The sequence below is a fragment of the Aulonocara stuartgranti genome, assembly GCF_965226115.1.
Source record: "Aulonocara stuartgranti genome assembly, chromosome: 23".
NCBI classification, from domain to species: Eukaryota; Metazoa; Chordata; class Actinopteri; order Cichliformes; family Cichlidae; genus Aulonocara; species Aulonocara stuartgranti.
This window is the reverse complement of record NC_138958.1, coordinates 42,412,518-42,472,340: the sequence shown is the minus strand read 5'-3', so window position 1 is coordinate 42,472,340 and position 59,823 is coordinate 42,412,518. Positions and strand designations below refer to the sequence as shown.

The window sequence follows — 59,823 nt, the reverse complement described above, 5'->3', positions numbered from 1 at the left end:
AAAAATATATCACATGTGCAGGACACCTTAAAGTAGTTTTTTAATTAAGCAGCAAGGCAGAACGAAGTCGGGGCTGTATCAAGACACGAGGACTAAACCCCAATTCAACCAGACCCAGAACTGATCCGGAATTAAAACAGGACTACAACAGTTCAAAAGCAGGACTACTTAGGATTTAACCAAGACAGAACCAGAATCAGAGCTAGATGATAGTAGCACTAAAAATCATCATAGACCTGCACTACACTTATTTTTTAATTCTACCAAAGTCCACTATTTAGATTGAGAAAAGTTTAGATAATTATTTAACCTTGTTGTACAAACAAGCCTGCAAAACTTAATAAATATAGAATTTGAAAAATAACAAACCTAAAAAGAAACACTAGGTACGAGATACATGAGGACCTATGATACGCTGATACTTTTGGTAAACAACCATTTGACTAACATGTGTGTCTCACCTGCTCTTGTTCATCTCTGTTCTGTCCTCTCTCTCTCTCCCTCTCTCTCTCTCTCTCTCTCTCCCTCCCTCTCTCTCCCTCTTTGTGCTGACAATCAAACCAAACACCAACATCATCAAATATACAGTTGAAACCAGATATTTACAAACTCTTCAGATAAAAACAAAAACACTTTTTTAATTGTAACATCAAATCAGACTAAATGTTTATTTTTTATGTTGATAAATATAAAAAACATATTTGTTAACTTTAAGAGTAAAGAGAGAAACTGTCTGTATTTCTTAATTGTAAATGGCACCAAATTGTATTCAAACTGAGCCACACTTATGGAGCTCCACAGTTCTTTTCCAGGTGTTTTGGTTGACATCTCTTGATTTTCCCATGTCAAAGAAACAGGCTCTGTGTTTTGCCTTATATGCATCCACAGGTGTGCCACCAACCTATCAGAAGCTTCTTCAGCTCAGAATGGAATCGTCTGGAGTTTTCTTATTAATTAACAATAAACTTAGTGTATATGTGCTCCTAAATTTGGTGAAAGTGATAAAAAAGAGACAGCTCTCTCTCTTTAACTAATTCAAAATATATTTCAATATTTATTTATGCAAAACAAAACAAGTTTACTCTAAATTGATGTTGTACAGTAAAAAAATGTTCTTGTGTTTTCCATAAAGTGTATGTAAATATCTGGTTTCAACTGTGAATGTACTGCTGTGTATTGAAATTCCTTTTGTTTTGCATAGAAATATACTGAACAACATACAAAGCATAATATATAAAATAACATCTACCAGAGTTTTTCTTTGAAAGAAGCTCCTTATGTCCAGTCTTGTATATCAGTGCATAACTGAAACCGATTTATTTAGCCGTGGAGGGAAACAACTGAAAATATGAAATAAACACACATGTAAGCTGAGACTCTCTAAAGAAACAGCATTGTTGTTGTTCGGCTTTTCATTTCACCTTTTGTTGATTCACTTGAAGAGCAAGTAACGTAATATGGGTCAAGTGATCAGTTTGATATCAATCTTTTGTGATGCACCGTCATATTTACATTATTTGTACAGTACGAATGATTTCCTTTGGAACCTGGTCAAACTTCAGTTCTCTGTCTGCCTCGCTGCGCTTCTCCAACAGCGCACTCGCAGGCAGCAGCTGCCCCGCCCCCTCGCTCAGTGCCTGAGCTGGGATCATACCAATATTAAGGGGAAAAGTTCACAGCAAATGTCTTTAGTGGCAGGAAGGATCGATTCTTCACCAATAGTGAATGACTTTTTAGCCTTAGCAATACGGTTAGCCACCAAGTATGATGCTCTCAGTGCACTTGTATTTGTTGTTGTGGAGGCCCTCAGTAATGGCTTCTGTCCCTGTTGTTCCTGCTTTTTTCTTTTAAACTAGTCCAAAGGCTTGTTTTTTAATGTCTCCAAGTGACAAAGCAGTTTTGAAGGCTTCATTGCCTCATTGGAGAGCTGGTCTCCACATATATTATGCAGAGCGGGCTTGGTGCATGGGAATCACTTGTTGCAATATATCCACTTGTTGTCTGTTAAATGCAGCTTTCTTTTTCTTAGTAGTTGTCATAGACTCTTCTTCTGTCTCCTCACTGGGCCTTTTTTCCTTTGCAAAGAAACCCTCCAAAGACATCTGTTTTTTACTAATTTTGCTAGTTTGTGGGTTTAATATTAACTAATGTATCTTGACATGCGTCAAGAGTCAGTCATAGACTGAAGTAACTGAGAGAATTCAGTCTTTTTCCAAATAAAACACTGTTCAGAGTCGGATAATAAATAAAACGGAAATAATGTAAGTTATTTACTCTTGACCCGGTACCAAACGACTCAAGGCCTGGTACCGGTCCGTGGCCCGGGGGTTGGGGACCGCTGCTATAGACTACAGTGTACGCTCTACACCTACTTACTGGTTTTTGTTGCACCAGTCTGCATCTCCCAATTACTTTGTGTGTTTCGCTTACAGCTCCGCACCACCCAGGCGGCAAAAAATGTGCATGTTCTTTGTGATCTCGTAACCAATGCCCTCTGCCGTCAAAGTCGAGAATTAGTTAATGGGCATCATGTGACTAGTGGAAGCCAGATCCTTTTATTTAGCAAAATTGGGGTTATTAGTTAAATGTTATTGTTGAGGGGCACAGACAGCACATGTACACAGATTAAAAAATAGTAATGCCTCAAGAACAGGGCTCTTGGGACGTCCAAGAGGAAAGGGGCAAATGCTCAAGCCCCCTCCATTATGGCAACGACGTTTAGACGTTTAGAAAAGTCTTAGAAATGAATCGCATGCCAAAATGAAAACAAAAAAATTGGATGACATTAAAAACAAAAGAAACAAGAGACAGGGCGCTGAATAAGAACTTGTCAGCTTGTGAGTCTTGTAACTGGTGATGCTCCAAATGTTAAAAAATAAATATATAAAAACCAACAAACACCAAAAAGTGACTTTTATTATATGCTTATTCTGTGATCAGATAAAAAATATTTTATTAGAAGCAAGCTGGATCTAAGAGATTATTTCTACACAGCATCCTACAGTCAGTACAATTAATATGTCGGTATTGGTGGGATGAATATAAAATTCCCTCATCAGAAGGAAATAATAGTTTTATGTTATTTCATGTAACATGTGAAGAAATAGAGGTTGATCACATGTTAAAAAATGTATATACTTATTGCTAAGACAGACTCAAATAAAAACTTATAATGAAGAAGACGTTTCCAGCGACGTTTAGTTAGAGCTGATGCTAAATGTTGCTCTTTTGTTATCTCAGAAATGTATATTTGTGGGTACAGAAGTAGAGCGCATGGGGATTTTTCCTATAGTTGCATTATTGGATTCAAAGGTCATTTCATCACCACAATAGTGCACAGGTAACTTTCCTTCACATTTGACCACAACTATTCTGTTAGTGAGAAGTGTGCCTTTATACTGACACTTGGGTTTCCTGGCTCCATTGTTCTTTAGGTCACATCTAACAATGCGAAACTTTGCTACACTCTTTGTCGTGCCATTCGTCTGATCATATCTTCCTTGACCGTTACAAATGGCTTTGACCTGTTTGTAATCACTGAGGATGAATGTGTTAACATCCTTACATTTGTTTCGATCAGCATATATTTTCTTTTTTTTCATTTCTGTATCACATTTTTTCACGCTCATCTTGGCATCTACATGCTGTCGTCTAAACTTTTCATAATTTGTTTCATTCAGTCGCTTCTCAATTCGGTTGGGTTGAAGATTGGCTGGTTTTGAGAGTCCAGTAACAAAGGGCAGCACAAGCAGCAAACAGGTAAACATGATCCTCATTGTTTCCTGGAGAGAGAAAAACAGGAACATTTTCCAGATCAAGAATTTAATGCAACAAAAGCGTCATCACTGTAGTGGCAGAAGTAAGTATTTGATCCCCTGCTGAATTTGTAAATTTGTTCCCTTATGAAGAAATGAACAGTCTCTATTTTTTGTGGATGTTTTATTTTACTGGAGAGAGACATGAACACCAACAGAAAAAAAACACAATACATGATTTCTTTTCACTGATTTGCATATAATTGAGTGAAGTAAGTTTTTGATCCTCGACAACCCAACAAGCGTTCTGTGGCATGAACTGAGCCCACTTTGTTTGGAGGAAGAGAAATGCTGAGTGTAACCCACAGAATATCATCCCCACTGTCAAGCACAGAAGTGGAAACATTATACTGTGGGGCTGTTTTTCTGCCAAGGATACAAGACGACTTCACCACACTGGCGGCCAGTAGATGGAGCCATGTACTGCAAAATCTTGGACAAGAACCACTTTCTCTCAGGCAAAAGACTGAAGATGTGTCATCGATGGGTCTTCCAGCATGACAATGGCCTAAAACATACCACTGATGCAACAAAGGTGTGGCTAAAGAAGAAGCACAAGGACATGGAGTGGAGCTAAGGCAGTCTCCAAACCTCAGTCCTGAAGAAAATCTGTGGAGGGAGCTGAAGCTTAAAGTTACCAAACAGCAGCAAAGAAATCTAAAGAATTTAGAGAGTTTGTGGAAGGAGGAGTGGAAAAAAATCCCTCCTGAGATGTGAGCAAACCCAGTGACCAACTACAAGAAACATATTACCGCAGTGCTAGGCAATAAAGGTTTCTCCACCAAGTACTAAGTTGTGTTTGAGATCAAATACTTACTTCACTCAGTGACATATAAATCAATTCATTTATTTTAGCAAATACATTTTTTATTCAATTTTGGTTGATATTCTGTCTCATTACATCAAAATGAAAATACTTTAAAAAAAAATTAGAGACTGATTATTTAATATAAGTGAACAAACTTACAAACTCAGCAGAGGATCAAATGATTATTTCCCCCCAGATAATAGCTTCTTTTTATGACCAGCTTTTCTCTTTTTTGTCTTTTTGAAAAGTTGCTGGCCAACAAAGTTTTATTCATTTATTCAAAATAAAAAATAAAAATAATAATAATAAAAAAGTTTTATTCATAGATGTTTTTTGCATTAGATAAATTTGCAAACTGAACTCCATGCTTCCAGAACCTCTCAGTTTGTTCTTGTTTCTTTATTGACTTATATAGAAACCCACATAAGTTTGTTTAACTTATGTAACAAATGAATAAAGCAACTAAATTTAAGTAAAAGGATAATTTTAGTATTTCTGATCCATTCTTTACAGAATTTTTTCAAATCATTTTCAAACATTCAGATTTGTCTTTTATTTTCTTGTTAAACCTCGTAAACGGTGAACTAAAAACCCTGGAGTATGGTTTGAAACGTTGATATTTTAGTCTGAAAAGGAGCATGTTTCGCTTTCTGGAAGCGTTTATGTTGAAACTGGAGCACTAATCAGTACTTCTCCACACCTGTGGTGCACGCGCTGCGCAGAGCATGCGCGCCAGAGGAGGGGGCTGACTTACTTGAGCAGGAAGCGCGGACTGAGAGACAAGTCGAAAAGAAAAGACGGAAGATCGCTGATGAGGAAAAGCAGAAAGAAATAATTTAACTGAGCTTGAAATGAAACAAGAGCTAGCGAATCTCTGCTGGACAGGTAATTACCGCTGTTTGGTTTAATATTCTATTTTAAACAGTGTAACTATGAACTAAGACGAATACGGATCATATATTTTCATACAGGTATGTTCCAGGTTGATGTTTGCGTGTCTTCACTGTAAAGACCGCAGGTTATTGGAGAGTGCCTGAAAGGAATATATGCGCCAAGGATCATTTAAAAAATAATAATTAAAGTAAATGAAACTAACTAAAAACGTGTCATTACTTTCTTATTCCTTTTAATGATGACTTTTAAAATCATTAAATGATAAAATAAAATAAAAATAAAAAATCAATATCAATATAACAGCTTCCAAAAATTCAATATCAAAACCAGTCTAATTTTTACTTTAGTAAATATTTTGAAACTTTTCAGAGAGCCACGGAGGACATGTTGAACAATAATATTGTGTAATTTTTAAAAGTATTACTTGATTTTTTTAAAACAGGAAATTGTAATCATTTACATACATTTGGTAGCATGTAGACATTATGAAGGGGCTGCTTTACCTAATAATTTTTTACATTCACAAGATTAAACTTGACTTTTTTCACGAAGACACAAATAAAATTGTGGAGTTTGCTGGTAAGACCTTATAATCTTAGAAATATTTGAATATGCCTGCATAGCAGCTCATTTGGGGTGATCGTGGCTCAAGAGTTGGGAGTTCGCCTTGTAATCTGAAAGTTGCCGGTTCGAGCCCCGGCTCGGACAGTCTCGGTTGTTGTGTCCTTGGGCAAGACACTTCACCTACTGGTGTTGGCTAGAAGGGTCGATGGCGCGATATGGCAGCCTCGCTTCTGTCAGTCTGCCCCAAGGCAGCTGTGGCTACAACTGTAGCTGCCTCCACCAGTGTGTGAATGACTGGGTGTGTAAAGCGCTTTGGGGTCCCTAGGGGGGACTAGTAAAAGCGCTATACAAATACAGGCCATTTACCATGTGACAGAAGTTTTTATGTAAAGTAGTGGAAATTAACAACAAGTCATTTAAATAAATTTGATGATTTTTTTAACTCTCAGTTGATGAGTTCATGAGTAGGGCAGGGTATCGTCACTGATTTCTAGAATCGATTCGCTTCCAATTCACAAGGTACCGAATCAGTTCGATCCACGATTCGATTCGATTTGAATCTGGGAAATTTGGACAGTCAGAAATATTATAATTCAGATCAGTACAGTACATTTTATTGTATCTATAAAAAGGAAGCTGACACACACAAGACGTTATCAGAGGTGTGAGCGTCACAGCAGATGCCTTTGTGTCAAAGTAGCTGAAGATAAAACACAGAAAAACATGAAGGTGGTTTTACTGTTCTGGGATTTTATAAAAATATTCTGCAGTACATCAAAAATGAAAGAAAACCATTAATCAACATATGAACGTTACCTCTGACATTACCGCGGTTTTATTAGAGACACGGCTAAGCGTTTTGCATTTTGCATAATTTTAAAAAGTTTACATTTGTTTAGTATTGAACGGCAGAAATTGGGTTTTCTTTTCGGAAGTAAGTAAAACAGCAGCTGACAGCCTGTAAACAACGGTAGACTTCTGTGTAACAAGCAAGACAACAGACAGACAGAGAGAGAGAGCTGTGCATCGTGGTGGAAGCAAAACGGCAAAAGTCAGAGTGAATTCATGACGATGTTTATGTGAAGCGTAGTTTGCTGCTTCGTTTGCTGCTGGTTCAGTCAGTGTTGTTTGGAGAGAGATAAAACTAACAGCTTTATGATCAGCGCAAAAAGGGCGTGAACACAAAGCGCGGACCCGCCGACAAATCAGAATCAGCGAGCTGTCGGCTTTCAGCCCCGACTGTGAGAAAGGCGACATCTAACTGATTCTGATCCGCGCTCCGCGCTGTGTGTTTACATCTTTGTGCAGAATCCGTGTTCCTGCTCTCATTTACTGTCTTAGCTGTTTGGTGGTTGTTGAAAGTTTGTGATCTTTCACCAGAGATTCTGGCATTTTGGGCAAAATAAATTTATATTAAAAAAAATCAATTCAGGATTTTAATGGATTGATTTCACGTTATCCAAGCCAGAATCGATTTTAATCGATAAATCGATTATAAAAACCCACCCCTATTCATGAGGTGTATCTAAAGACAACTTCTCTACTTGCATCCACACATTGAACCTTACAGAGGGAAACGGTCATTGCACTCAGTCATGACAACATTCTTGCTAAATATAATTATTTATATTATAAAGATATGAAACTTTTAAGCAAACATTTCCATCTGAGGACACTTACCATACTTTTTGCTTTACTGATCAGTGGTTGGTTGATTAACCTGCAGGAGTTCAGGCACGAGTCAGTCGTCTGGAACAGCGGATGGTGAAGATGTCTTCAGTAAATGAAATGCTCTAAAGGGGGAATTAAAATTGAACATTATTTGAACATAAATAAAAAAAAGATAGGCCTCTGCCTGTGCATGCACATTTCTTATGCACGATATTCATGGTCACAGAACCCAGATGATGCATGTTTTAAAGCCCATATCTGGTTAGTGAATGTGAGTATAAGTGTGGCAGGAGATCGAGTTATTCAAAATAAACATGCTGTCTATAAAAGATTTTAAATATACAAATAAAAAGTTCTTACCAAACGAGGAGTCAAGATGAGCAGAGACCAGGTCTAGTGCAGCTCAGCTGTTGTTAAATTCTACCCGAGCAGGTTGGAGCTCATTTGTGTCACAGACAAGTAAAACTTTGGGGGCTTCAGCTTTTAAACATTTCAGCAGCCCCACCTTAAATTAACTAGCATCAGTGTCTACATCACCAGCCCACCAGTTAGCACTGCTCTGTTTGTGGTTCAGAACATGCTGCAAACATGATGTGAGGACCAGTGACCACAGCTGCAGATGCAGGTTGTCTTTCATAGCTCGCGTTACAACAATTGCAGCTATTTTTTTTTTCAATTCAATAAACCACATGTTTTAAAAATAAGTAAATAAAAAAATATTGACATTTGTGAAAAAAGTGCAGAAACTGCCTTTTGGCTTAGTTTTTGTTAAGTAAATAATGGCACGGTGTAATATATCACGTGTTGTTATTCCCCTGATGTTGTATACACCTAATTTTAAAGTGGGCACTAAGACTCTATTGTAGAGTCTGACAGCAGCTGGAAAGATATCTGAAATTTCTCCTCGCACACTGTTGTTGCAGCAGCGTGTCACTGTAGGAGCTGCTCAGTGCTGCTAGGATGACCTGCATGTGGTGGGAGGTGGGTTTTTGTTTTATTTTTAATATCCTGTCCTATCTGCCAGCTTTTGCAATCAGAATTGTGACCTGAATGCATTGTGGTGCAGAACACATTTTGCTTTTGCAAGATCAGCTACTTAGAATCTCTATAGGCTCCTCTTGTTCATGTGACTATGTTATCTGTTTATTTATTCATTTCTATTTGTGTTATTTCAGTTATTACACTGGTATAGTATGACTATGTCACCTGCAGCCTCCAGCAGTACCAGTTACCTGAGACCACACATCTCAGCGACGTGTGCGTGCCCATCCCAGCAGGGGAAAGAGGGAAGCCCCAGCTGTCCCAGCAGAACACACCATAAAAGATGATTGATGTCACCCCAGAGTCATAGACGGTCTTCAGAAACTCCAAAACAATTGAATCTAGGCTTCTAGGTGTCCATCAGGTGTGATGTCAGAGCCACCAGCCTGCAGCTGTTGTTCATTTACATCTGCCTAATTGATCATTTATCCTCAGCACACTTTTCAGTTCCCTTGCTGAAATTGGACAATATGTAAAGTCTAAATTCAAACAAAGGTTGGGGAAACCTGCACTGAGCTGAGACAGAAGAAGTCTGAAGTCGAACTCGGATGAGTGACAGAGCGTTCCTGCTACTGAAAACTCTACGTCCAGATGAACAAAATGAACTTTTCGGGACAGGTCCCCAGATGTTTTCTCTTCTCAGAATCCTCTTCACAGATCGTATCTCTTTTATCTGACATACAGTCATGTGGAAAAGAGTGTTTTCATAGGAATCTATAGAGTACTCTGAAAAACTAAGCACTGTACATGAGTGAGTAGCTTGCAGAGCCACCTTTTAGCAGCAGTAGCGTCACCAAATTGTTTCTGTATGACTCTTAGTCTGTCACACGGTTGTTTTGGCTGACGTTTCTTTACATCGTTTCGTCAGTTCATTGAGGTTTGTGGTATTTGTTTATGTAAAGCTCTCTTAAGTTCCCAGCACTGTTTTTCAGGTTGAGTTGTGGACTGTGACCTGGTCATTGCAACACCTTGATTCTGTTGTAGCTCTGCTAATTTGCTTGGGATCTTTGTCCTGCTGCATTACCAAAACTCAGTTTTGACTGTAGACTACTTGGTATACAAGGGACTTCATGGAAAACTCAATGACTGCAAGGGCCCAGGTTCTGTAGCTGCAAGACAAGCTCAAATCATCACCCCTTCACCACCATGCTAACAGCTGGTATGCGGTGTTTGTGCTGTTATGCTTTGCAAATTTGCTACTAAACTTGCAGCCATGCTGTCATGCTGTTTTTAGAGAGCAGAGACTGTCTCCTTGCAACCCTTCCAAACAAGCCACACTTATTCAAACTTTTTCTAATTGTCATGGCCTCTAACATTTAACTTGCTTACTGAGGCCTGTAGAGTCTGAGATGTAGCTTCTGGATTTTTGAGCTTTTTCTGAGAACTGCACAGTTTGACCCTGGGGTGAATTTTCTGGGTCATCCGTTCCTGGGAACATTATGACATTGTGTTAACAAACACCTGAATACTCCAGACCAGAAAACTGACAAAATGTTTGCTTTTATAGAGCTGCTCACATATGCTGATGAGCAATTATTCAAATGCAGTGGATTAGCAGCATCTGGCTGTTAATCACCTTCTAATTTGCATTGAAGCAATAAAGGTGCTTTCTGAATAATATGAGCTGTCTGGTGTGGTATTCATATTTAAAGTGAATAATCAGAATCAGATTACTTTAATAATCCCTAAGGAAATTATGTGGATTACAGTTGCTCCAAGTGTGTGTGTGTGTGTGTATCTATCTATCTATCTATCTATCTATCTATCTATCTATCTATCTATCTATCTATCTATCTATCTATCTATCTATCTATCTATCTATCTATCTATCTATCTATCTATCTATCTATCTATCTATACACACGAATCACACAATCACAAATATCAAGAGGTGAGGGGAAATGTGTGTGACTGACATTTACAGTTATTCTCAGTCGCTTTGGTGCGTTTCTCAGAACACCATTAACATTTGCACAGCAGTTAGTGCATTTCCCAAAACAATTAGTGCAAACTGCAAAACCTAGTGGATAGCCTGCAAAAGCACGTCACATGCACAGAATTGATTATCCATACCTCAAAAGCAAGTATCCATGTCAATGAAACTGTCAGTGCCATCAAAATGAAAAGTCTTGACACCATCTTTATGAACAAGATAGTCAAATGGCATTGTCATGTTTCCACTATGACAGTTTATAATTTCAGTGTTTCCCATTGCAAAAACAATTGGTGACACCTGAAAATGCTGACGACAGCACTATGGCCTACCTGTACAGCCATCTGAAATGTGCAGTAAAGTCACTGTAGATGTTATGGGAGTCTTGGGAGTAACTGAGACACTGAATACGTACGTTTCACATTTCCATTGTGTAGAAGTGTTTGTAATCCTACAGAATTGTGCAAAAGAAAAATATGCTACAGTCACTTGTTCACTGTAGAATACATGTAAACATAAAATCACCCATTTGGTAGAGCTGTGCACTAATGTGAACAATAAACAGCACATGTAACAGTACAGTAAATCATTCTGGCACATCCAGACGTTCCTGTCTGTCTGGCCACATATTTTCATCTACATCACAACAGATGTTATCCCTCGCAATGCAGCGAGGAAAGTATCTCCTGGAGTGGCGAATCCATCCTCTGCAGGACCCTGCTGTGATGTCGTCACATGCTGCATCCATGGCTGCTAGCAGGGCCATTTGCTCATGTGGATTTAATTTTTCTTGAGTACTCTGTCAATTGTTGAAATTGGAACAGATTCAATATTGCCAAATACCGTGTAATTCTCTATGACAGCGCTTTGTATGTCTCTCAGCTTTATTGCATTGTTTGCAATGACCATTGCACAAATGGCTTCTTCTTGCTGTGGGGTAAAAAGGGGCCCTCTTCCGCCTCCGCGAGGTTGTCTTACAATCCTATGTGGTGCAGAGTGAACTTTTTGTGAAATTGCAAATACAGTACAGTAACATGTGATGTGTCTGAGATGGCACAGTACAGTACAGTGTATTACTGTTTGCATACCTGTTTTCCCTACGGAATGTTTGAATGATTGAACTGACAGTAGTTCTTCCAATATTGGGTTGCACCCTTCGACCAGCCTCCTCCATGGTGAGGCCGTGATTGACAACATGGTCCACAATTGTAGCCCTTATTTCATTAGGAATCCGCCTATATCTGCCTCTTCTCCCCCTTCCCCTTCCTCCCCGCATCCTCACCCCTCTTCCACGTTGCTGACCTTCCATTTTGTGTCACAGAAGTGTAGAAATGGTACACACTAGCTCCTGCGCAGTTTATATATGCTTGCCAATTGGGGATTCACAGGATTCATCCATTATTGACAGTGAACAAGTTGTTTGTCATTGGTTACAACTAAACTTTCACACGCCTCCTCATGAGTGACAGCTGTAATTCACCCGAGATCAATTGTTCAATTTCGGAGACATTTCCAGGAACAATGATACAGAAAGGTATAGGATTTGCTTGACAGATGGCCAATATTTGGCATGTGATAACTAGTTCAACAATTTTGTGTGTGATGACTCAAGCAATGGATGTATGACTATTCGTTTTATTGGGAACGACTATTCAGCATCCATAGGTATGATTACTTTTGACTGACATGACATAAGCAAATGGAAATGTCAGAAAGCAGCAGGGAAATGTATGGAAGCAACTGATTCATGTCCAAAATCATTTGCAGTTTGTTCAGAGAGAGGAGAAATTGCTACTATGATGTGCACAAATGACTGAGTGTTGTGGAGGTTGAACTAATAGTTATGAGAATTTCAATTCTGATCTGAGAAACGCACCAAAGCGACTGAGAAAAACTGTAACTCTAACTTGTGAATTATGTCATTTGTTATTTTACTGTAGAACATGTGCCAGCTGGTATAACTGTATTAGATGGAGGAGTTGTGCAGGGAGATGGCCACGGGCAGGAATGATTTCCTGTGTTGTTCAGTGGTGCATTTGGGTAATCTCAGTCTCTCATTGAATGATCTTCTTTTCTTGGACGACATCTGCCTCTCAGACACCCTGAAGGAGTCCATCTCCATCTCCACTCATTACTGGCCTTGCGGATCAGTTTGAGTCTGTTGGCACCTGTGACCGTCAACCTGTTGCCCCAGCATGCAACAGCATAGAGGATGGCACTGGCCACAACAGATTTGGAAAAAATCCTGAGCATTGTCCTCAGAAAATAGAGACGACTCTGGCCCTTCCTGTAGAGTGAAGCTGTGTTCTTAACCCAGTCCAGTTTATTATGCATGTATACTCCAAGTCCAGTTAAAAGCATCAGCAACTTAAACATAGTTTTGAAATATACAATTTATATTTTTCAATTCATATTAAAATTGACTGATTAAAAACGTTTTTATAGAGATTAAAAAACATTCCTGCTTAGATTTAGTCCCAATGAAATGATGACTGTAAAGTTTTAAAAGTGAAATATATAAAGGTAAACTCAAAAGTTGTCAAAAACAGCCATTTATAACCTTGACTTCTGTCACGGAGGAGCAGGGAGGACTCGGCGCAGACTGAAGTCTCAGAAAAACAGGTTTATTTACACACTCCAGGTGCACTATATACAGGTGAGGGAGAAGGGGGCCAGGGTTCCCAGGGGTGCAGAGCGGGGTCGGGAAAAGCGTCCAGAGTCTCCAAACCAAAACACGAGAAATCTGCATACAGAGAACAAGGGTTAGCACGGAACTTTTACGGACAGAGCTCAAAACTGGCTGAGGCTAAAGTAGCACTGACGAGCGTTATTCAATAGTCCAGCGGCGAGGTGCTCTCAGTCACTGCCTTAAGTATCGGGAGCAAACAGGGTGAGGAGCCACAGGTGATTGCCTACAGGTGGTGGAGGCCGGGAGCTCACAATGAGCTCCGCCCAGGCAGCGAGCAGAGAGAGAGGAGAGAGAGAAAAGACAAAACATAACATGAAGCCACACAGGGCCAGCCGAGCAGGCACGGGGACCGTGACAACTTCAGAGTTTTACATGACACAAAGTGTTACATTATAACATGTAGTTAGTGTGATAACATCTAGAGTTATTGCATTCATAGAAGTTTCTTCTGCTCTCAGAACAGATTCAGTTGTTCACAGTTTCGGGTCAGGTTGCAAACACTCACAAGGTGTTGAGTTGTGGTCACGAAAAGAACAAAGTGTTTAAAGACAAGTCTCTGATGCAGTGTCATCAGACTGTTGACAAACCCTCAGTCTAACCACAGTGTGACAGCAGGCCTTTGCTGAAAGTCACGTTTTGCATTGCTTCTCATGAAATGTTTTCTGCTCTTTATTTCACTTGACTTGAATATATTTACTTGAACAAACCTCTGATGTGTAAATCAGATCCAACTGAATGTCATCAGAACATATAATAATTTTTTTTCTTTTGGTAATAAGTCAAGAATGAGGATTTTGAGTATCATTGAATATAAAAGTTTTCCATCTCAGGGGGTCAGTTTCTATGTTGGATTGTAAACTCACTTTAGTGCGGTAGTCCTCCTCCTTCATTATTCATCCATGATCACTGATGAGAAGTTAATAGGCATTAGCCATGTCAATTTAAGACATTGTACAACCTCATATTAAAAGATTTTAATGTGTATACTTTTTAATATTTCACCATGAGATCAAAGCCCATCTCTGACAACAACGAGACGGCCTACCTGAAGGAGATTAGGAATCTGGAGAACTGGTGCCAGAGGAACAGCCTCCTTCAGTAAGACAAAGGAGCTGATAGTGGACTTCAGCACTAAGCAGGAGAGGAACTACCAGACCCCCGTCATCAACGAGTGCCCAGTGGAGAGAGTGGACAGCTTCAAATACCTCGGAGTTCACATCACGCGGGACCTGTCATGGTCCTGTCACATCAACACCGTGGTGAAAAAGGCCCGTCAGCGTCTCTACCACCTCAGACGCTTGAGAGACTTCCAACTGCCCTCCAAGGTGCTCAGGAACTTTTACTCGTGCACCATAGAGAGCATCCTGGCGGGAAACATCTTAACCTGGTTCGGGAACAGCACCATGCAGGACAGACGAGCTCTACAGAGGGTTGTGCGGTCAGCTGAGCGCACCATCCGCTCCGAGCTCCCTGACCTGCACTCAATCTACAGCAGGCAGTGCTGGACCAAGGCCAGGAAGATGGTGAAGGACCTCAGCCATCCCAACAACAGACTGTTCTCTCTGTTGAGGTCAGGAAAGCGATTCCGCTCCCTGAAGACCAACACAGAGAGACTGAGGAGGAGCTTCTTCCCGCAGGCGATACGGTCTCTCAATCACACCACCACACAGTACTGACCCACACATATGGTTCTTACACACACACTGGACATTCTGGACATTGTTTTCACTTCATCACTTAAATCACTTTAAGCATATTTGCTCTGCACAAGACATAATGTGGATTGCACAACACTGGACATTATATTTCTTCATTTCCATAAATTTTCATATTTATTTCCTATCTTATTCATAGCCTTTTCTTTTTTCTTTAGGTCACGAGCAGTTGTGTAAGCATTTCACTGCATATCGTACTGTGTATGACTGTGTATGCGACATATAAAATTTGAATTTGAATTTAATGGGATGTTGAAGCTCTTCTAAATCCTCACCAGGTTTTGCTCAAATGCTACTGATATAAACTCACAATATATCGGCAGTAAATAATAGAGAGGAGAAAGGAGGAAACAAAAGTCAATTATAAAGTTAATAGGGCTGCTTGGAGCCATATCAACAGTTTAAATGATAAAGTTACAGATATCAGGGGGAGAAAATAAAACAACAGCTGTGGCTCATCAATAAGGCTCTGCAAAATAGAAAACAGGAGGAAGACTGATATTTACTGTGAGTAAATATCAGTCTCCCTCCTGTTTTGAAACCTAAAGTTAGGAAATAATAATGATGCTCTCTGACATCCACAACATGTCAGACACTTGACACAGAGCTAAACCTCTGCTGGAAAATACACACCAGAAAAGTAGATAGAGTGAGATGATTATCAACTTTTGCACAAAAGCGAAATGCCTTATTTTTATAAGCATTTTAATGAAGTTTTTTTTTCTGGTTCTGTTTTCTGTGAGTGAGCATCAGCGCCCTCTGCAGTTTGTGTGTGTAAGTGCAAAAGCTTACAGCACCTGGTATTCCCAGGCGGTCTCCCATCCAAGTACTGACCAGGCCCGACCCTGCTTAGCTTCCGAGATCAGACGAGATCGGGCGTGTTCAGGGTGGTATGGCCGTAAGCGAAAGATTTGCTATATAAAGGGCATTTTATAAGTGGCAAGTGTCTCACAGTTTGATATATATTATTGTGCCAAGCTTTATATGTTACAGCGAAAGCATGCAGCTATTCGTTGTTAACTGCAGCTTCAACACTGAGCTGCAGAAATACTTTTCCCACAGTAACATCTCCATAATAACATATGTTAGATTATTATAGAACCGTGTGTTTTGTAATTCTAACATTTTTGTCGTTTGGAGACTTTAACTTCTATATAGAAGAGAAAACGTGTGCATGTGTCATCACAGCATGTTTAAAAAGGCTGTTTCTGTGCTCTTCTCTTGCTTACGGCCATACCACCCTGAACACGCCCGATCTCGTCTGATCTCGGAAGCTAAGCAGGGTCGGGCCTGGTCAGTACTTGGATGGGAGACCGCCTGGGAATACCAGGTGCTGTAAGCTTTTGCACTTCCACACACAAACTGCAGAGGGCGATAAAACTCTCACTACTCCTTCCTGTAGTCTCTAGTTTCCTCCTGCTTTCCTTGAAGCACAAAAGCGCCTCGCTGATCATTTCCTAGATGCTAATCAAGGAATATTTAAGGAATATTTCCTTTTGACAGTAACTGCTATAAAACCTAGAGCAGCACCTCACTGTCAATAACAGATTAAACGCACAAATCACAGTACTATTGCAGAGTATAACATGGAGACAAGTAAGAGAGAAAAAACAACAACAAGATGTGACATGTTGAATTTAATATAATTATAAAAAGCAGAAACAAAGTTTTGGTTTATAGTTTACAGAATTTTACAGGGGAAAAAAAACAACACTGCGTCATATTCATATAAATGCACCGATCTGACAGACTTGCACAGGTACAAAGCAAAGGAAGTGTTGAGTTCATCTGCATGGAGCCTGAATGACCGCCTCAGCAGATCATGTATGTGGCATACGGCCAACACTGGACCAATGAGCAAGCTTTACCTCATCCCTGTCCTCTCATCTTAGTATGCATACTGAAGTTTGCATGTTACGGAGTTTTGGGGGGTTTTTGTTGTTGTTTTTGGCTGTCATATTTTCCTTTTTAAAAAAACGGCATCTTGAAATGTAAAAATGTGCTCGACAGTCCTGCTGCTTTAACCACAAATCATTTCCTGAAACTCGGGAAAGTGTCCCTGTTGCTGAAAATCACACATCTTCATCATATTTGGAGGAAGTGGCTTGCAGCTCTGGTCGGTAAGATGTTTCCCTGGAAGAGAGAGAAGGACATTTGAGAGAGATTGATGACTCACAAGAGTCTAATCACATCAGTGCAACCAGTGGTTACTTGTATTAGTTTATTAATTAGAGATGAACCGATCTGATATTACGTATCGGTCTGATACTGACGTAAATGACTGGATCGGATATCAGAAAGAAATTTTTAAAAAATGTAATCCGATCCATTAAATATCACGAAAGCATCTCACAAGACTTGCAACACGACGTAACTCAGCTCATAACCGTAGCACGTTGGAGCAGTATGCGTCACGTGATAGAGCGGCTGTGGCGTGCGAGACCTGTCGGCGGTCTGGTTGAGCAGTTGGAGCCTCGCTACAAACCGGCATTTCATCTTCGAGAAAGTGATCCCAGAGAGAAGTAAAGCAAATGTGTAAGTTCATCTCTGAATGTTTGTAAAGCATTCCCACGTTAAGCTTAACAACCGATATATGGAGCGACTGCCTCTTCTCTCTCCCTCCCTCTCCTGCTGCTACTTCAGTCATGAAACTGATCAATGATCAGCTGATCGGCTTTTCTGTCGCGACTCCGTCTCTCTTGTTTGTTTTTGGCCCACTTTGCACCAGAAAAAGGAAACCAGCGGCTAAACAACAGCAGCCCATTAAAGCTTGATAAGCTGTTGTTTGAATTTATTTAATATTACTTTCTACAGTAATAAATAAAAGAAAGACAGTTAGAACAACCAGTGGTGCCGTCATGCATTGTTTGTTGCTTATCATGTAATTACCATGTCTTCCCCGTGTACAGCAGCTTCTGCTCCTCTCCCTCCACTCGTCAGTCTTCCTTCAGGTTATCAATGAGCTCCTGCGTCTGCTGGGCCAGCCTCCTCTTCTCAGCCTGCTGCTTCTTCAGGGCCGCCTCTGCTTTCTTACTCTGGTAGATCTTCACCCCAGCAAACCCCAGACACAGCAGCAGCGTCTTCAGGGCTAAGATGTAGAAAAGCAAGGGGACGTTGTCCAAAGCCTGAGCATAGATAAGGGTACATATTTAACATAAATATGTATATAAATATATATGCAGAAATACTGTTTGTTAGAGAGTTTCTTTATAGTATTTCTGTTTTTTTCTGTTAGATTTAAGAGGTTTGCTGCAAAAGAAATGTCTGGAACAGTCTGGGACCCCAGAGGAGATTTTCCTCCTCCTCTCTTCTACCTCAGCTGCTTATGCAGGAGGTGGCAGTTATAAAAAGGACAAACAGCTGCACACCATGTGCTTTATGAGCTTGTAGCTGCACCGGGTCACACACACTTGTCATTACCGAAACAGCATTCAAAATCTTTGTATTTTAAAAATTTTCTTTACATAATAATTTAAATTAAGCATCCTATAAGAAAATTTCTAATTCCCACATTCGGCATAGATATTATCTAGCAAGTGACCGCGGCTTTAATGTTTCTACTAGTCACCTCTATTAACGCTATTATCAGCTTATTTCTGTGGTTAAATATAACAACACGTTTAAAAACTGGAGATGCCACTTGCGGTTTAAAACATACAGGAATATACACGCAGAGAGAGAGAGAGATGTATATGCTATTTGATATATGACGATAGTAAAAGTTTTGGACGCGGTTGTAACAAATAACGCGAGAGTCTATGGTAACGTTAGCTTTAAGCTAGTGACAGCTGCGGCAAAAAAGGAGCAAAAGAAAACCTAAACGAGCACAAGAGTTATACACTCATAGCCAAGCGTGCATTTGGTCCATTTAAAATGATATATCTACTGATGGTTACCTTCCAGTTAATCATTTTTCGCTCCTGTGATGGTGCAGTCGTTCTCAGTCAGCAGCCAGAGAGCTATTAGTGGTCGCGAGAAGAAGGCGGAGCTTACAGTAACTGGCCAATAGAAATGCGATATCTGCTAGCTGGCACTTATGCTACATTCAAAGTTCATGGAGTAAATCAAATCGAACCAACTCGTAAGACGAGTTGGAATACATCAAATAATGTGGAAACATTAATTTACATCAATCTAATGGTAGAAAACGACCTTAAACATTAAAGGGATTAAATTATTATTATTATTATTTTTAAAACTCGGCTTTTCCTCATTTCCTACTGAAGTGGAATGCATCATTACTAATGGCAGTGCCGATGTACGGGGAGTGTGACTGACTCGTACCTGCTTGAAGGTTCTAGTAGTCAAGTAAACTAGATATACATTACATCTTCCATTTCTGTGTGCTCACAGAAGAGAAGTCGGTAACAACATTTGCTCAAAAACAATGTAAAATATGTAATATATCCGGTCTATTAGGTCAATAAGGAAACTCAAAGGCTTTTGATAATTGGTGCTTGCTAATGGATAATTTTGCCAGTTAAGAAATTGGGCCATTCATAGTCTTTGTTGCTGTGTTCTATAGGACGAATTCTTCGTAATCTTATAATGACGTTTTGATAAAGAGTGCGTGTCCGACAATACATAAACTTTAAGCTTATCATACGTCGGCTTTGTGTCTTGTGTTGTATACCAGTATGCCGGCGTTTTGGGCATGCGTAGTCACGGTGGCCGAGAGGTTAAGGCGTTGGACTCGAAATCCAATGGGGTTTCCCCGCACAGGTTCGAATCCTGTTCGTGACGAAATTTAATTTATGTTATCCATCAAAGTGCTAGCTAGCTGAAGTGTTCCTCCCTTACAAATATACAGTGTACGAGCATAATTTCAATATATATAACAGAGTTTTGTTAATTTCATATTCAGTTACACATTACAAATGTAACAGGTAAATACTTTTAGTTTTAAATTGTTAGCTTTGATAACTCATTAGTTTGAGCAAATTAGTTATATTTCTGCTACATAAATGGGTGATAATTACTTAGTATAATTCTTTTTTTTAATCTGTCTTTATCTGTCTTTTTCCCCCTTTCCCACTAAAGTTGAATGTAACATTACTAATGTATTTGTAAGGTAATTGTTTTTTTGTTGTTGTTTTTTTCTTTTTTATATTATGTGTGTTTATTGTGGGGTGGCACTTCTATTTGTACTCAAAGGAGCTTGCAAAGAAAAGCGTCTGGACTTCTTTAAGTTGCTTGAAGACGTTTCACCTCTCATCCAAGAAGCTTCAGTTCTAAGGTCAAGTGGTGGAGAGTCCCAGATTTAAACCTAGCGGGAGTTTCCCCCCACAGAGGGACAAAAGGACCCCCTGATGATCCTCTAATCGCCTGAGCCAAGGTGTGGAACTGGGTGTGGGTCCCAATCAGTGTTGGTCAAGTTACTTGAAAAAAGTAATCAGTAACTAATTACTGATTACTCCCCCAAAAAAGTAATCCCGTTACTTTACTGATTACTTATTTTCAAAAGTAATTAATTACTTAGTTACTTAGTTACTTAGTTACTTTTTAAAAACACGATTTACAACCTGAAGAGGTGATAAAGTGATAGATCTTTCAGCCCAATTCTACTTTTTCTACATAATCCATCATACAAAATGTAATCAAATGGAAAAGTCTCTTTTTTTAACTTGTTTTATCAGTTTTAATCTTTTAACTTTATGCATCAAGCAAAACATTTAATTATATGCAACATTCTCTGACTTGAATAAATTAGTTTAACATTTAAACCTATTTTCTACACATTCCAGCACATAAAATAAAATATTTTTTGTGTTTTCACTCACTCTTTCAAACAGATGCAAGTAAAACACAGCAGAAAATAAATAAAGTCAAAGACTCAGCGGTCCTTTTGCTCTATTTTCACCTGTAAAGCAGGAGCAGGGTAGGCGGAGGGTTACCCTGGTGCAGGTGTGCTGCGGTCAGTTGAAGAATCCGCGCGAGTGTCTCTGTGAGTTTCCCATCACGTCGTAGCTACTCGGTGCTTGCTCGGAAGTTTAGGGGTTTTTTTCGCTGTAAAAAGAAGTTTTCTTCCCACGCACGATGGACGCTAATGTTTTTGTCACTTTTTATGGAATCAAACTCAAAGTAAGGTCAGTACTTCCACACTTTAAACGCTGCACGCTCATACTCTCTCCCGCACTCGATATATTATCCATTGTTGATCTGCACACAGCTGCTGTCACCAACGTCGCACTTGCTTACGTCACTGTCATGAGACATTCTCGCAAAAAAAATCACGGTTTTAGTAACGCAGTAACGCAGCGTTACTACGGGAAAGTAACGGTAATCTAATTACTGATTTTGCAATAGTAATCCCTTACTTTACTCGTTACTTGAAAAAAGTAATCAGATTACAGTAACGCGTTACAAGTAACGCGTTACTGCCCATCTCTGGTCCCAATCAGCCAGAGTTTCGGGTGAGTTCATTGTGAAACCTGGCCCCACCTTATCATGCGAATTCCTGAGATCAGATGGCCCAGGATGTGAGTGGGCGTTAAGGCGTCTGGGGAGGGAACTCAAAACTGGATTATAGATGGCAGAGAGTTGGTGTCGTAAAGCCCCGCCTCTGTTCAAAGATGGTCGCTCACAGTGGACATAGATGGCTTCTTTCACTCCTCTTTCAAACCATCTGTCCTCTCTGTCCAAAATGTGAACATTGGCATCCTCGAAAGAGTGTCCTTTATCCTTAAGATGCAGATGGACTGCTGAGTCTTGTCCTGTGGAGGTGGCTCTTCTGTGTTGTGCCATGCGCTTGTGAAGTGGCTGTTTGGTCTCTCCGATGTAGAGGTCTGAGCATTCCTCGCTGCACTGTACAGCATACACCACATTGTTAAGTCTGTGTTTTGGTGTTTTGTCTTTCGGGTGAACCAGTTTTTGTCTGAGCGTGTTGCTGGGTCTGAAATGCACCGGGATGTCGTGCTTGGAGAAAACTCTCCTGAGTTTTTCTGATACACCGGCTACATAGGGGATGACAATGTTGTTGCGTCTGTCTTTCTTATCCTCCTTCGCTGGTGTCTGATCTTCTTTTCTGTACCTCTTTGCTGACTTTAAGAACGCCAATTTAGGATAGCCGCACGTTTTGAGTGCTTCTTTTTCCCTTCAGGCTGGAACTGGGTTACTTAGATTAACCAGTGTAAATACAGGACAAGGTTACAGTGTACCTTATGATTCAAACCTCAAGCACAGTCAGTGGCTGCTGTGCTTTATGTAACTGTCACGTTTCTTGAAGCTGCAGCATGAAGGACAACATTAAGCACTTATTAGTTTCAGATTGATTTTATTACAGTTGTCATGATCACAGGTGTAATAGTTACACAGGTTGTAAAAAATTAATATATGACAACTGAAGTGTGAAATGTAAACACTACAAAACAAAATGCACTTTGCCTCTAACTGAAGGATGAGCATTTAAAGTATACAGTATAACTGGTGGCCTCATAAATAAGATTGTCATTGAAGGACAATATGATGCATACAGGATGCACTGGCTCACATCCTGTGTGCAGACAGTAAATTATGCATGGATATAAGAAAAACGTGCACTTTTTCAGTAGAAACCAATCTGTATACTGATTTAAACAAGGTTGCACATTTTGGGATTAACAAATAACCCACGCAGGCTCATAGTCAAGTAGAACTTCATAAATAAGGAGGAGTATATACTGGTTTTCAATAAGGATTATAGCATATATTTAAAATTATAATGGGAGGTCTGTCTGTGTTTGTTTCAGATGGAGTTGGCTCAACTGTGCTACTTAAAAAGCTGCCAATTATATTTTCACCCCAGCTTTTCTCTCTTATTAGAAGGACCTGGATTGACTGTATCCAGGTAAACGTACTGCACCTTCATGCTACACTATAGATTATTCGTTTTTAATGAATTAAAAACAATCGATTTATGATTTAGGAGAGAAAAAAAGAATCAGCAAAAACATACCAAACATGAAACTCCAACCAAAGCTTCTTTATAACGTGCTGATCTTGAAATAAATAGCTGATTAATAAATATATTAGCTGTCAGTTTGCTAAGTGGGACTTGTCCTACATGACAGTGCAGCTCAGTTCTGCCTGGCTCTTATATAACACTAATATCTCATTTAATGAGCCTCATGTACAGTAATAACTTGATGACACAGGAATGGACGTGTGGGGTTGGAATGTATTTACACAGTGAAATTCATTGGAAGCCACCAAGTAGACTTAAGTTCTTCCTGATCTTTTTTATACTGAAGATTTTTTTAATAATGGGTTAGCCATGCAACGCATCTTAAGCTACGCGATTTAGAGTCTCACATGCTCTCAGCTCATAAAGTCATCAGCACCCAAGTTAAGGTGCAGCTGTATGTTAGTGTGTAAATGCTGATGTTTTGGCTCATCGTCTTCACTTTGGCTTCGCACAATCAAAGTCACGCATCCTTCTCAGTTAACAGTGTGACAATCCATTGCTTTACAGAACACATGCTGCATCCATCTGTTCAGACTTCCGCTGGTCCATCCGTCTGTCTGCCCATCTCGATCAATCCTAACACATGTAACGGCTGCTATGAGAAAACCAAACCCAACAGTGGCTCGAAATACCTCCGTGCCACAGAGCTGCACCAGAAACAAACCAATGAGCCTTCGTGGCCGCTCAGCCAACCAGGCCTTAGTTTCTAAGTAGAAACTAGAGATCGTAGGTCAATCAGAGAGTAGCACGTCCTCGCTTTTGCTTTGTTCATGGGGTTAATTAATCTGATATAAAGCGCCAGCCTCAGACACAAACTGAGACTTTTCCATCCTTCGTGGCTTTGATCCAAGTCGTTGCAGCTTTAATGAGCAGGGAAAGCTCAATGAGACGACGGCTTCTGCAATCCCGACCTAAATAGTAGCGTCTTTGTTTTTTCCTTGATAGTAAATCGATGATGCTTCTGTTTGTGTTATAATCAAATCCAAGAACAGAAATAAAACGCTCTCGAGTATTTTAATCTTGGCCCGCGTCCATGAGGCCCGGGCAGCCATCTCCACATTCGGCCCTGTCAGGAGTAAATCTTCGCTTCCTTTTTCTTTCCTCACATCTGCGTCTCTAGGTGATGCATCCTTAATCTGAATCCTGGCCGGCTGTCTTCATCCGTCCTCGTTTTTTTTTTTGTTTCAATGGTATTTTGGCTGGCATCATGGAGAACCAAAGAAACGGCCTGACAGCCGGTTCTCTCCTCCTCTTGTTCAGCAGTGCTCATGCTGGCTCCAGTCAAAAATCACTTAAAACTAGAGGTAGGCTGTTGTTGTACACATATCATCCTCTGTTCACCCTCTTTCAATGATTTCTTGGTAACTTGCTTCCTAGTAACTACAGAAGTTCTCCCAGGAAACAGTTAACTGCAAAGAAAATCAGTCCCTGCAGCGTCTGAGCACATTTTTTTTGAGGAGGAGCGTCACAGCATCATGGCACATCCACCCTTAGCTCGTGATAATCATTATTAGGAAAATTGTGAGGGTGTACATGCTCAGTAGCGCGCCCTGTGGTTCGTTCTGGACATGGTGAGGGGCAGGGAGACTGAGGACAGAGAGGACACCTCCCAGTAAAGAGAGCGAGACAGGAAGAGCTGGTAGAGGATGACCATGGAGATGGACTGGCAGAGGATCACCCCCATGGTCACCACCTGCAGAGGAGGAAGACAGGTGGGAGGCAGCGTGTAAACTTGGTGGCCAATGGAGGACAAAAGGTAAGAACTGAACATTTAAACTCAGTGAACATGAAAGAATTATCCTCAATAGCAAAAACTGTTGTTGTCTTTGTGCGGGAGTTCAAACCTTTTCCTTCTGATGCTCGTTGAAGATCACAGACATGAGGACGAGGATGGGATGACAGAGGAACCACAGGAAGCATCCCTGCACAGAACAAGACCACATGACCGCCCGAGAACCTGCAGGAGTCTGTTATGTCAGTTTTATTGAGAAATCGTTTTTACCTTGGCGAAGCTGAGGTAGAAGTCTCTCTTTAAGGTGCTCCTCTCGGTGGAGATGATCTGGTAGAGGATGGAGGCCAGCAGGAGGGCCAGGCCCACTCTCAGAGCCATGAGGAGGAGACCGGCCACACTCTGCTGGGCGTGATAGCTGTGGTGCTCACTCTCCGACTCTGAATACTGCTCCCACAGCAGCAGCACCGCCTGAAAATACAGTCCGGTTCTTAACAGTCATCTTATGGCAAATACCCCAAATGAACTCCCACCTCATTCTGAAAACATCATGTTTACCTGATCGGGATTCTATGTGCTGGTCAAATTTTCCTTAAAAATTAAACACTTGAAGTCATCTCAAGTTCTGCATACCTGTGTAATAACTCCACCAACAGCTACAGCCGTGGAGGCCGGAGACTGTTCCCACTGCAGAGGTCGGGACTGAGGCTTCCTGCCTCGGCTCAGGGTCCAGCCCATACACAGACTCAACAACATGTACAGCATGGACACCTGGGACACCATATCCCAGACTGCATTGGAGCCAAAAGAGAGGTTAACATGATCAGAGAGGTTCATTTTTTCTTTTATTGACTCTTTATAATGTTGCAGGTAACATACACTCAGCCAGGCTGCCCATCAGTGGAAGACCGATTCCATCTCTGGAATACCTGCAGACAACAGGAGGCACAAACAGAAACACTGTTGTCTTAATTCACATAGTTTTTTATTAACAACTCTGTACTAAATAAATACAAATATTCCGAAAGACTTAAAATACATTTTAGGTCATAAAACATTACTGATATGTAACAGTGGGCCATCAAGAGTAGCATGAGCTTTAGAAACATTATAAATATTGCGCTGCCTTTCTCTGGCTCTGCTGAATCTACCTGGCCAGGTGGATGTAGTTGCAGAGCGCAGAGCAGCCCTGTAAAGCCAGCGCTGTAGTCAGTACTTTGAGGACAGTGTGCATGGGTCCTCCTTTCCTCAGAGCCTGGTACAGAGGCTGGATATAGATGCAGCAGGCGATGAAGTAGGCCAGCAGCAGGAGGAAGTAAAAACTATGGAGGCCTAAGAGAGCGAGAGGGGAAAAATCATCAGCAATCCATCAGGATCAAACATAAAGTCCTGTCCTAATGTATTAATCAGGTCTGACATAGCACCTGAAGAGCCCTTACAACTTTTTATTAGTTTTACTAGATTTGGGACTTTATGCCGACAGTCATACTCTCACTGCAGAGGAAGCTAACAAGCATGAAATGCATCACCAGCTTGAGCTTAGTGATGCACTGACATTATCTGCTGTAGTCTGACAGCGGAGGGCATATTCGGGGTGTCTGACCTGCCTCCTCTGCACTGAAATGCTCCAGAGGGTTTCCAGCCGAGTCGGCATTAAACAGCAGGACAGTGAAATCAAGATCAGCGTGGCCGGCAATCAATACGTTTTCCTAAGGAGAGAACGGAAATCTTAGTGATAAGCAGAATCCATATAGTTATGACTATCATTATTACTCGATCATGCAGTACTGTTGAAGGCATTACTATCTAGTATAACAGCATTACTACCAATATTTCAACCTACTTTTCCAGAACCAGTTTTAAATATTTAACTGTGCATTCACACTGTCAGTGTTGTGTTTTGTGTTAGAATGAGCTCGCTGACAATAAATGTTTATTGTGACAGATTTATGACTGTGTGTGTATTTGACTGTATATATGCGTACATGACTGTGCATGCACTGACCTGTAGGTGTGATGCAAACCAAAACATTTGCGACCCTACATCAGTTTCTGCAGGAGTAGGACTGTATTTCACTGTATACTGCAATATAGAGTGCATGTGTCTTTGCACAGAGTCTCCTTTAGAGGTGTCCTCTTATTTGTTCATATTTGTGACAACAGCATCGCTGCTGCAGGTTTGCCTGACTGAAGCCCTAGTTGCATTATTACATTAATATTATATATAATTGTGTTACCTGACATGTATATCTGTCAGCATATAGGATCTGCCAGGCTGTGGGCAAAGACTGCCGAGGGATCGTCTGGTTGTGCTCTTCTTGACTGAGTGTAACTGTGGGTGGGTAGGGGTGGGGGAAGAGAGATGAGGTGACAGTGTGGAGGAAGGAAAGTGGAGACATAAATCAATATGGCATCATGGCAGGAGAATCCAGAATTGTATCAGCGATTGCTGGTTTCTTACTGGTCACGTCGGCTTTGGCGAGCCTCTCGGAGCAGCTGAGGTTGTCCAGCTCCGAGTCCATATCCTGATACAGCAGCAGTCTGGACTCTCTCTCTTTAGCCAGCGTTGAGCTGTCCACCCGGCACACCAGCAGACCGTTGCCGGCTAAACGAAGACAAGGCACCATGGTTGCAGCAGCTTCTCAGATGTAACATTTAACACTCAGATAGCATATTCGTGAAATTTTACAGACCAAACGGCTAACTAGTAATTCAATAATGTAGTCAACTGATTAGACTTTAATATATAAAACATTCATTTTCAAATATATAAGCTGGAGAACAAAGAGATTGTAGCTTTCAGTGGCCTTTGGATCTCTGAGGTCCAATGATGGGTCCCTAGTTTGCCAGCATGGTTTCTACCCATAGGCCCTTGTGCTTCACACAGGGTTAATCTCCTGAAACAAGTGAGATTAGCTGACATCTGGTAGCTTCAGACCTTTTTAAAGCAAAAAGTCTTGCAGAAAACACCCCCCACTATGCCATGTGACATGTGCAGCCAGCCTCTGTCCACACTGAGGGTGCAATCAGCTCATTTATGGGTCGGAAAGAAGTTGGATTCCTATAAGACCTGTAAAAAATACCTAAAAGTGTCCTGAAGCAAGTTTCCGGAATACTTGTTGGAGGTCAGCCCGAATAAAAATGCTATAAAACAAAATACAGAGGCTTAAGACAAACAGTAATTTGACATTAAGCAGCAAAGGTAAAGATAAAGCGCCGGCTGAATGCTGCCAGAACTGCTAATAATCAGTGCACACGTTATCAGATACTCGCATGACACGTTAGTTACACCCATTGTTGAGCGGCTCAGTGAGAGCTGTTAGCAAATAAAAAAAGGAAAGCAAACACGGGCACTAAACTGAGCCGTCAGCTCGTTATTACCCCACGTTAATCATTAAGGTGGCGTGAAAAGAAGCTAAGCCCGCTGTCAGAGCTGGAATGACACGCCAGCAGCAAGCACATCAGCACCGTCAACGTTACCTTGGTACATGAATTTAGTGATGAACTGGCCCTTCTGCTGTCTCGCCGCTTCGCTCTTAAAAAGTCCCGTAACAGTTTTCCCGGAAGCCTCTGAAGTGAGCAGCAAAACAGCCGCAAGTGTGGCTAATAAGTACGACATTTTCCCGCTTGTGCAGTTTAGCGTTATCGACAAATATAGGATGCCTCATCGATTCAATGAGCCACGAAGCCAGAAGTGAACCAGCTGCGTCAAGACCCCCAAAAGTTCGCCAAGCTGTGACCGGAAGTTGGATGTTCTTGCCCTCAAATAAAAGCTAAGCTTGGAAATAATGGATAATAAACGCGCGCGGAATGACACAAAACACATTCACATGAAGACACACCTGAAATAATATTATATTTAAGTTTGGTATAAAACTAAACGCAACACACACAAGTGTTGTAGGTTAAAATACTCGATATGACCTTTATTTTGGAAAGCACCACCGGATGATATGTGTTTATTTAAGAGGACTTGACTGGTTTTCGCTTGCCTACAGGTCTACGTTGACAGTTTGATTGATTCGGGATTCACGCAATCACATCGCGCTAACATCACTGCGTCATGTAGGACAACCAATCAGAGAGTAGAAACTAGTACACACACTATTAATGACCCGCCCGCTTTCAACGTGTCAACACTGCCGTGAAGCAGCCGGTGACTGTCGCACAATCCGGCTACTGTTATGGAAGGAAATAAAGCTCTGCTGTTTCCGTTAGGATAGCTAGCTTCCAGGCTTGATGTCGGAAAATATGTTTTTATTATACCTATAGGAGTTCATGTTGTGAGGTAACAGCTGCTGGAAGACCGGGAAATGGACTTCAACAGGACTGTTCTGGTGACTGGAGGCTCTGGATTCATGTGCGTTCGTATTTCATATCAGTGTACACTTAAGCTGAAATAACATTACGAACTTAGCATTTAGCTTGATAAACAGACCTGGCCGTGGTTCCTCTTTTAGTTATCAAGACTAGGACCTGTAAGGAAAACCTTTGCACAGGTGAAACAGAGGTAAACAATAAAGGAACATCTGTTAGCAATAGCAGTTATTTACTAAGAAATAAGCACAATCTTATTAGTGAAAAAGTATTTATTGTAAAAAACAAACGAACTAACATTACTCTGGCTTATTTTATAAATCATCCCGGTGTCTCTACAGCAGGGGTGTCAAACTCAAATACACAGTGGGCCAAAATTCAAAACTGGAACAAAGTCGCGGGCTAACATTAATATTTATTGAAAAAAAAAAATCTTCCTCCAGATATAAGAATGAATCTTTTCTTATGGACTCAAATAAGTTTTTCTGGAAAACTGAATATGGAACAAGCAAAGCTTAATACTAAACAATACATATATTAGCTGTATAATACCAGTAGGCCAGCTCTAATAGTCATTTGGTATGGCTTCGCGGGCCAAATGTAATTAGGCTGCGGGCCAAATTTGGCCCGCGGGCCAGAGTTTGACACCTATGCTCTACAGGTTGAGTAACTGTTCACAAGTCTTGGAGTAGTAGTTTCAGTCCTGGGGTATATTTCAAAATATTATGGCAGACTGAGAATTGAGCCCACAAACACATGGAGCCAAATGCTCAGATGAGTGTTAAAGTGTAGTTAGCACTCAGTTAGAACACTTGTAAATTACTTGTTTTGCCTGTAATCTGTCAAGAAAGAACTTCCTGTGACAACACAGAAGCTGGAACCAGTTTTTGGCAAAGTGATCTCCATATATCCTTTATTTATCCTGGCAAAAAGTCTTATTGGCATTAAAAATGTCTTTTTCGAAATAGCTGTGACCAAGTGGGCAGCAGAAATTGCAGCAAATTTAAAATCAGAGTTCTTTCGAGATATTGGAAGTGACTGAAATGGACTGGATTATTTATAATGTAGGTACAATAACAGGTGATTTCTTTGTGTTAAATATAACCCCTTAGCAAATCCTGGTTAATACAGCCTCTTTACCAATATAAGCAAAGATATTAGACATAAAAAACACATAGAGACAGGTTTATTAACAGCAAATGGAGGAACAAGCAAAGTTTTCCCTTTTATTATAAGAAAAATGTAAAATTTGGGAATGCTCAGTACACAAATCAGGTTTCATTTCATTATTATGGTTTTATCTCACTAACAAATGAAGGAATCTCTGTTTGTGGGATGTGATTTCTGCAGTGTTTACATATAGGCAATGCAAAGTGGTCAGCTCATGTCGTCTTCTTGACATAAATGGCACAGACATGTGTGGGCTGATGGAGTCTCTGCCCAGATAAAGGCCAGTGGGGCGTAAATGAACTGTCTCAAATTTCTCTGCTCCTACAGCGGCTCCCATCTGGTGTGCTCGCTGGTCCACAGACACCCGGAATGGAGAATTATCAACCTGGATAATGTAAGTCTTAATTTTCTTCCCCCCCCCCCTCACTCCGTTTCCAAATATATCACTCTGGGTTTGTTGTCTTTGTGACGTGCAAAGCTGCAGCTAGTGTCTGCTGTGTGCACTGTGGCACGTCTCACTGTCTGATCTCTTCCAGTTGGATTACTGCTGCAGCCCCAGGAGTCTGAAGAGCGTTGAAAACAGAACGAACTACATCTTTATCAGGGTGAGCGCTGATAAATAAACACATCAGGTCAAGAATAACCAGACTGACACCAGATTAGGGCTGCCACGATTAGTCGACTAGTCACGATTATGTCGACTATTAAAATCGTCGACGACTAATTTAATAGTCGACGCATCGTTTGAAGCTTTGTAAGATCACAAAGGACGCAGGAATAATAATAGTAGGATTTAAGAGTGTAATAACGGACTGAAACAGAAGATGGCAGCACTGCATGTACAAGGATGCCAGCTGCCGTTAAACCCCGAAGAAGAAGAAGCTGTGTCCCAGAATTCATAGCGCAGCTGTCAACAATGGCGGCAGCTAGTTAGTTTTAACTTTACTCTTATTATTCTTTCTGGGTCACAAAATAAACGTTTAACATATTTTCAGGCGAGAATGTAGCTGTGTAAACCTCAAATATCTGCTCAGTTTATCAAGACACCACGTATTTTCAAAAGCGCTCCGACGTTTTCGGAGACGTCTGTTACCCACTAGCTCGTTAGCTAGGCGGGGGCAAGGCTAACTAGAGCCGTGAGAACACTGGACTCCCGGCAAATCGTTTTCAAACCCACCGCCGTCTTTCGCTAGTCAGGTTAAACATATATATAAGTCACTTAGATAACTTAAAAATGTTATTGTTTGGCTTTCTTTAGTATTTTATTTGTTCCTGAGTAAATCGGTTTGGCTGAGATTAAAGTTATAGTTTTTGCACAGCTAAAACTGTCAAGCAGACAGCTGATTATCAGAAGTGTGAGATGCTGGAGAATATACTCCGGTGTCCTGTTATATTTTAGAAAGCAAGGAGTTTATTAAACTTCACCGAAACAATCTGCAAATTTCATTAAAAATTAATAAACTACCATCTTGTCTTTATTTTTAGTTAGCACAAACACTTCAAGCTGTAAGCTAATGATAGTTATATAAGACCAGATGCTGCTGGTGCAATAAGCTGTACGCTGTACGTCCAATGGATGATGATCTGATTAGTCGACTAATCGCAAAAATAATCGGTGACTAGTCGACTATCAAAATAATCGTTTGTGGCAGCCCTACACCAGATGTCTATTTAATTTAATGCTACTTTTGTATAATTACATGTATTATTATGCTTAAAATAAGGTGTAATTTGAAGGATTTATCATCAGTTGAGCTTTAACTGTGCTGGGTGCACAGTTACTCATTTGGACTCTTTTCTTCAACAGGGGGATGTGTGTAACCCGCGGCTGCTGAACCACATCTTCAGTTCCAAAAACATCGACGTCATCTTTCACCTGGCTGCCAAAACTCACGTCGGTGAGCAGCAGCTTGTTCGGGCAGTTCTTATGAACAGGAGCTTTTGCAGTTTCATCTCTCGTGTTAAAGTTCTTTTCCTCTCTCCTTCCTCTCTGTGCTGTCAGAGGCTTCCTTTGAATCCCCGTCCACTTTCCAGCAGGTCAACATTGAAGGGACCAGAGTTCTGCTGGGAGCGGCCCATCAGGCCCGACACCAGCCACAGCGCTTCATCTACATCAGCACCGATGAGGTGTACGGAGCCAGTCTGCATGAGGCCAGTGGATAGATTGGGGTTGTTGGTTCGTGCTTTTGTTTATGGATCAGGCAGTGACGCTGATGTTTGTCCCCTACAGGTGTTTGATGAGAGCAGCCCAGTGAGGCCCTCCAATCCATACGCTGCTACTAAAGCTGCTGCAGAGTATCTGGTCAGATCGTACTGGGACCAGTACAAGGTAAACCCATACAGATGGGCCAGTAGCTTCCAAACCAAATAAATGACTTTAGATATTAGTTTTTGATTTTTCAGTTTTGGCTTGGATGTTAGTTACTCAGTTTAACAATCACAGTAGTGAAAACAGCATTATTATTGTGACCATATGACATGAACTTTGGAGCTCGTTGCCTTTGAAATAGTTGCTTGGCCACTGATTGTAGTCAGATGCCATCTTTAAAGATACTTTAGTGCATTTAGATGGCAATAAGATCGGGTCAGCCTGCTATCAGTCTACAACCGAGCCCGGTCGGATTGGCATTTGATTGCAATCAGTGATCAGAAAGCAGTTAACTTTCGCTGTCTACATACATAGAAATTCACATTAAGTCCTTATATTCAGAGTCCAGCCAGAGACTTATCGATTTGATGAGAAATCCTTCCATAAATAGTGATGTCGTTGCTGCAGGAAAGCGATGTAACTGCAAAATGATGTGGGCGCTCCACAACCTTCCAGTTTTACAGGAATATGACTAGAATGCAACCAGCTGGCAACTATAAGTCAAGTCCCCTGTTGCTGCAGACTAGTTGCGCTTGTACTCTTGTAAGAAAGAGAACTTCAAAACTGGGCAACTCTCATCAAAATAATCGACATGGATACATGGCACTAGAGGCCAGAGGTTAATGTGATTTGAGGTGAACTGTCCCTTTAATTTTAAAACCTGAATGACTTTTTTAATCTTTGTCATTTGAATACTGCTCTGTTACCAGTTTCCCATCATCATTACCAGGAGCAACAACATCTACGGGCCCAGGCAGTACACGGAGAAGGTCCAGTATCATGACTAAGCACACCCATTTGACATTAAGTGGCTAATTTTGCAGAAATATGCTCCATTTGTACAGTTTAAGATTTGAGGCTGTATATAAGATATCTGCGCAGCTGTATGTAGAACTATTTTCATGTATGTAAAGCAACATCAGGTCACACTGATGTCATCTGTGCAAGATTAATCTACAGCAGGGGTGGGCAACTCCAGGCCTCGAGGGCCGGTGTCCCTGCAGGTTTTAGATGTGTCCTTGAACCAACACAGCTGATCTAAATGGCTAAATTAGCTCATCAACATGTCCTGAAGTTCTCCAGAGGCCTGGTAATGAACTAATCATGTGATTCAGGTGTGTTGACCCAGGGTGAGATCTAAAACCTGCAGGACACCGGCCCTCGGGGCCTGGAGTTGCCCACCCCTGATCTACAGTGATACATATTTTAAAGATTTGTTTTAAGGTTGTTGTAATTACTGTCATTGCCACAAGGGGGAGACAAAAGTTCACCCTGCAGGTTTAAAAATGCTGCAATCAGCTGTGTGTTAACATTTGACTACAACTGAATGCACAGACAGAAAATGCAAAATCAGACTTTCACTTTCAGTTCCTTCCAAAGATTTAACTGGTTTTAAAGAGTTAAACATATCTTCTTTGTCACCAAGCTTTTAATATAAATTGTCATCTTGATCTTTCAGGTCATTCCAAGGTTCCTCACCCTCTTACAGATGGACAAGAAATGGTGGGTTTGTTTTAACGAGCGCTGTCGTTCCGGTCTGTGTTTCACAGTAACAGAAGTGCTTATCCAATTAAACCCGTTTCTGTGCGTTTGCTCTGCGGCAGCACTATCCAGGGAACCCTTCCAAAATCCCGCCACTTCCTGTTTGTCAGTGATGCCATAAACGCCTTTCTGTTGCTTCTGGAGAAAGGGATTGTGGGAGAAATCTACAATGTGGGGACAAGCTGTGAGATTCCCATCATGCAGCTGGCGAGGGAACTTGTTAGGATGGTGGGTTTAGGAACTGTTTATTCAAACATTTAGCAGGAGCTTTTAGGAAGTAAGCGAATTAAATGAATACTAAAAGGTGTGTGTGTGTGTTCGTTCTGTTTAGGTCAAGAAAGTGCCAGAATCTGAAGTAAATGATTGGCTTGAGTTTGTGCCTGACAGGTAAGTAGAGAAAGAGCTGGCAAAAGCAGGGGAGAATTCCAGGAAGTAGCCAAAGCCTTCCACTTTGGCTTTAGACTCAAAATCTCCGTCTTTTGACATCTTGACCTTAAAAGCACACTCTTGTCCACTTTTAACCTTTGACCTCTGCTCTCCAGGCCGCGGGTCGACCTGCGTTACCCCATCAAGTGTGAGAAGCTGCAGCAGCTGGGCTGGAGAGCTGAGGTGTCCTGGACTGAAGGCATCAGACAGACAGGTACAGTCACACACACACACTCACACTCCCTTCCTGTATGGTGTGTTAGTGATTCATGCGCTTCTTGTTTTTACAGTGAAATGGTACCGAGACAACCCAGACTTCTGGTCAGACATCAGCGAAGACCAACCACCAATCAGGCGCGAGTTTGAAAATGCTGCCACCACAGTGGTCCCGATCAGCTCTGAATCTTGACTGACAGGAAGAGACTTAATTTTTTTTCCATACAAGTAATTTCACGTGATATTTATGTAGCACAGAGGCCATCATGGCTGGTTTAAAGCTCAATGAACAAAACACTGAATCCTTCAGTTAGCATCAGTCTTACTCTGCAGAACATTTCATTCTCAGCCGTCTCTCAGTTAAGACAGTCTGAGCAACAGGACCTGAAGTGCCAGATAACCAAGGGGAGAGCCTTCAAAGCAGACGTACAGCTGGAAATTAATGCACTTTATTAACTTCATAGTAATTACAATCTTAGCTGATATTAACAGTGTCTTGTCCTGCTCATTGTGATTTTTTTTTAATTATATGTTTGCACACTGTGGGCTGAGGGACATTAATCTCTGATTGGTTCAACATTTTCATTTAGTGTTGGCAGGATCCTGGAGTCGTACAGACAAACAGGTTAAAGTGTCAGCGCAGTAAGAAAAACTGAGGGGAAGAGCAACGCCTCACCTTTGATTGCGTTTGGCTGAGTATGCAGTGCAGGCACAAGTTTAAATTAAGACTCCTCTTTCCTGTTGGCTTTCATCAACAGAAAATAATCAGGATTGTAAGAATAGATTTTTAAGTTGGGCTTTGTTAACTTTAGCCTTCTTTTACCAAATGGCCTGAAATAGCAATGATCTCTGTTGATGTAGGTAGCACAGACTCAGTGCCTTATTTCCAGTGTACATGGATTATGAACCCAAGAGGCTCATTTTGAGACCAGAAGAAACTGATTTGACCTTCTTCAGCCTTTTATCTCATGTGTTTCCTTTAAGATTGTTAATGCAAATATTCTGGTCGCCGTTTGGCCCAGACTAGAACGACACATTACATAATGGAACAGGTTTCAGAGAACAAGGGTTATGCAGGTAAATCCTAGATAACCCTCTAATGAACGGATGTCTGCCATTGTACACCGTGGGCCAAATACTGTGATCAGAAGACAACTGGATCAGAGAAACTCCACACTTAATGCCTCATATGTTAATAAAATAAGTTTTTCTACATGACAAAGATCTGTCAGCACAACTCTTTGGGCTTAAACCGTAAGAAATGTGAATAATTGGTAGCTCAGTTTTATAATTTTAGTACATTCTGGACAAAGTTTTTGTTCACTAATTTTTTTTTCTTTACTGTTGACTTAAAAAAAAAACATTTAAGTTTTTTTTAAATATTTCATTACTTTGGTGTATCATGAATGGCCACAGGGGAAGATCTTTGGAGTCTTTGCTGAACTGGCTCCAAGGCCTCATGTTTGACACCCTATTGTATGTTAGTCACCAGTATTTTGCACTTAGTCACTTCAATCGCTTGCATCAAAGTTGAGAAAGGTTTCTAAGCAGTTTTACTTTTGCCAGATCTCGACTTTTTACGGTCTCTCGTCACAGCATCACTGCGAATCACTTCCTGTGTGGACGCAGCTTTATTCAGAGTTAGAGGCTGCTGTTCTGTTGTTCTACACAAAGCTAATAAAACTGACTCCAACTTTTAAGAAACGTGGCTGTCAGGTCATTTTAATCTGCTTATTGAATGAAGCAAACAGCTTCGAGTCATCCTCTGCTACCAGTCAGCAAGGCTCTGTACCAAGTTAGAAAGATGTAGGTGCAACTTCAGATTTCAAATTAGTTGTTTATGATTTTTAATGATCTGTGTTTTAAGGACAACAATCATTCCTGTCAGATGCATTTTATGCACACTGTTTTTATAATTTGATGCTGTAGAATGTATTTATTTTCAAATAAACACTTTTTAATAACTTCACAGTTTGTGTTTTTCCATGTCTGTAAAGTCACACACGTACACAAACAAAAGCCAAAACCACCGATTACATCTGCAAATCCAAACCTTTATTTGTGGTAAAATCAGAATATTTGCACAGTTTTGTTTTCTTCGTGCAGTGCTCTTCGTGCACATCTGCTAAACTAATACATAAGCAAATACTAACTACCAGGCTGGTGCAGCTGCCCGTCCACACTATGGGGTCTGGCCATTCAGTAATGACGACAGCACTGGGCTTCATTTCAGTTCGCTCGCTAAGAGAACAGCAATCGTTCCTAAATGCACCTCAGCATCTGAATTTCAGATCACTTTAACAAACTGAACTTGAAATAAAGCCACAAAGTGTTTTGTTTTTGTGTGTCTTTCACGACACCCTGACAAAAAATACAATTACTTTGTTGCAAAATGTAGTTTGTGCATACAAAAGGCTGTAAAGTAATGGTTCACCTACGTCTGATATGCGTCAGTGATTGCTGAGGCTACAGTCTTTGGACAAATCAATCAGTCCCTGTGTAACTACAGTGGGTCTGTGCTTAGAGGAGCACCAGTACAAATGTCCGTTATATTACTGTCTCTCCTGCAGGTCAGATAAATACTGATCAGCTGCAAGAAGGGGAAAAAATAATAAATAAATCCCCATTTCTGATTGGCCAGAAACACCCCTGTGACAGCTCTAACAACGCCTGAAAAGATGCAAACCACAACAACGGAGCAATAGAACCACAGTTAAGTCTGTGTTATGAAGACTTTAAAGATCGCCACTTGTTTTTGCCAGACATTCACAACAAGGGTATTAACGAGAAGGAAAAGTGTAAAGAGTCAACAAAGAAAAGGAAAAATAAAACGACTTGGAGAAAATCTGGACACTTTTTTTTGTACTGCATGTTTTTGTCGTTTTTTACAAAATGGTCTTTGATCGTTAACTTGTTATTTTTTAATCCAAACCTTGGCATTTACGGTGGTATTTTCTCAATTTGTTTGCCGATTAAAAATGGCTGTTTATGGTTGATTATTATTGGCAATGAAGCCTGTCGCATAAACAGGTTTGCGGATGTGATACTGAGTCCAATGTGACTTTAAAGGTAACCAGTGGAGGCTGTTTCTCGTAACGTGTCGCCATCACATCGGCTGCAATCAACAATCTGTGGTACACCTCGAACCTTCATGTTACACCATATGCACATCTTTACACATTAACAGAAGACCTGAAGTTGGAGGTTTCAGCTGGGAGAAGAGTACTGTAGTGCTGGAAAACACTGGTGTTGAGCTTTACGCAGGGATACACAAGATACTGTGGCATCTTTAAACTGTAATTGGCAGAACTGACTGGACTATTTAGTTGAAATCGGAATTTTCAGGAATGACAGCATGAATACTGCCAAAAATAAAATCATAGGCATTGCGTAGATTCAGCAGATTTTAGGCCACATAGATTGATGGCTAGCGCTAAAACGTAGGGTAAGTGCTAGTGTGCTAAAAATCTATAAACCAAGGGGCAAAAGTAATACAGGATGAAAACAACAAATGATAATGAAGGTTATTTTTTGAGTTATTTAGGTTTAGACTAAGTTGTGGACTGCTGATGCCAGCACGTCACAGCCATGTTGCTAGCATGGCCGATAACCAGGAAGCACTGCGAGTACCCCCACCCCCAGAGAACCCCCGGCTTTCTGAGGTTTTTAAACAAGCTGATCATAGAAGGTATAAAACAGATTCATTTTTCTGACTCAATAGCTACGTCCAAGACAGAAGTGCCTAAAACCTGCATTCTATCTGAAGACCACCAGATGGCGATAGCTGTGCTTGCTAAAAGAACGCTTTCCTGCTGAGTTATGGGCTCAGTCACTCATTCAGTTTTTAATGTTTTTTTTTAAGCCTATTTTGTAAATCTTGGTCATAATATGCTTCCAAAAGGATTATCTATGGTACACCTAATGGTAATCATTCACAAATTTTTAGCCAATGAGCAAGCAGTCTCAGTCATCTGTTTTTTTGTTTGTTTCTTTTTAAATCAAGATGGTAAAAGTGAAGATGCCAATATTAAGACTTCAAAGTGGGACTTGAGGATCAGATATATGGGCCAGATTTGCCTGATAAAATTCAGTTTCATTCTTACAAGTTAAATAAAAAAAAAAAAATGTAAGGAAGAACCGTGGCTGCAAAAACCACCCAGTTAAAAAAAGAAAAGATGTGCACACAGGATAGGAGCGAGGTTTTAGGGTGTTTTGTTGTTGTTGTTGTTTTTTTTTTTTTAATGGTCTTACACAAAATATATGCATCTGTATTTATGAAATGCAGGTGATTTTTGAAAATTACAACCACTGTTGAAACCCAGCCTTGCTATGGTGAGACGCTGACGGAGAAACGCTCCCCCACGTCGCATCTTTAACATTAAAAAGCTCACACTACCCCAGAAAAATAGAAATTTTTCACTCATACCAATGACATTCAACATTCAAGTGCCAGTGTTTTTGTTTACTGTCTTTTGGTCAAGTCACTTTGTAAAATATCAGCTTTTGTATTAGGCATAGAAAAATAAATATTTCTCAAAAATGCTTGATAAATTACACAAACTTGCAGTGAAAGTAGACTCAAGAACTCTGTGTGCAAACAGCTGAATCCTACCTTTGCTGTTAACTAGAACTCCACCTGGTCCCCAAAAAAAAAAAAACAATTAAAAATTTAAAAAAATTAAAAACAAAAATTCTCAAAGAACCTTTGCGCGCGCGCACACACACACACACACACACTTCTTATTTAACATCTCTACACTGTCTTCACACTCACTCTCAGTCGTACCTCTTTAGGATTAAAGGACGTGTGCTACAGAAGACTTTTGTTGAAGTCTTTTGTGTAAAACTCAGTGGTCTTTCTATAACGGAGGGGGCCCTGCAGGCCGCAGCAATGGAAGCATAGCACCATTAATTGTTCTCTGACCATCAGTGCTGTCTGTATCACAGGTAAGTTTGCTATCAGCTCCATTAGGGCTGGGTATCACCCTTCATTTAAGGCATCAGAAGGTTTTGGGAAACAAAAAAACAAAAAGAACTAAAGTGCTGGATCAGTTTTGCAGGAAGTAAACAAAGCATTTTCTGCATGACACAAACTTTTGTGTTTTTTCTTAAACTTTGTTTACTGCTGAAAGTGTGTGAGATAGTTAAGGTACATGCAGTGACACTAGCAAGACACTGATGATCAGTTAGCATGTAACAGTAGCACTGTTTACCATGTTACATGAGCATGTTACCAAGGTAGATTTGCTAATTAGCAGATGAAGAGTTTTGCGGTATTTTGCCAAAAAAATGAAGTCTTTCAGAATTCGTAATTGTGAGGACCAACGCGGTAGATAAAGTGCCTGATCTACATTCCTATCCATAATGCCCTGCTGCTCATATTTTCTCAAAAACGTAACATTAGCGGCACAAAACTGCAACATGTCCAAGTTTTAGCACTGGGAATCAGCTGTCAGTCAGTAAAAAATGTGCCTGAATTGTTCCGAGTCAAAAGCATTTACATAAAGTTTTAATTTTTTTTTATCCCCGCATCATAACAGCATCTGACCGAGCAAACATTCCTACACTTACATAAAATAATCAAAAATTTTGCAATAGTTTGAAATACCCAGCCCTAACCAACAAATTTCAGTCTTTAGTGATTCAGCCACTTCAAAAGGCACCGTTCACATGTAAAACTCTGGGCTATTTCACATGTGCCAGTTTGTACTCGAGCAGAAAACTCGTGCAGAGAATCGTGGCGACCACACAGCGAAAGCAAGCCACAAGTTACTGAACTCTATTGCACTTGGGGTAAAAGTTCAGAGGGTTTTTTTTCCCCCCTCCACGCAGGAATTTGGGGGCACAGTGGTATTTAAGTGTTGCTCTAACACAGCTCAATGGTAAATACAACTGACAGGTAAAACCAGCCTGCCCTAGAAAAACACTGAAATACATTGCATATTTATGAACAACACTATTTGACACGATTGATCTACAAAGCAAGAGGTAAACTGAATTTTTACTCTCACAAGTCACACTGCATTTAAAAAGGTTCACCGGTTCCTTCATTTTTTAAATTTTTTTTCTAAAACAGATTCTCAATGTGCCGCCAAGCGCTTGTCAGAAGGCACAGCAACATCTACGCAACCACATCCACTCAATGGATTCGCCTGCGACGCCGCATGCCTGCAGCATTGGTAACAAAACAAATGGGACTACATTAAGCTTATGGTCAGCAGAACCCACTGATTCAAGTAAGAAATGCTTTCACACAGGGAAAATCAGTCAGCAGTATCCGACTGCCAGTTCAGTCAGTAAAGTTCCTCCTACAGAGTTTTAAAGGTTGAAGCTGATTTTATAACAATGCCAGCAAGACAGCTATTTAATTAAACCTCTAGGTGTGAAAGTGCAACTTAAAGACTTCTGTTTGTGTGTGAAGGGAGTTCTGTGATTGTCATTAGCAACTTGCTGTCCTGTTTCCTGCTTTTTCATTCCTTCAATGCTTTGCAACAGCTCTTACAAGAAGTCTGCAGGAGAAAGTAAAATGTTTCATGACCTCAAGAAGAAAGCTGATCAGTAAACAGGTGCTTTAAGAAAAAAGAGAGAAAAAAAATCATCTATTGGGACACCTCTGACAGTTCTGGTCAACATTTGAATCACCGATTCAACCGCCGCTCATAGTCATTAAGCCCGTGTTAGACTGCAGTCTCAAACTTAGTGACAGCTGCGACAGTAACTGTTTATCTGACCCGCGCTGGAACAGCAGCTGAAAAGAAAACTCAAATTTCCTGTTTTTGGTTCGTTTGTAAATGCATAAAAAGGGACAGGTGGACATCGAGGAGTACAGCTGAATTCTATCATTCCACAGCCGTCCTTGAATGCAGCATTGTTCCTGGCCCCTCATTTTGAGTCAGACCAGGCTTAGTGAGATATCGTACAGTTATATTTGACTGGTGTCTTTTAGCACCAGAAAAGCTTCTGGAAAAATCTACTTTGTATATTTAGTAAATGAACAGCCAACTGCTTTAACTGCTTTAACCCCTTCAAACTCTTAAGGAAAAAAAATGCTGTTAAACAAAGTTTCCCCAACGTCCCCCTCAAATGTAACCCGAGGGAAAGGGAGCTTAAGACTGATTAGAAGAGGCAAAAAATCAAAAGCAGGAAAAAACAAACAAACTATGATATAAAATAAATAACTGCAACATAATTAAAGCCTGCTTTAGAATTGGATTCATCTGCTTGGCATTTGAAACTTCTTGACCAAAAAACAACAACACTTGAATATGTTTTACAGTCTTGGTCCTGCTTTGTCAGAGTCAGTGGGCAGTTTGAGGGTTAATCCACCTGGTGCGCATTAATTTGGGTGAATTTATTTCTATACAGACGTGTGTATTCTCTTGAAAGAATACAAGCTTTTGTCTTCGAACTTTAGTCAGCGGTGTTCAAACTGCCCACTGTGCTAAGCTCACCAGACCCGTCTTGGTCTAGTGTTGAGTGATCAAGTGTGACTCTCATGCACACCAAGTGTTGTTTAACTTCACATTCTTTTTCTGTGGAGATTCCTCTCTGTTGAAACTATTTACATTTAATCTGAGTTCTACATGTAAACATAACTAAATTAATCCACCCCCACACTGGAGTAACAGAGCTTTTTTTGGCTCTTAATAGGCCCAGTTTGGGGGGGTGGGAGTAGGAGGAGGATTGGATTTCTACCACTGAACCATCCAAATGTTCAGCGGAGATCCCTTTTCAAGTTCAATCAGGGATGAAACATGGACATCCTGGGTCAACAGGCCCCTTGAAGCCTGGTTGCAAAGCAGAGCCAAGTAGGGATAACCAAGGATTTAAATGCATGCGATCGGTTCTGTGCAGCAACTTTTCCACAAGCACAATTTACCCTGACAGTTTCTCACTGTGCTGAGCCGAGTTGGGTTTCGCATTCGACAATCGCGGCGGGACGCTGTCATCGTTTATTAATGTGCAGCACGTGCTGGGACGTGTCGTGCATGCAGAAGGTGAATACGTTGTAATAGCTGCCAAGACTGCCAGTCCAGATAGCAAACTACTCTGGAGAGTGGACGTGCATCAGTGCGAAGAAGTAGGAGTGCGGCCCATCTGGGAGCTCTGTGGGCTGGGTGGTAAGTGTTTTGAAAGCAATCATATGCTGCCAGTGTACGGCTGTTGTGCGCGTTGGCCGAAATCTAGTTTTGTAAACATTTCATCGAGGAAGTGACTTCAACACTGAGAAACACTATCTGCTGACTGAAAGCAGTAGTAAGAGGAGGAATTGGACCGAGACGCGATCTTGCGCTTGATTACAGTTGCACACGTGGCTAAAACGTGCTGTAGATACGATGCATTGCATTCCTTGGGAAGCCCCAAGCTGTCTCTGCAGTGAAATTAATTCGTAAGGATGATCCAGTTCTTCACTTTTAACGCCCGACTTCAACAGAGCTTAAAAGACCTAACAGAATAAACTGGAATGACTACTTTTAGAGAAGACTCTTCATGCAACTCTCCAGGATAGAGTGAGCGAGAAAATTTGGACCTCTTTTTAGTTTGCGTATTTCCCCCCCTCAAGAGAAAGCTTCTCCCAAAACAAGGGTTTCAATGTTTGTGGTTAAAAGCAGCGGTAGATTCCCAAGAGCATGATGGCACTAAGAGTCAGCTGAACGGCCGCAGACACAATCTGGGAACTGTTTTCAGCAGCAGCCATGTAGTGTTTTCTAAGCAAAGGTGTTTCAAACTGTGTAGCGGTTACAGTAATTTAATGTGACTCGAGTGGCACCAGACTTTGGCTTTTTTTTTTTTTTTTAATTACAGCAAGCTATGAGGAATTTGACATTTACGGCTACATATCTGGATAATAAGAGGGGGAGGAGCAACATAACGTGACTGCTGCTGGCCCTGTTAGTGGCACACAGTGACCCAACAATTAGTGACAAGATGGCTTTGAGAAACCAAACTGCAAGCTCAAAGCTGAGCTATAGATGTGACACAAGTGTCAATGAGTAGGACTCGGGTTCCCAAAAGCATACAGCCACTGTGGTCGGCCCTGCTCGTCGGCTCTTTGACTTTAACAGTACGATTAATGTTATTTTTGACCCATTTTATATTTACTCATCCAGAGTGAGTAAAGTAATCCACAAATATGCTTACAGTGGTTATATGCTTTGGGGAATTAGCTCAGTCTCTAATAGACAGATAAGGAAATGCTTTGAGTTTCCTCATCGTAGTTTTAGTTTAGTTTTTTTTTGCCAAGGTTTGATTTAGTTCAAGCCTAGTTTGCTTCCTTCCAAATAAAAATAAAGAAAACATATTTAAACCAACAAATGACACTGAATACACACTTTTAGTCACCGTGGGCCAATACTTGTGGACAGTTAACGTATTACGGCAATAAAAACAATGGAAATAAGAGACAAAGTTTAAATTCTTAAAGGCACAGTACAGAAACAAATGATTCTCCATAAACACTTATCTTAAAATTAAACAACAAACCAAAAAAAATGCTATTTGCAGTAACAACCATAAGTCCTAAGACTGTCTGCTATCCTCACTGCTAATGGCCGACAGCGCCATTTCAGTTTGTCCAGCCACTCGTCTCTTTGTTAGACATCTGTGTCAGACCTTGATAAAGTTTTATGTTTTAAAAAAGGTGAAAAAAAGAAAAGATTTTGTTTCTGTGGCCTCCAATACGTGAAGGCCAGTATTTTTGAATTTATACGCAGACATGTTTTGCTTTTATGTCCTGCCTATAGCTATATTTTAGAAAAGTTTTTGGCCAGCGATTTACAACATGGCCGTGCGTTAAATACAAAGATGACATGAGGTCACGCGGGGAGTGTAAATGCAGACGAAAACACAGTGAAATCAAACTCAAATATAAGGTGGGGGGAAATAAAGAAAGGATTTCCCCCTCTTTGAAGAAGCCCACACGCTGAAATCTCAGGGAATTAAACACCCAGGTCTTTTTACCAGCACACACGTGTCACAGAGGGAAAATGGTCTTAAGGTGGCTGCTAGCTGGAAGCTAACAAGTAAGCCTGTGTCCAGTGTTTAAAAAGTAAACAACTAAAATTCAACAATCTCTTCATAATGTGGTCTTTTTCAAGAGGAGAAAAGCTAATTTACCAAAACAAAAAAGGTGGACATAGAAAGCACAAGAAAACTCTTCCAACGACTTAAAAGACATGAAGGATGGGGATGGAAGCTACATAAATGAGCATAAATAGTTTAATAACATGCATGGGGGTTTCTTGGGGTTAATGGTGGTAACAAGACAGATGGGATGCAGACGTCGATGTGGAGAAAGAATGGAGGATGAGTGAGAAGAGGAAAGAGGGATGAGCGAGGGAGGGAGGGATGGAGAAACCTAGTTGCCCCACCAGTCAACTTGAGAGTGTGAGTAGTTTCCTCCGTAGCCATCACTGGTGTAGAAGTTGCTGAAGCCGCCTGAGAAGACAAAGGGAAGAGAAAAGAAAGCCTTCTTAATCAAGTAAAACTTTTGTAGCATTTCATCGCCCAAGTATCAGAAATTAGTGTTTCCAGGCAAAACAAATCTCTATAATGCAGGTCTGGTGTAAAACATTTATCCTGAATGTGCAGTTCTGTAAAACAATAATTCGCACTGAATATATTTTGCCCAACTCGCCATCAAAATATATTAAAAGTACAACAATTGTTACGATTCGGTGTTGTCAGTGTTTTGTTTTAGGCGTGACTGTTATGTTTCCTGTTTTACTTTGAAGGTCTGTTGTATCTCAGTGTGTTCAGTTCACCTTTTTTTTTGTCTCGTCAGGTCTGATTTGCCCCAGCTGTGTTTCCCTCCTGTGGTTCATTCCCTGATTGCACCCTCTATGTATTTAAGCCTTGTGTTTCAGTTTGTGATGGTCGCGATCTTCCCCCCCCCCCGGTTGTAAATAGTTTGGTGTTTTGATGTAAATAGTTGTCGATACTTTCGTTTTGGGATTTTTTTTTTGTGGAGACCCGTAGTAGTTTTGTTTTGCCTTATTTTTATTTTTCCTGTGTTGCACGCCGGTTGCCTAGGCCGGGGTGTAACACAATATATGGCAAACTCAAGTGCTCTTCTTTTATTTTTCTCTATACAAGCTCTCAGAAAACAGGAAAAAAGTTTCCTGGGGGGGCCTAGTAAAAAGCAACACAATGAACATCATGTGACTACAATCATGTGCACAATAATCACCCTACATCAGGGGTCTCAAACTCAAATGAACCGTGGGCCACTTCTGGCACCATCATCTCATTGGAGGGCCACTTTAGTGTCCAAGTAGTACAAAAAACAAACACGAAAACACCCACTAATATATCCTAAAATGTAGTGTTTTGTTTGTTTTATTTAATTCCAAATATTGTGTAACAAGACAAAATTGCAAACATGAACGCAATTTTTTTTTTCTCACTCTCAACTATCTGAAGCCTTTCAGTTTCAGTTGTCATATGCAAGTTAGCACAAGGTCAACATTGCAATGAGATGTATTTGAGGAGCAGAAGACAGTCACTCAGCAGTGTAGTACAGTAGTTTCATTGAACTACCAAATAAACAGCTGGCAGCACTTTTGCTACAATTTTGTTTGTATTTAACAAAATAAAAATGCAGACATAAGCGTACACATTAGTTTTTGACTGCAAGTGAAAATTGTTTTCTTTCCAAATAATTCTCTCACTGAACTAACACAGCCCGCAACATGTTTGCACTCTCTTGTTACCTCGGCCAGGTCCGCGGCTCCGAACCGCGGTAAGGAGACCTCTGGCTAATACTTTGGGTTCCGGCTCGTAGCCGGGAACTAGCGTTACTGTCTGGGTCAACTTTGCTAGCGAGAGACAGAGAGAGGCATTGAAAGGCTGCTCCAGCAGAACTTTATTGTTTCGGAGGAAAAAACGAACACAGCGTACAGTCGAGTCTTAACAGCTTACTTACAACTGGGCTCGTCAGGCACTCTTTTTGGCTGTAGTGGTTATTTTTATATTTACATGCTTCCAGCTCCCGTTTCTGCTCGGTAGCACCTTGTACTTTTCTACTTTCCTTTTTCTCCCTCCCTCACGCCCCACAGAGAAAAGCGGGAGGGGCGGTCCCACACATTCTCCCTGCAGCACGGACTACATCGCCCGTGAGGCTACAGTCTTAACCCTTTAAAGCCGGTTGGAGCGGCCACGCTCCGTTTTGCGTAGCTATTTTTAAATCCCAGTAGCACTGAAACCACGTAAGCTTGCCCTCGGTCACAGTTTCCTTCCACATATAGCTTTGCAAAAACTGCATAAAAAGCACTTGCAGCAACAAAAACATAATATTCCAGAAACACGCTTTGCCGATCCGATCAGCTGTTTGTAACACTTCCTACGTCCATCAGCGCGAACTATCGCATGTTCCTCATGACCTGCCCGAAACCGGAAGTGAAGTCATTTTGCAGAAATGTAGTTTTTCACCATCAGGGCCTTATGAGCCTATACTGGTCTTTTTAAAAGTTATGTTTGACTTTATGACTTTCTGTGTCGTTTCTGGGATGCTTAGGACTCATATTGCACTGCTGGAAATAGTTTATTTTGATGCATATGCTGTTTTTTTGCAAATTTGCATTATAATATTTATTTTCGTTTTTCCTGCAGTATATAAAAATTGGTGTATTTCAAAAATAAAACTATGAAGACACTTAAAATAAATTTCCTGTGGTGGGAAACTATTTTGTGCAACTTTTTTGTATTTACAGTTTTGAAGGATGAGCCTCTTAAATTTCTCTAACTAGAAATATATGTTAAAAAAACAAAAACGATTTTCAATTTTTTTGTAGTTTATTGCATTTTTTGCAATTTATGTAATTACTATGCACTTAATGCAGATATATTATTTAAATTTGGGCTATAATGGTTGTATTGATGTATATCAACTTGAAATGCTCCCAAAAATGGCTTCACAGCATGTAAAAATATAATATAAGCTCTGGCGGACTTGGTTCTATGCTAGGTCTTAAAGGGTTAAAGGGCCATGCCTGTAACACTCTGCCGTCGTGTTAAATCATTTTTGGTAAAATAATTTCTTTCTTCACATCAATATGTGGGCCACGAGTTTGAGACCCCTGCCTTACATTAATGAATAAATTTCTATCCAAAGATCAGAGCCTCACCTCCTCCAAAGGCACGGTTTCCTCCATGTCCTGCCTGGCTGCGTCCTCCTCCACGTCCTCCAAACCCTCCGGCGTTGACTCCTGCAGCAGTCTGACGATAATCTCGTGCTCCAAACCCGCCAGAGAACCTGTGGGATAAAAGAAAAATAAATAAATCAGTGTTTAGGGATTCTGATTAGACCAGCAAATGTTTTAATACTTATAACAAAAACAAACATTTGCAAGTTAAAGACAGAATCTGTGTGTGTGTGTGTGTGTGTGTGTGTGTGTGTGTGTACCTCTTAGAGCGCCCTCTATTACTACTCTTGTGCTGGTGTTCATAGGCCAGGCTCTCGAGCCATGAGGGAACTTCCTGTTTGGCCTCTACTAGGATGTCCAGGAGGTCTTTAGTGATGTTCCCATTTTTGTCATTGAAGAATGATGTTGCCAGCCCTACAGGAAACAGAAAAAACCCCCAAAAAACACTTAAAAACAGGAGACATTTTTTGAAGCAATATAAGTAAGAGCAGTAAATGGGGTTCATCCTAAATCAAGAGGATGCTTCCCTTAAATCACATTACTTTTAGCCTTACCCAGGTTTCCTACTCGTCCCGTACGTCCAATACGGTGGACGTACTCCTCTATGTCGCTTGGCAGGTCAAAGTTAATAACATGTTTCACGTTGGAGATGTCCAAACCCCGAGCTGCTACCTGAGATCACAAAAACAGGAGCAGATACTTTAAAAACTCACACCTTCAGTTTTATGTCGATTGTGGTTGTCAGTTAACAGAAAGGTTCCTCTTGTGGTTCACCGTAACGTGCACCCAACAGGATGTTTTTACTGACCGCTGTAGCCACCAGGATGGGACATTTTCCTGATCTGAACTGGTTCAGGGCCTCCTCTCGATCTCTCTGGGAACGGTCACCATGGATACTGGTGCAGGCGTAGCCTTCCCGATATAGGAAGTCCTCCAAGGCGTCTGCACCTTTCTTGGTCTCCACAAAAACCAGGGTCAATGAGTCCTTACCTGGTCAACCAAGAGGGGGAAACACTGGGTGTTAATGCTACAAAGAATAAAACAACTGTAGGGCTGCACTGTGTTTGGACTAAATAAAGACTGAGTTTAATAATCCTGCGCCACTATGACTCTGGCTTTATGTAGCAGACATACTGGACCAAATTGTGGAACAAACAAATAATGAAGTTACAGTCATGCTGGAATTATATAGAATTTAAGTGCACGAGCAATTATGAGAACCAAGCACATAAATTAAAATCCATCCCTGATGGCCTAGCCTGCTAAACTGAACTTTAAGCTTCTCAGTCCACTACATGAGATTGATTTGCCTTCTAGCCAATGGGATCAGTTAGCATCTAAATGAATCATACAATTTTACGTGTGAACGGTTTTCTGCTGCCATGCACACATAAATCAACGCCCTTGATTGTATATGAAATCCTCCATAGCACATCAGTTAGTGGGTTTGTTGCAGCAGCCCTGTATACAGATCATATGTTTACATGTATATACATGTGTCAGTCCATGGGGTGACTAACATGCAGGTTTCAGGGTTAAATCTACCAGCATTACTTTACAGCAGATGTTGTTATATGAGCAGAACAGTGCAACAGGCAGCAGGAGGTGCAGTGTGGGTAAAATGACCAGCAGCAATGTGTTTTCATGCAGATTTCACTAGAGGCACTGATGGAAAGATTCTGGTCACTGTATTCTTCCCGCATCAACATCATCAATTGACCTACACTTATATCAAAAGTTAGATACACGGCAACACACGAACACAACATGACCAGACTCTCTCCATTAAAGCTATGGGTTTGACCTAAAGACATCACAGCAACATACTTTAAAGATGACACAAAAACAACCTTAAGCTATAAAATCAAACAACAGGCATGTTTAATTTGACATGAGAGGACCTGACGTGTGAAATGGGACACAGAACCTAAATAAACATAATAAACAGGAGATTCTCCATCCACGAAAAAAAAAGAACAGAACAGTAAAGTCGAGCAAAATTATTTAAAATATGAAATGACAGATAAAAGTTTCCTGTTTGAGGATCTTACCAGGTTTCTCTATGTTGTCTCCAGTACTGTCCTGTACCTCACTTGGGATGGCTTGGGATAAAACCACAAACCACTGACATGTAAACTCCAGTTTGAAAGCAATGCTTGTGTGTCTGATATTGCTGATTTAACAGAGGTTTAAAATGTTGCCATATAATCACTAACAAAACAATAAGGTTGTTTTCCCAGCCACAAACAATTAAAAATCCTCTTTTTTTTTAGTTCAGTCTGAAGAAGAAGATATTTTGTAATAAAAATAGACCACTGCCATCTGGAGGCAAATATAATCCAGGAAACACAATGTTTCTTGCCAACTACCACAAATATAGAAAGAGCATCTTTTAAATTAGAGGTTTTAAACCTTTTTCAGGGCAGCCTAGAGGTATACATCTTCCTAATTTCACACACAAACATATCTAAGTGAAATTTTCACTGAAAGACAAAGGGTGCTGATGGACATTACACTGTGCTAAGCATGGGGAACACAGTAATGTATTGGTTGAGATGTGAGGATGACAATATGATGATGACCATAAGACAGGGGAAATAAAATCGCACTGTGTGTGTGTGGTTCGAGATAATTGCAGATAAGTCTACTCAGGCTGCAATCAGTATTTATGTTATGTGTTGGGACATGTGGCAGTTGAGCTGAGATCGGCTCACCTGTAGCGCTTAGCAGGTCCAAGAGGAAAGACCGCTTATCACTCTCTTCCACCCACACCACTTTCTGCGTGATGTTCTCCGAGGTGGAACCCACTCTGCCCACCGCCAGGAAGATGTAATCCTCCAGGAAATCCCGAGCTAAGATCTGCAGGATGAGCAAAATATGTGCTTAACACAACTGTTTTGCACCGTCTGACTAAACAGATGGAAAATTTTACATCTTTAAAATGAAGCACTGATCACCATGTGAATGCTTGCTGCACTTTTCTTTATTAGTAACGGGCGGATTAAAACAAAAAACAAACAAAAGAAAAAAGAAGAAGAAGAAGAAGAAGAAGAAGAAGAAGAAGAAGAAAAGTTCCAATTTCTATCACAATTACTGCAGATAATGAAGATATACCTGGATTTCTTTGGGAAACGTAGCGCTGAACATCATAGTTTGTCGGATGCCTTTAGGAGGCATGGTGTCCTGTTCGACGATGCGCCGTATCTGTGGTTCAAAGCCCATGTCCAGCATACGGTCAGCCTCATCTAGGACCAGGTAGCTAAAGGAAACAGAAGAAAAGAGTTTGAAATTTGGAAAAAATGAAACAGACATTTACCCATCACTCACTCCTCGCGTTTAGGTCTTACTTGCAGTAGTCCAGTCCGATCTTCCCTCTCTCCATCATGTCCACGAGTCTTCCTGGAGTGGCCACCAGCAGGTGACAGCCTCTCTCCAGGTCTCTGATCTGCTGGCCAATGTCTGCTCCTCCATACACAACACAGGGACGCACTCTGGAGCGGTAGGAAAACTAACAGGAAAATACAATGTATTAACAATTACACACAAATTTAAAAATCACATCATTAAATAAAATTATTACACACTAATGTGTTTAAATACCTTCCTTGCTTCATCATATATCTGCAGTGCCAGTTCTCTGGTGGGAGCCAGCACCAGGGAGATGGGGTACTGCTTGCGACGGCCATACTTTCCATTCTCCTGCAAAGCAGCAAAGACACAACATTTAAGTCTCACAGCAACAAACGTGATTGAGAACAGAACATGTGGCAAACCTATCAGGGACTAGTATGACTCGTGAGAGCAAAAATCCCCTAAAGGCTTCACAATGTAAATTAGGGGAGAACTCGTGTAACAGGAATTACCAGACAATTATCAGAGACGTGGCACTCAAATAATTCCAGATTTAAAGTTCATGGAATAATTCAACAACAGTGAAGTTAGCCGAATAAAAACTTCCAGAGGAAAGAAAGACAAGCTTTAAAATCAGACTTACCGGCTGATAATTTTCTTTCTCAATAACAGCTTAAATTAAATTAGACAAAATAACTCCCTAAATAGGTTCCAGGTGTCATATCGAGATGGCTGCTGACAGGTAGGACTTGTGTCTTAAAGGGTTTTGCTTTTCTTTAACTGCTGCTTGTTTTGCCTCTTCTTTGATGGTCTAGTATACTACTGGTATCAAAAAAGATCAACTTAAGCAGGTCTGCTTGTTTGTTGCAGTGACTGAAACTCGTGCTCACCGTTTGTGGTAGCATATGAACAATACCCATTCATTTGTAGAAGTGTGCACGTGCCTGAAATTAATGCTTTTATTTTTAATCTGGAGGATATGCTTTAATTAAATTACTTTACCATGAAATCCCCCACAGCACCTGAACCATTTGTTTTGCCCCTTTCAAAGCCATGATGAAATTAGCTGTTTTTAACTAGATAATATTGATTTTTCTCTTTTACCTGTCCTGATGCTTTAGCTGCGTTAAGGGCCTCTCCTGGTCCATCAGTGTAGATCTGGCTGAGGACTGGCAAGAGGAATGCTGCCGTTTTCCCAGAGCCTGAAACACACAAGGACAGCCTCATCCATTTCTGCTGTTCCTCTCATCGACCCAATTCCAATATTTTGTTATGTTTGTGCACTACCTGTCTGTGCGCAGGCCATGAGGTCTCTCTTCGATTTAATAATAGGAATGGCGTATTTCTGGACAGGAGTGGGTCTGGTGTAGCGACTCAGAGCAATGTTACCCATGATAATCTCACCCATGTCCACGTCTTGGAACTGAGATCACAAACAGAAACGTGTACAGAAAGAGCAAAGAAAAGCAACAGTGCAGCTGGTATCTGATACAATGTGAGTAACTCACACTCTCGATGTGCTGAGGGCAGTTCTGTCCCGTGGCCTCAACAGGAATGTCATCGTATTTCTCAAAGTTAATCCCAGTGTTACTGCCAGAGAACAATTCACTACGGAGAGAGCAGCAAAGGTTAGTCGAATGCTCTGGAACTTTATTGCTCAGAGTAACTGCAGCAATTTCTTGGGATAATTTATCTGAATGACGAATTTTAAAAGAATAAAAACCTAGCATTATTTTTACTGGGGCTGGTCAGCCATTTGAATTTATCATGTGTCAGGTAAGGGAAATGCTGCAGAACCATAACAGACAAAGTTAAAGATGCTTCCATATTGACATCAGACTAGAAACCTGCAAATAAGTTAAGAACAAATGTCATTAAGATGACAACTGGAAATAACAAAACGTCAAAGAATTTGCTTTCACCTTCCTGTGTTTTACTCTGTTACACAAGAACCAATGAAATCCCAACAATATGACTCACAGTCTAATAGTGAAATTACACTAGTCTAATAATCTAATTCTGTGGACTAATTTTTAACTTTTGCAAAGTTTACCTGAAATTTCCTGATCTTACAATAAATTAGAAAGTAGACTACACCTCCCACAGCGGCTCAAAAGCACAGACTCACTGTTCAAGGCGTTCGTTGCGAGGGGTTGGTTTGGACCAGTCTCCGTCATCTCTGGATTCCTCCACCCAGCGGCTGTTTCCTCCTCCTCCTCCTCCATTACCAAATCCTCCATGCTCAAACCTGAACACAGCACGCACACATTAATGATGAATAATGAGGCTGATAGGTTTGTAGCTTGAACCCATCCGCTGGAACGTTGAAGACAATATAATTACACTGCAAAGCAAGACACAAGTAGGCAAGCTTCTTCATGTTTCTCGTGCACGGGAGAGAACCGGACAGGCACCGTTCCTTCGCTTGACCCCAGTTGCTCTCGTCCGTTCTCCCGTACCACTGTTCTTTTATTGAGGTTACATGAATATGCATAAGTTCATTAACATATGACGTCTACATACACACAAAGAGTACCTTGCCTGTGTGTGTGTGTGTGTGTGTGGACTGCTGATCAAAGGGTCAAACATCCTTGGTCAGGAAGAGGGTAGCCTCCCCCTCACCCTAGATGGTTCATCCTAGATAACACGGTGAGGAAGTCCTGCAGTTCATCTAAACAAAGAGCACTTAGACTAGAACAGACGCAACTACGTTAATCCTACCATAAAACAATAAGACACGGTATGACCTCTCATGCTCCCAAAGTGCTGTCTAATACACACAAAGTTTGCAGACTATCAAGGATCAAAACCTCTACCAATCTACAACTAATTACAAAACTCTAAGCATATATAAGTAAATATTTCTAAGCATAAATGACAATCAACAATACAAATCTAACAGAGGCAACTTTTTCCAAATTATAGAACCACAGCTCTCCACTTAACATTTTTTGGGTAATAATAAACCATTTTAAGGGTTCACAAGAGGGTCGTTTTTTAGCTTTTATAGTAAACATGGGAATTTTCTGTTGACGCTGAACATAAGCTCTCAACACTGTATGTGATCCACTCACCTTCCTCGGCTAGCGTTGCCTCTGTCATTGAAGAAAGCAGACTTTCCACGGTTATTGCCAAAACTGCTATAGGCGTCCTTGGCAGTGTTCCAGCCACCTGCGTCTAAAAGGAGAACACCACAAAACTATCAGGTTTCGACAGCTAGCAGACGCATCCAGTCATTCATGTAGTGGAGAGGCAGGTAAATGAGCACATACTGGATGCACGAGCTAAGTAAAAGAAATGTTGGAAGCACTAAAACTGAATCGCACCTTTATTTTCATACCCAGCAAAGCCCATTGGCTGTGCTGGGTTAATGGGGTTGAAGGCTCCACCCCTGTTGTTGCGGTAACCACCTCCAACGCCACCTCTACCCCGCTCCATGCGAGGCGGGCCACGGTTAAATGAGTTGCCCGTCATGCGATTGTCGTGGTAGCCGTTGACAAAGTTGTTGCGCGTGCCGTCCCAGCCGTCTGCAGAGAGGAAACAGTGCACAAAATAATTAATAAATACCATCACACCTGCAGGAACATCGTCTTCATGACCATCACTGCTGTTATTGGTGGAGTGCTGGCAATACATGCTATATGGGCAAAAGTATTTGGCTACACCTCTTACATCTTTTCAATTCAAGTGTTTTCAGTCCCATTGTCACGGGTGTAAAACTCATAAAGTCGCCAACGCTTTGCTGACTCAGCAAACAACCTCTAGCATTAACATCAGCACAAAAACTGCGCTGGGAGCGTCATGGTATGATCAACAGCTTCTGTAGGTGTAATGTGTGGGTGGCCCAGTATTTTGTCCATATAGTGTTGTTTCAGCATACCAATAAAACACCAGCGATTATATTTTAGCCCTTTTGACATCTATCAAATTAATTTTTAATGAAAAATGTACTTTTGTGAACAGGTAGGAAATTAGATGCATCAGGTCAAAATGATTAAACAAACCAACTCAAAGAAGCACTTTCAGATGCTTCTGCTGCTGCTTCCGATATGCAGCCGCACTTAAATGTTAAGGCATTCACTATGAACTCATCAATAAGTCAATTTACAAAAAACAACAACAACTCTAAAATCAATATAAAAAAAAAAAAGACCAATTCCCCAACTTCTGCACAACTCTATCCAAGAAAATCAGAAGTTCAGAGAGGAACTTACAGTTGGCTGCAGGCGCGATGGTGTAACCACCCTGTCGCCCAGCAGCAAAGGCATTTCCTGCTGGATTAGGAGATGAAATTCCAGTTGTAACTCATGGTTAAAAACAGATGCTGATATAATAGAGATACTTTGTAGAGTTACAAGTGTGGGGTCTTTTAGAATACTATGTCTTCCTCACTATTCCAAAAATCAACCATAGGTGGTAATAACGTTTAAAAAAAACAGAGCATAGAGGAAGGAGATCGACTGCTAATCATAGAGAAATAAAGATGGACAGAGCTGAAAATTGTGTCTGAAAAGCAAAACCAGACCTGAAGTGCTTTAAACTTGCACTCTTTTTATTTGCCATATAGGGAAAACCTGACATCAGCTCCCACTCTGTGACCTCACTAAAACATTCCCTGCTTCAGGTCACAATCAACACAACTTAAAGGCCATCTTGTAAATTTTATTTGTTTCAAGAGTCACAAAGGAGCATTATCCAGGGTACGCTCGTTGCTACTTGGCAATCACAAATCATTAGCCAATGAGAGTGCACTTTCGCAGTTCGACCTGCCCTTCGCACATCACATCAAATATCACGATGTCGATGGATTTCACTAATCAATCAGTGAAAACACGGAAATTCAGCTATGAAAGCTGAAAATGAAAATGATTTATTTGGTAGGAATCAGTGATGGGAGTTCCCAGTGGCCTAAAAATAAACACAATTCAGATTTTTCTTTATAGGAAACAAGGTTAAGTGGATCCTACTCACCATTTTTGGGAGCATCTTTGTTCCTTAAATGTGGAGGTATGTATCGCCCTGCAAAAGAGACAGACAGCCAAGAATCAGTCAGCGCTTACGTCACACTGCATTTATAATCAAATCTAACTAACCATTTCAAGGTTGAGCCACAAATTATGACTGCAATGACAAAAGATTATTAAACTATAATGTAAAGAAAAACTTAAAGGTGACATGCAAATATTCATTTTCACATGGTTGCAACTAAATGTCACTGTATTAAAAACAGATGTTCTGCACTTAAATAAAAATAGATCATGTAACTGAAAAGTCACCGTGTTTAATGAATAATAAAAGATTTAAAGACAAAATTTCTTCAAAACCTTTGCATCATCCAAAGACATGCATATTTTAAGTTAACAGAAAAATCTGCTTTCAGTATCACCACACAGCACCAGGGATGCATTTACACTGTACCACATGCAGACATACAGCAGTCACTTTTTTTTTTTTTTAAACCTGTTTGTTTTTATCATGACAAAATGAAAAATTCTAACAAAAACACAAAGGCTGCTTACTGCTATTGCCGCCACCTTGTCCGTCTGCAGCGCTCAAGTCTAGGACAGCGAGCTAGAGGGGGGAAAAAACAAAACACAAAAACAGAAAACGACTCACTGACCCACTTCAAGCAACCTAAAACTTTAAGTTACATTTTAACAAAATGAATTATCAAAGCTATTACTGCCCATGTCTTACATTAACTGGTCGCATTACAAGTTGATTTTTCTCCATCATAGACACAAACACAGAGTAGCATTTCTGTAGTAATCTCCCTATTGGTTCTCAGTTGTCTAGGTTTTCAGTAGCTAATGCTACAAGACAGCTCAGTGTCACTGGTATATGTATCCACCATCACCAACCCCAAGTCAATATTTTTCCTCTCGAATACCGTTGGTTCCCTGTTTCTTTCTGTAGTTTTCCATTACACCCAAGCAACATTTAGTCCCATAAATTAAGAATGCCTGTAAAACCAAATAAGTGGAAACTAGTCTTTAGATTGTTAGGCAGGCTGTGTTTGAGGCCACAGACCACTTATCCTTAAGAGTAGGTGACACAGAGAGCTGCTGCCTACCTTTTAAAAAAAACGTTTCTGTATAATAAGGAGTGTGAAAATTTTTCTTGCATGGACTGGTTTGAGTACTCAGATTTGACATGAAAAAAGAAAACTAGAAGTCATTTTTATTTTTGTATTCTGCAGCAGACTTAAAAAACAAACAAAAAAAAGAGCGAGGGAAAGGGAGACAGAGATGTGAGCTCCAGCGTGCTGAATTCCTATCATGATGATGTCAGCAAACTGCACCCAGCCACAGCTGGTCTGGGATACTGAGATGCGATGCTGGTGCGTCAAATCTCACTGCTGTCCAGGGAACAACTTTGTATTTAATGCTTTCATTACCAAAAATCTAACTGTGTTGGGGGGTGGCGGCGGTGACATTCAGCTTAAGCCAACTAAACTCATGAGGATGTATAAGTCGCTGAAATAGGGGCCTAGGTTGCGCATCACACTCCTTCTTAGACATTTTTCCCCAATAGGGGCTCTCCAAAATATCAACCGAGTACATGCAGTACTTTTCTGTTACCATCCAGCCAGACACAGATAGACTACGTTGCTGGTGACGCAGAAGAAATGACCATCTCTTAGCGGGACGCAGTCAACATAAAAACATGGAAGTCTGGAAAATGCTGCGTATCATCTAAAAGCCGGGGAGGGCGACAGTCACGCCGCATTGTTTGTGTAGCAAGCAGACCCGCAGGTTCCAGCCACATTGACCTCCATTTTATTATTATATCGAGCTGCAAGACAAGCGCAGTGAACGTAACAGTTGAGGGGTGCGTTTCATGTGTTCATATGAGGGGGCCAGAGGAACCACTCGTGCGTCATTTCGCATTTAGCTCTTCGTTTTAAAGAACACCGATCAGTCTAGCAGCAAAACACGGATGTTTTATTTCTAGAATGCAATTCAATAAAGGCATTCTTGGTCAGGTTGTAGAGGGGCCAAAACATTTTTCATGTCGTATGCTCCGCAGCCACCGTCAGACGTGTGCGCGAACAAAAGCAGCGCACCCGACGTTAAGCTAGCACAATAGCATACTGTTAGCAGACCCAGGCTAGCCGGCAAGCTAATGTTTACCACTGCCGTTTTTTTACATTACTTCTAAAGCGAACATTTAAGACATATAAAAGAAACACAGCTTACCTGCTGTTCTAGACCGTGGGCATTTTCGACGGCCACATGACTCATAACTATAGAATATGGAGGAAAAATGATGCCGTTGAAAAGGGGACCTCTTTGTTTGCCGGGTTTTGATGTTGTTATTATTTCTCCTTTGCGTCTCGCCCGTTTCTGTGGTTATGTAAAATGACAGCTATTTCATTTCCTTAATGGTTTCAGATAACTTTTTAAAACGATATTACTGAATTTCAAGTGGCAATAAAGTCCCGTATTTTCAGCTTCAAGGTTGATACTTCAAGCAAACACAGCTGTTGTCTGTTTGCTCTTTAGCTGAAGCTGAGACGAAGCCACCACGAAGCGCGTGAAGGGAACGCGAACAATGTGAACGCAATTATCCGGTGACGCCAAAATAAAAGGTTAAAAAACAAACAAACTAGGTATAATTTTATATCTATATCAAATTTTAGGCCATAATAATAATAATAACAATAATAACGTATACTATCATACTATTAATGTTTTGTGTTCTTAAACTTGTTCTTAAACTTAAGAAAGACGATAAGAGGCTTACATCCCCTTAATTTGAAATGTCCCTATTTCCGGACTGCTAGTAATACTAGCAAACTTGGCAGACGCCTCTCGAATGTTATTAATCTAGAAATCGCGAGATTTTAGTAGTAGGTTGTCGCGATATCGCCGTTACACAAATATTCTAGCGGAGAATTAAGTAGATTTTCAGTTGCTTTTTTTCACTTGCTTTCAAAATCTTGGCACTCACATAAAACAAATATGATAATGCTTTTATCACACATCTTGCATTAGGTTGTGCCACACAATGTTTAAATTGCAATTTGTAATGTGGTCTGAGGCATTTGTGCAAGTTTCCCGACTGAAAAGCAATCAAGTCTGACAGAGGTCAGAGTGTACAATGCGCACATAATATAAATAAAAATGCATGTATATATATATATATATATATATATATATATATATATATATATATATATATATATATATATATATATATATATAAAACACCCAGCACGCCCCTGCGGGCGGTTTATCCTTCAAGCTCGGGTCCTCTACCAGAGGCCTGGGAGCTTGAGGGTCCTGCGCAGTATCTTAGCTGTTCCCAGGACTGCGCTCTTCTGGACAGAGATCTCCGATGTTATTCCCGGGATCTGCTGGAGCCACTCGCCTAGCTTGGGAGTCACCGCACCTAGTGCTCCGATTACCACGGGGACCACCATTACCTTCACCCTCCACATCCTCTCGAGCTCTTCTCTGAGCCCTTGGTATTTCTCCAGCTTCTCGT

At 40.7% G+C, this 59,823-nt stretch overlaps 3 protein-coding genes and 2 long non-coding RNA genes across 6 annotated transcripts; 1 reads left to right on the top strand and 4 right to left on the bottom strand.

The window, feature by feature from the left end:
* Positions 1-2,896: 2,896 nt before the first annotated feature.
* Positions 2,897-8,529, bottom strand: LOC309701011. The gene is made up of 2 exons (XR_014274840.1): positions 7,762-8,529; positions 2,897-3,782 (listed from the first exon to the last, which is right to left on the bottom strand). It is a non-coding gene; the product is annotated as an uncharacterized lncRNA (long non-coding RNA).
* A 4,805-nt stretch (positions 8,530-13,334) lies between these two features.
* LOC309701010 lies at positions 13,335-13,597 on the bottom strand. Its single transcript, XR_014274839.1, has 2 exons — positions 13,549-13,597; positions 13,335-13,469 (listed from the first exon to the last, which is right to left on the bottom strand). It is a non-coding gene; the product is annotated as an uncharacterized lncRNA (long non-coding RNA).
* Positions 13,598-21,533: 7,936 nt separating this feature from the next.
* Positions 21,534-28,670, bottom strand: gpr180 (G protein-coupled receptor 180). Its single transcript, XM_082524129.1, has 10 exons — positions 28,282-28,670; positions 27,263-27,406; positions 27,039-27,133; positions 26,405-26,510; positions 25,953-26,133; positions 25,681-25,730; positions 25,435-25,592; positions 25,075-25,272; positions 24,917-24,994; positions 21,534-24,765 (listed from the first exon to the last, which is right to left on the bottom strand). The coding sequence occupies exons 1-10, from the start codon at positions 28,418-28,420 to the stop codon at positions 24,610-24,612; spliced, it is 1,305 nt and encodes a 434-aa protein (XP_082380255.1). The 5' UTR covers positions 28,421-28,670; the 3' UTR covers positions 21,534-24,609.
* Positions 28,671-28,932: 262 nt separating this feature from the next.
* Positions 28,933-36,809, top strand: tgds (TDP-glucose 4,6-dehydratase). Its single transcript, XM_082524954.1, has 12 exons — positions 28,933-29,161; positions 30,616-30,682; positions 30,825-30,893; positions 32,096-32,186; positions 32,291-32,439; positions 32,519-32,617; positions 33,367-33,426; positions 34,116-34,159; positions 34,261-34,426; positions 34,530-34,585; positions 34,741-34,838; positions 34,915-36,809. The coding sequence occupies exons 1-12, from the start codon at positions 29,115-29,117 to the stop codon at positions 35,031-35,033; spliced, it is 1,065 nt and encodes a 354-aa protein (XP_082381080.1). The 5' UTR covers positions 28,933-29,114; the 3' UTR covers positions 35,034-36,809.
* A 64-nt stretch (positions 36,810-36,873) lies between these two features.
* LOC309700994 (ATP-dependent RNA helicase DDX3X-like) lies at positions 36,874-58,875 on the bottom strand. 2 transcript variants are annotated; one of them, XM_082524939.1, is made up of 19 exons: positions 58,533-58,875; positions 56,853-56,904; positions 56,305-56,352; positions 55,548-55,607; positions 54,660-54,860; positions 54,408-54,510; positions 53,462-53,581; positions 52,842-52,941; positions 52,621-52,756; positions 52,438-52,535; positions 51,583-51,681; positions 51,330-51,490; positions 51,097-51,241; positions 50,697-50,841; positions 48,791-48,972; positions 48,537-48,654; positions 48,243-48,396; positions 47,965-48,092; positions 36,874-45,277 (listed from the first exon to the last, which is right to left on the bottom strand). In XM_082524939.1, exons 1-19 carry the CDS (start codon positions 58,575-58,577, stop codon positions 45,198-45,200), a joined length of 2,175 nt encoding a protein of 724 aa, XP_082381065.1. In that variant the 5' UTR covers positions 58,578-58,875; the 3' UTR covers positions 36,874-45,197. The 2 variants fall into 2 exon arrangements, with proteins under 2 accessions (XP_082381065.1, XP_082381066.1); XM_082524940.1 differs by lacking the exon at positions 55,548-55,607.
* Positions 58,876-59,823: the final 948 nt, after the last annotated feature.

Bases quoted from the DNA above. Each gene is read 5' to 3' on its own strand.
- gpr180 (XM_082524129.1), bottom strand. From the start codon at position 28,420: ATGTCGTACTTATTAGCCACACTTGCGGCTGTTTTGCTGCTCACTTCA. The intron at 27,134-27,262 runs GTAAGAAACCAG...ACCCACCCACAG, and splicing joins CGCCAAAGCCGACGTGACCA to TTACACTCAGTCAAGAAGAG. The intron at 26,134-26,404 runs GTCAGACACCCC...TCGCTCTCTTAG, and splicing joins TTTCAGTGCAGAGGAGGCAG to GCCTCCATAGTTTTTACTTC.
- tgds (XM_082524954.1), top strand. From the start codon at position 29,115: ATGGACTTCAACAGGACTGTTCTGGTGACTGGAGGCTCTGGATTCAT. The intron at 30,894-32,095 runs GTGAGCGCTGAT...TTTCTTCAACAG, and splicing joins CGAACTACATCTTTATCAGG to GGGGATGTGTGTAACCCGCG. The intron at 32,187-32,290 runs GTGAGCAGCAGC...CTGTGCTGTCAG, and splicing joins GGCTGCCAAAACTCACGTCG to AGGCTTCCTTTGAATCCCCG.
- LOC309700994 (XM_082524939.1), bottom strand. From the start codon at position 58,577: ATGAGTCATGTGGCCGTCGAAAATGCCCACGGTCTAGAACAGCAG. The intron at 55,608-56,304 runs GTGAGTAGGATC...CTCCTAATCCAG, and splicing joins CAAAGATGCTCCCAAAAATG to CAGGAAATGCCTTTGCTGCT. The intron at 52,942-53,461 runs GTGAGTCTGTGC...CTCTCTCCGTAG, and splicing joins CGCAACGAACGCCTTGAACA to TGAATTGTTCTCTGGCAGTA.